Source organism: Ixodes scapularis, unplaced genomic scaffold, assembly GCF_016920785.2.
Source record: "Ixodes scapularis isolate PalLabHiFi unplaced genomic scaffold, ASM1692078v2 PGA_scaffold2__306_contigs__length_199485367, whole genome shotgun sequence".
In the NCBI taxonomy this organism is placed as follows: Eukaryota; Metazoa; Arthropoda; class Arachnida; order Ixodida; family Ixodidae; genus Ixodes; species Ixodes scapularis.
Window position 1 is genome coordinate 190,412,824 of NW_024609857.1, and position 72,089 is coordinate 190,484,912.

The following is a 72,089-nucleotide window of genomic DNA, read 5'->3' on the forward strand; positions in this document are numbered from 1 at the left end:
TATTTAGATTTTCGTGTACGTGTCTTGCTTGTCAGTGCAGGAGCCGCGAAATACATAGGCTGTTAATTATTTTAGTGAGTTATCCCTCCCCCGCCATATATATATATATATATATATATATATATATATATATATATATATATATATATATATATATATATATATATATACAATCTTTAAATTTACGTCCGATGAAAACTGGGAAGTACTTGACCCCTCACCACAAATCGTTGAAAATAAAGAAACATCGTGATTTTTCTTTTATAACCTAACATTTGCGGTTGGCAAAAACATGGGTAGGTATGTATACTTTACGTATACTGTAAACAGTATGAAAGCATTCCTCACCAGGTGCGCCCCGATTCGTCGTTCCTATACTCCGACAGAAACATCGTTTTCAAAAACTCTATGCAAGAACAAGAAAAAAATCTTCCGGCAACGGCAGAGCGAACTTCCAACCACCCACACGGCTTCCGCCACAAGCGATTCGCCGCTTCCGCTTGTATTCGAAACGCCCGTGCGCAACAACCAACCCTCCTCAATACAAACTCCTTCACCGGAAGACCGACGACACACGACCCCTTGATAGACTTGGCTACTAACCAACAGCCCCGAAGAGACCGACCACCGACGAAGCAGACGAAAACGAACTCGCTCGCTCCCACAACGACGCGCACAAGGCACGGAGTCGCCTTCTGCTTACCGAGCCCCGCTATCGAAACACCTGCCGCCCCAGCCGTCGCCACAGCGCCCTGCTGCTGCAGCAGCAACAACAGAACGGACAGCCGACGCGAGCGCTTGCGCACTAGGCTCTAGCTCACACGCACGGGCTATCGCACGACGCTCTCGTTTTGTATTTGCTCGTTTTCGGCCCCATGTCGTCGGGGCGAGTCGGCGGGCGAGGACCGGCACCGTTCAGCAGCGGACCATGTGCGAGCCAGAGGGAGGACCCCCGGCCAGGATTTTCGAGCGGGCTCACTCGATCGTCGACGACCTGCTGGACGAAATCAACGACACGCTGAACCCGGCGCGACGTTGCAGCGTCGACAGTGATGTGTGCACCGACTGCTCCCTGGTCAGTGTGCTTGCCGACGACGTGCGGGGGACGGCGACGTCGGCCAGGGGTGACCTCCGGATGTTCAGCAGGTCTCAGCTGGCGCTCAAATGTGAGTTCCGCATAAGATTCCGCGGTGACTCGGATAAAAGAAGAAAAAAAAGGGGGGAAAAGATATTAGCAGTTTACCTACGCGACGAGAACGAGCGATCATACCAAGCCGTTGTTTGTGTACGCGAGACCCGCGTTATAGCGCGTCGAAATGCTGCGCCTCGACCTTTCGGCGTCCACGTGTCGGCGTGTGCTGGTGGACGTGGAGGGGGCGTCGTCGTGAGCCTGCCTCGAATACAGAGGGCACAAACGGCGCGTGTTTCATGTGTGCGGACGGCCAACGTATTTCTCGCGCACGGGTTCTTGCCGCCCAGCTCGCACACCTGCGCCCCTGAAAGGACGCGGGCGAGAACGAGCCCATATGTCGAGCGCTCGCTTTCTACGGGAAGGAAGCAAGTCGCGATCAGCTGGCCGCGGGCGGCGGCTTTACGCGGCGGCAACGCGGCCCAAGTTCGCGCGGCGCCTGACATTCCGCTAGATCGCGTGAATGCGCCTCCCGTGTACGCGCGTTGGTCCCGCCAGTTCCCTTCGGCTGGCCCGTGAGCCATCTCGATGCTCCAAAAGTCGGGGTTGGAAAATGGCGCCGACCTCGCTGATCCAGCGCTGACTTCATTCCTTACGTAGCGCTGCGTCAGTACGAAGTTACGTTCAAGTGAGCCCTGCATCGTGCAGCGCTGTTTCTAACGTTGATGTGCGACCCAATGCAGACGTGTGTGAACCGGCCTTTTGTCATATGTGAAACCTCCGGAAAAAGTTGTGTGCTCTGTAAATGAAAAAAAGAAAAAAGAGAAAAAAAAAAAGGCTCGCGACCGAGGAAAATCATGTCGCCACAACTTCCTGAAATCTGATGTATAAGCCCAGGAAGTCGCATTTTCAAATCGTGAACGTCGGCAGTTGTGCCGATGTTAAAGGGGCCATTCCATGCCAAAGGAGACGCGGCCATTTTTTCATCTCTGGGGTATGTACGAAAAAATTCTTTTGAATAAGGAGGCTCCTCAGATTCAAGAAATGCTTTTTTTTTTTGTGTGTGTGCGTAAAAAATGATTTTAGTTTTGCTTATATCATGCTCTAAATTTCTGGAATTCGCATAAAACCCGTCTAATTAAGGAAAACAATATGAAAAAAAAAAAAAAAAACCGGTTGCGTACTACACAAATTTAGGTGGGCGCCAAATTACTTAATAGCATGCCCTGTCTTGCAGTAAAATACAAACACTGAAAGACGCCATTTTGAGTCCAAACAGGACTTCTGAAAAGAAGAGTTTTTATGAGAGTTCTTTTTCTTTTTTAGTCAACTTGGAGTTGGGTGTTATCAAAAAATACTTTTTCCGTTTCTTTTCATAGAACCAATAATAGCATTGCGCGTGTTAAATTTTTAAAGCCTGGTTCTTTTTCGTTTTAATTAAATGACAAATTCTCCAGTTTATGCGGAAGCGGCCTTATTGAGAGCCAGAAAAAGCAATGTGGACATCGGTGCCCGCAATTTTCGAAATAGCCAAAAGTTCACTGCACCTCATCGCTACAACATATAAAAATATTAGAAAATTTTGTTGTTGCTGAGAAATTATTCTTTTTAAAGGTGAGCCTCTCCTACCATGCCTTCAGGCACCCGCCTCGTAGGCGACGCACGCCGGAGTTCGTCAGCGAAGCGGTCTGAGACGCCGCCGCAAGGTCTTCAACGCTCTCCTGAAAACACGTTTTATTCGGTTGAAGTGGACGTTACCCTCACTTCCATGTATCCGTATCCTCTTTGCGTTACGTAACGATACTGGCGTCTTAATTTTACTCCACTCCTGCCAAGGTAACTTCCGACGAACGGAGGCCTGCATCGTCTGCTTCCCGAGTTTGGGAATGTATACGCCTGTATCTCTCGGCCAGGGGGCGCTCTAGCCTTCACAAGACGCGACCACGAAAGAGGCGCCTTAGCTAGCGTCCACGAGACGCGATCACCTAATGCTGACGAGAAGCGGCGTCTTAGCGTCCCCCTTAGCGTTCCACGGGCGAAAACTAGCGTCTGTCAGCTTCCCTCGGCGTCTGCTCATGGTTCACGCGCATTAACAGAGCGTGTGAAAGGACGCAACGCTACGCACAGTGGAAACGCGACCTAAAAATATCCGATGTTTGTCGCCAGGGGCGCTGTTCTAAACTTGAGAGCTACGGGTCTATACTGCGCATCGGCATCGTCCGTCGTATGTCCCGATATAAAAACAATTCGGACCGGACAGCTCTTCTTCGATGCAAAATGATAACGGTGATTTTGCTTCCCTATTGAAGTTAAATGCACTTTTATTTATTTAACAATACTGCAGGCCCCGCTAGGGCCCCGGCAGGGGTGGACGTGTAATACATAGTTCAGGACATAATGAAAAGGGAAAACTTCAATACAATGAAACAACACTCTACACCAAAAAATAGCAAAAAAAAAAAAAAAATCAAATCAAACTGTCAGGCTTGTAGAGCTCGTAGATGTTCAAGAAAGTCATCCGGCGATGAGCTGTCGACGATCTCTTTGGGGAGCTCATTCCAATCGGTTATTGTTTTTGGAAAAAACGAGTTTTTGAAAGTGTTATTGTTACTGCGATATGGTTCCAGCAATCTACCGTGATTGAATCGCGTATCACGACGCGAAACAGGTGTTAGGTAGGGGGAAACGTCAACCTTCAGGTGTCCATGGTAAAACAAATATAACAACCTAAGTCTCAAGTGTTTTCGACGTAAATGAAGAGAATCTAATTGAAGTGTGTCTAACATTTGTGATGGACTGTCTAATCGCCGGAATTTATTGCAAACAAATCTTGCTGCTAGTTTTTGTATTTTTTCCAGTTCTTCGGTGTTCCTTTGTGTGTATGGGTCCCAAAGCACGCACGCGTACTCTAAATGTGGCCTTACTAATGTTCTATAAGCGCTAAGTTTAATAGAGAGCGGGGCTAACGGTAGCTTTCTTTTTAGAGACCACAGAGTCTTGAGTGCATTGGAGCACACATTGGAAATGTGAGCGTCCCAACTCAAGTTTTTAGTAATTGTCACACCGAGGTATTTTACTTGCGTTGATTCCCCAAGCCTAACGCTGCCAATTGAGTAAGGAAATGTTTTTACTGTCTTTTTGTTTGTTACTCGGAGCACTGTACATTTATTCAAATTTAATGGCATTTGCCACTCCTCGCACCACTGGAATATGTTTTAAAGAGTTCCGTTCAGTTTAATTTGATCTTCACTGGATTCTATTTCTTTATAGACCACACAATCATCAGCAAAAAGCCGTATATTAACCCCTTCACCCACAGTTTCAACAATGTCATTTATATAAATAAGAAATAAAATGGGTCCGAGAACCGACCCCTGAGGGACGCCTGATGTGACCGGCAAGGGACCTGAAGAGTGGTGGTTAATTTCTACAAATTGGGAGCGATTTGTAAGATATGAATGAATGAATTCTACTAGGCTGCTTCTCATTCCTATTGCGTAGAGTTTTTGTACGAGTTTGTTATGCGGTACTTTATCAAACGCCTTTTCGAAATCTAAAAAAAATGGCGTCAAGCTGCTTTCTTTTATTAATTGCTATCGCGAAATCGTGGAATACTGTAACCAGTTGGGTGACCGTCGACAGCCCATGCCGAAAGCCATGCTGTGCACTGGTGAGCAAATTATTGGTTTCCAAATAGTCCATAATATGTTTGCTAATAATATGCTCGAGCATTTTACAGCTAACGGAAGTAAGAGATATTGGCCTGTAATTACACACACTTTGTGCATCCCCACTTTTCAATACCGGCACAACGCGTGCACAACGCCAGTCTGATGGAAGGGTCCTTTTTCGCAATGACAAGTCAAAAATAATGTACAAGTAACGGGACATCCACTCGGCGTAACGCCTAAGAAATGCCGACGGTATGTTATCTGGTCCACTTGCTTTTTTAATATCCAGATTAAGCAAAAGGTTAAAGATACCCTCCTGACTCAAACAGAGCTCCCCCATCATCGAGCGTGACTCACTTGCTTCATTGTCTGCCGTTGGCCTTTGAACACTAAAAACAGACTGAAAGTACTGATTAAACACTACCGCAATCTTTTTAGGATCAGTTACTTGGCAGCCGTCTACAGATATACACTCAACTTCTTTTTTCTTTGTCCCAGATAAGAACTTCCAGAACTTACTGGGTGCTTCTTTAAGAATGTTGCCGAGAGTGCCCGAAAAAAATGTATCCTTCGCAATCCTGATTTTTTCTTTTAATTCTAGCTGCATGTTGGAAATATCTGGACTTTCCTGAGGGTGGTTCCGCCTTTTCCGCTGAAGCCTACGTTTTACTTGTATTATCTCCCTCGTTATCCATGGATTATTTCGTCGTGATTTTTTTTATTTTATCGGGGATGAACCTGTTGATGCAGTGATTACAAATATTTTTGAATATGGTCCACAAGGTGTCAACCTCGCATTCTTGGCTAAAATAATCAAAATGAGTTTCCAAATAGTCCAATATACTAACATCATCGGCGGCGTTGTAATTTTTAGCCACACATTTTTGTGTTGCGTTCTCATGACTGGTTTTTACAAAGCTTGACGTGAAATACAGTAACTTATGGTCCGACAGACCGTCTTGCACATCCACAGTGTAATCCGATATCAGGCGCCCAACAAAAATTAAATCCAACAGTCTCTGTTGTGGAACCCACTCTGGTCGGTGATGAGACTATCTGATTTAGATCGCACGAAAATGCACAGTCCAGTAACAGTTCGGAATCCCGAGTTTGCAAACCTGTTGGTCTCATGTTTGGCCAATCAATGTGCGGGTTAAAATCGCCGGCTAAAATTAGCCGCACACGATCATTACGAAAACGAACCAAGTAATCACAGAGATCTTCTATAGTTTTTATACTGGCATTAGGGGGTCTGTAAACAACACCCAGGACTACACTGTTCCCATAAAAGTCTATTTTGCACCATAAACTCTCGTGGTTGGGTATGCCTGGCAGCAAAAATGCTTTTATATCAGCTTTTAAGACAATAGCAACACCACCCCCTCGAGACGGCCTGTCGTTCCGATATATTTTATGAGTTGGCGGAATTATTTCACTATCATCTATTCCTGAATGCAACCAAGTTTCAGTTATCAGCGTTACGTGAGGGTCCAAGTCAAGTAGCATGGTTTCAAAATCTGTTAGTTTATTCATAATACTACGTGCGTTAAAAGACACAAGGCGAAACACTTCTCTTGACTGGCGTCATGGCTGGTCGGGCACAGGCGCGCTTTTTGTAGAAAGTAGAACGCGTGTCTGTTTGATATCATCCCAAGAGTAAATATCCCCATTTATATGGAGCCTGTCACGTACTAAAAAAACCTCATCGCCATTTCTTTTGTTAGGCATTGCGCTCTCCCATAGCAACTTCCTTGTCCTGAGCGATTCTTTTGAAAAGTCCTGCTGGACAGAAATCTTGCTTCCTTTCAATCGATTACAGTTTTTTAGCACCGTCATCTTTTCTTCGTAGTCCCCGAAGTGCAAAATTACCGGCCTTATCTTTAATCCTTCTTTCCGACCAAGCCGATGCATCCGGTCAACAGTTTGAACTGTCACTCCCAACGTAGACTGGAAGATTTCAGTAAGGACGTGGTTTCAAAAACCACTTTGCAAAGAACGCATGGACGTGGTTTTAAAAACCACAAAAACCAAACTTTGATAGAACTAATTAAGATGCATTGAAATTTTTTGGCACATCCACCAAGGGCGTGCTGCCGAGATAGTGGCGACGTCATGCGAACGACTACGTCACTCTTCTAAGCGTCACTGTGGGCAGGGCTTATGTCTATAGACCGTTTTACTGAAAGAGGGCGAGAGAGAGAAGGGGAAAGGGCTACCGTCGCTTTTCCCCTTTCTGATTGTGTAGAAAGAGTGAAATTCCCGGATGAGAGGCTTCGCCGGTGTTGGGTGTCTGCTGTGCCCAAACTTCGTTCGCGCTTTCTTTTCTGTTTTAAACTCGCAAACTTAATTAAAGCCAGAGGCTTCGATGGCAACAGTCCCCCGGTCATCGGGATACCATTGCTGGATCACAGGGTGCACGAATAAAAACAGAAAGCATAGAATACTGTCCGAGGACGTATGTAGCTTGCAAGGAATCCGGCAAGGCGAGAGCGGCTGCAATGTCTTTGAGCTCCATCGCTTTCCACATGACCCCTGTCTCCGGCGGCAGTGAATTGCGTCCGTAAACCGAAAAGGCGTTTCCTCAACGCCATCCTCTCGACTTCGCTCGGAACATTTCGTGAATGGAGCGCGCACCGAACGCTGTACCGCCGATGAACATGGGGTACGCTCGCAATGTGCGTGCGAGTTTTCTCATGATAACTGCTGTTTCAGCTTGTAAAATTTCGTAACGGAATTTATCTTAATAGTGATAATTTGCAGTGGTGACTGACTCGATTTTATCATTTACAACACTTAGTTGAAGGCTCATTTCCGCCGCCGGGTGAGGCTATAAATTGTTGAAAACGTGGTTCTATTCATTTTTTTTTTTAATCGCGATCTCCTGCGCGATACTAAAAAGCTGGCAAAAGCGCTCCTTGGAGTGCCGCTGGTGGGTTGTTTCCGTTGACTAAGGCGCTTTGAGGCGCTTGATAGTCGCTGCAGGGAACGTCTCGTGTGTTGCGATCTGCGTTTTTGAGCCCAGTGTGCACGTTTCTTTGAGTCATGGCATCCGCCAGTGTGGCGACGGAGGGAACAGCGGCAGCGAACGTGCCAGCTATAAATATTGGAGGTGAGTACCCAAAATATTGCATCAAATAGTAAAATAATTCGTGGCTGCTTCGAGGCTTTCTGCGGTTCGGTAAAAGTACATCTAGAGCGTCTTCGTCGTTCATTCACAAGGAAATATAAGAACAGGGACACGAAGATAAAAACAGCACAGCAAGACGATATGTAGCAGCTCCGGGCGTTTTCAAGGTTAATTGAGGTTCCCGTTTCGTGTATCGCTTGTTGATCACAACTAAAAGCGGCTACGTTGAAATAGGCCCATTGCAAGCAAAAATGTGTAAATGGTTTATCATTTCCAGTCATGCGGAAAGCAATGGAGCTTAAACACATTCCAGCCGTACTTGCCTAGTCGGATTCCATGCACAAGCAACCTACATAGGTCCTCGGACAGTATTCGACGCTTTCTGTCGTTATTCGTGCACCCTATCACCCAGCAACGGTGTCCCGATGACCGGGGGACTGTCGCCATCGAAGACCATGGCTCTAATTAAGTTTGGGAGTTTGAAACGTAGAAGAAAGCGCGAACGAAGTTGGGGCACTGCAGACGCCCAACACCGGCCAAGCCTCTCATCCGGGACTTCCACTCTTTCTACACAATCAGAAAGAGGGAAAGCGCCGGCAGCCCTTTCCCCTTTTCTCTCTCGCTCTCAAAATGGCGCTACCCACGATAAAACGGTCTATATATTTGCGCGCAATATCAAAATCGGGAGTAAAAACGCGAAAACTGATCGATGGATATCTAAGAAACTATTACCATTTCGCAAATTTGGTAGATTAGTCAAACCTCTGATAGCAGTTGGCGTAAATACTGGAATAACAACATCAGCCGTGAAAACATTATTTTAAAATGTTCATCAACAATTTGTCTAAAAATCTGATTACTACCTCATCTAATGTGCGCTGAGCCTGATGCTCATGTGCGAGGAAGGCACCGGTGCAACTCCTACCTTTTATTAAACACACTTCCTCTAAAAATACTAGTGGCTTCAGAATGCGAGACATGTTTTGTTGGCCTCCAGTGTATTCTGGAGCCTAGAATACTGCACGTGTATACGTGACCTGAGCGGTGTGAGGCGTCCGCCGTAATGAGTGAAATGCTTTTTCCACCATTACGCTGCTTTTGGTAGCAATGCATGTTCTATCTGATACATTTAAGTTCAATAGAGAAGCGACATCACCGTTACCATGTCTCATCGGTGAAGAGCTGTCTGGTCTGAATTGTTTTTTCATCTGGACATACGACAGACGAGGCAGACGCGTTGTATGCATCCCCAAACTCGGGAAGCAGACGACGGAGTCCTGCGTTCGTCGGCAGTTACCTGGACAGAAGTAAAGTAAAATTAAGACGCCAGTATCATCATGTAACGCAAAGAGGATACAGATGCATGGAAGTCAGGACAGCGTCCACCTCAACTGAATAAAACGTATTTTCAGGAGAGCGTTGAAGACCTTGCGGCGGCGTCTCACACCGTTGACGCCGGACGCTGACCTGAGTAGGTCACGGTGCTCTCCTGGCACTCCGAGGAGGAACATTTTTTTTCCCGATTCGCCCGTAGCGATCGCTGTTAGTTTCTTCTCAGTGGCACCGCAAGCTCGCGACATCGATCTGCTTTTCGCAGCCATAGGAGACTTTACTTTCAAAGATATACCTTTTCTGCCTCTACTGTTTTTGCTAAAACAGCTCTAGTTGCGAAATGTCAGACCGCGTACACTGCCAAAAGTGAAAGGACTGAATTCCACGCGCAACAGAAACAGAGTCCCACTCATTTGCTTTCATGTCACTGAACGCTTTGACGTCAGCTTTCGGGAGGGGGATTAGTTCCACGTTCGGCAGTTTAGTGTTCATAGGTGCTACCATCTCTGACGCCGACTTGATCACCGACGTGGTCGGTCGCCTGAGGCTGTACAACTTTGCCTGGTGCTTGACACGACCCCCGATTTTATCGCAGGTGCTCTTGCCATGTCCAGTTGCAGAAAAAATACACCTCGTTGACGTGTACTTGTAGCTCTGCAGCTCGTGTAGTTGTTACTTGTTCTTAAAGTCGCTCGCTGCACCATCACTGACGTAGGTCATATGAGCACACCCAACTTGGATTTCACGATTCTCCAAACTGTTGCCATATGAATCAAGTTACAAACAATCTCATTCAATCGCAATTCTTTTTTTTTTCTTTTTTTTTTCTGTGCGGCTTGTTATGCCGGCCTATTTATTGGCACTCATAGGCGGCGCAGGTTCAGGTTCTGCCGCGCCCTACCTCTTACTGTCGAGACCGGATATAACGAAGTCGCTTATAACGAAACAGCCGCTACAGCGAAGCGATAATGATTTCCCATTCCCCTTTGCACTTCGTTATAACCGAAGTCGGTTATAACGAAATAGGGCATATAGCGAAGTGATTTCCGATTCCCGTTGACTTTGTTATAACCGGTCTGAACAGTATGTCATGTTACCGCCAAGGTTGTCGGCTGATCTGTTTCCAAATTCGCTCCGGCTGCTTTCTTTACGTCGCGCAGACAAAGACGCTATACACCGGCTGTGGAAACAGGCACCGCGAAGCATGTTACAGGGTGGCGGCTCTTGATCGCTCCGACCCATGGGCATTTTTGGGTCGGTTGTACGAAATTGTATTAGGAATTTTCCCTGCGAAACTAGCGTCCACCTTTGCGCTGTCAATTTGTGTTTTTCTGACCACCCCGCAGCATTTTTACGATTTTCAATAGTAATTAAATTGTGAAGAGCGGGTATGTCCACGCCCCATTTGTGACAACCGCCTTAGCGTTGGCCATATTTCTCGCTTTATAACTTCAAAGCCACACAATATTGCATTATGTTTTTTTTGTAGATTCTGTTAGTACATATTATAAACGTTAATGTCGGAGAGCTTAAAGATGATTAAAGATGACCTTTTTTTAAATTATGTTCAAAATTATGTATTTTAGCTAAATGTCCCTGTGTGAGCAATCCTTGTAAATTTCGCCCGCTAACCAGGACAACAATATTTCACGCAAAGATGAACTATATACACGGAAACATACTGGCAAAGTTTGAAGACTTTAGCGTTTATATATTTAATATATAAACGCTAAAACGCGATTAAAAATATATTTAATCCAGTTCGTTATTGCGCAATGTGCCGTGTTGCGATTTTGTTTCTCAAAATGGCAACCCTAACACTCGGTGATTGATACTTTTTTGTCAATCCTTCCCATGCCTAATTTGTATGTAAATATTTCTAGACCCGTAACCTAAATAGCGTTTTTGGGGAAGCCGCCCGAAATGCCAGCATTGCGCGATACGCAAAACGCGCACTTAACTGAAAGGGTGCTTACAAATGTTTTTCGCAAAGAAAATTTTTTTTTTTTTTTTATCTGAAACAAGGATTGATTTTATTCTTCTGGGCATGGAGCCAGCAAAATAAGTTTTTTTTTCATCAAAATTAAAAATGAACACCGGACATGGTTGTTCGATCTTATCTGAAAACGCCCACATATTTCTTGAGATTGGAGGCAAGAAAAACTATTTTAATGATGTTTATCACCCAATACTTTGTTTAGCTGGTCTTTGCAAACCCAGAAATGAATCTTCAATCACTTTCACTGTGGCTTTAATGTTCAGGTAACTGCTGTGGATTTCTTGCGAGTCAATATAGTAGGTATATAAAGTGTAAATAATAAACAGCTCGTAGCGCAATTTCGTAACATAAACTGAGGTGTCCCGATAAACAGCAAACTTGAAAAATGTGTTAGACTTCTGATTTGATTGTGTACGACCTTCAGCTTTGTAAGAAATTAAAACGGTGTACCCACTGCAATAGTTACGACTCCCTCCTGCTTATTTCTAAAAAAAATGAAAAACAAAATGGGTGGTGTGTATGTTTATACAGCCTAGAAATCAGTCTGCCTCATTGGGCGACTTGTCTCCCAGCTGTCGTTGTCGGACGACGAACGGTCTCTCGTTTGACGTAAAGAGGTGTCGGCGTACGGCTCGAAACCAACAAGTCGGCTGCGCTGTAAGAGGCGACGCTGGAGCTCAGGGAGGTCCGATATCTTGCAGTTGTCTGAGCAAACCATCAGACGTCAGAAGTCATCCGGGCCGTGTTCCAAAGTTTACTCGAGCTTACCCCAGGGTAAGGGTTTTGTACCTTGGTGTTCTAAAACCTACCCTCGTTTAACGTTTTGCAATCTGCCTTGTCACGTGACACGAGCCGCCGGAGTAACTCGGGTCCATTTGGGCAAGATTTGGAACACAGCCCCGTTTACTTGCGTACGTGACGTCATTATGGCGCCGTTGTTTGAGCGATATCTGACGCTTTGGCTACGCCCATCGAGTCCGGTCTACGTCGCCATCTTGCGCAGACAACAAAACTTCCCTATTGGTTACTTACCGTGACGCGTTTGTGGGACTGAGAGGGAAGCTCCTGCAAAAACTGAAGTGACTTTTTTACGCTAGTAAATAAATCCGGACAAAAAAAAAAATGAACGTGGGTTATGTAATAAAGAATACAGATTCAAAATAGACGTATAGCTCGGAATTTCGGAAAAACGTTTCTCGACTTCTTCAAGTGCAGACGCAGACGATGCTACGAGCTGATGAAACCAGTCAGACAGCGTCAAAAGTGCACCATCATGCTGATCGTCATGTTTCTGTCCGTGGTCTACCATCCCTGAACAAATAAACAGAAAAGACCCAGTACATTGCGATTTTGACGCTTCTTGATAATTGTCCCATTGCTTCGTAGCGCTGGCTACGTTTGGACTTAAAGTACATGGGAAGATTTACACCAATCCGCTGTAAAATTTGATATAAACTGCATATCTCATTAAATCATCTGCCCCATCAATTTTGTCTATTATCACGCTACTCTAGATCCTTCTCCGACAATCTTAAAACCTCCCTTTTGTAAATGTAATATATGATTCATCCTTTTTTTTTTCTTTTTCTTTTCTCTTTTTCGCCAGCCAGACTTTCTGTTTCCGCTAGACTCGTCATTCCTCAGGGAGGGCAGAACGAAGCCCTTTGCACTTCAAAACCAGATGTTATCGTCTCGCTGTCCTTATGGCATACGGCACACATGTCTCTATTTGTTGAAATCCAGCCCTGTCTCTCTTTGTCCTTAACACTCCCGTTCTCGCCTCAAGACAGTAAAAAGCTTGCTTTCCCGTGAATGATCAAGCACCACTTCCTTTCTTAGGTCCTGTTTTTGGGACCTGTATATTGCTAAAACTGATTTCTTTTTAATTCTTCCCTCCCACGTCTTTATTTATGCTTCTTTTACCCTCTTTTCCACCGATGAACTATACCCATTCTCACCTCAAGAAAAAAGCAAGTTTTGCGCATTGTTCATACGCGGCGCGAAGTAGTTCTTGCGAGATTGGGTTGTCGGAGGAAAAAGCGATGCTTTTGGCGTTTGGAACGTGTATGTCTTGATAAGATAACACATATCTAGTCAACGATTTACCTACATATATCTTAATTCTCTACATAAAGGGGGAAATCAGTAATACTCCGCGAGAAGCCGGAATTTTTTTTTTTAATACGGTTCTTGAGGTGAAAACGGGTATAGCTATACTCAGTTTCATTACTAGTGTGTAGGTATTTAAGTGTTAACTTTCGGGTTTGGTTTGTGCTTTTTTTCCTGCATATTTGTACGCGTACTTTCTGCGCCTACCGCGTATCCTCTATTTCATTGAAATTTTCTTTAAATTTCAATTTACTAAATGCCCTTCTGTTTTCAAAGGACGACCAGTACTCCTTCATTTGATGCCCACGCTCCTCTGTCGATTTCCCCGTCCCGATTGAACCTCTGACCTCATGCACAGTATCCGATGGCCAAAGGATAGACCAAGCACCATCGCCTTTCCATATACCTTTACCACTTGGTATATATTATATCTTCACAGTACCTCGAGTTTCGTGATAGCTCAATTTATTTTTTGTCTTTTCTAATTATATTTCTTACGTGTCTCTCTAGACATCTCCTTCGCCCTTTGAGTCGTACCTCCAGATATTTGAATAATGTTACGCGGTACATCACAATGTCTCGTGTTTTGAGGGGTTCCCTGTTTTCGTCGTTAAACACCATTACTCCAGAGTCTGGAGTAATGGTGTTTAACGACGAAAAGAGTTCAGACTTGTCACTACTAAAACTTGGGCACAAGGGGTACCACTTCGTCTTTACATATATCGCAGTTATAGTTTCTGCAACGCATTGACTATATCTGCCACGAGTGCCATGACCCCTTTTAAAAGTGCGCCCTCTGCTGAAAGCTGTGAAATCCCCGCAGAATGGCGGACAGAGGCGCGAGCTTTTTGCATTCGATTCCGCCCCCGCGCGAAAGCCGGAGCTGCCCGCTGGCGTCGCCACCTGAACGTTCCGCCGAGCCGGTTGGCGAACGAAATGGTATCGGATTTAATTAATAACTGTCACTTCGGAAGCCTCCCCGTTGGCCGAAAACAAATCGGGAGCCTTTTAATGTGTTTCTAAAAAAAAAAAAAAAAAAAGACTTGTAGGGGGTTTTAGTGTGTTTTGACTGACGACGCTTTCATTATTGTAATATAGGAAGGAAAAAAAAAAAAAATTCCCGTTGGTGCGATGGTCGAGTGTTGGGCTCTTAAGCTTGAGGTCCTTGGTTCGATTCCCCTCGAGACACTCTCGGAGGTTTGTTCTGTTCTCTCAATATATACACCTATACCTCTCTCGCGCGCATTCCTCTCATGTAACAGAGCAGAATGTTTTCGGACGGGCTGTCGCGTTTAAAAGTTTGCGTTCGGTTGGACCATTTGATCTAGCAAAAACAAGGAGGTAGAGAATTAAGAAAAAGTAAGGCGGAGAAAAAAAACCTAGATAAATTAAAACCGTGATTTCAATCGTGCCAGTTTTACTATCACAATTTAAATCGAACCTTTCCTGGAAAAACAATTCGAAAAGAGCTTCTATTTACCGTTGTCGAACATTTGATGGTGCGTGTGCATTTCTTCTGTATTGAAATCAAAGAATCATCGAGAAAGAAAAAATGATACAGGTTGAACCCGAGAAAAAGCAGTGCTGCTCGGAGCAAATCGAAACATTGATTTTTTTTTTCTACTTTCCATTTTGTTTTTTAGTTACGTAATGTCCTATTGCACAAAGGTGAGAAAGAAAAACAAAAACGAAAAAGTAATGTCTTAATGCGAGCAAATCGTTATAGTAGTGGCACTCGTTGCGACAGTGAGTGCCGGGAAATCCAGGAGCAGCGTCTTTACTGCACGAGGACGCGATGCCATAGCGTAATATACACCAACTCAACTCTCCTACGTCACGCCGCGGTGGTGGCGCGTCGGACGCACTTCCGGTCTGGGGCGGTGGGCAGAAGTCGCCGTGCCAGACATGCATTCCTGTGTTCTTTTCAAAGAAACCAGACAAAAAACCTGTGTTCTCGTCAAAATGCTGCGACGGGGGCTGTGCCAAAAGAGTCTGGAAACGTTTGAGATCAGTTTTACTGTGTTTCTGCCCGCTCCGTTCGTCCGAGTACGTGGATAGTAGCCGTGAAAAGGGTAAACCAGACGCTGTCGAACTACGATTGCTTGTGCTTGCAACACTTCGTGGTCGCTAGATGTGTTTGCTTTGTTCCAACATGAACGCGAGAAAACCGCCAAGTTGTCCGGGCCCCCCGCGGGTTCAGTGCGTCTTCAAATTCACACGGCCGCCTGATCGTTCGAATTTTCGTCTGCTCTTTCGAACTTGTCTGCTTTTTGTCGTCTGCTCGTTCAAACAAAAGCGGCCCGTAGACCAAACTTTGACCTGGTGATTGCAAAAAGAAATAATTGCAGGCCTCAAACGACTTAAGTAGGCTCGGTGTAAACAGTACATACAAGATGTTGATCATTGGTACCAGTGGCCATCACCGACTTGTTACGCTTGGTCTGTTTCCGCTTCCGAATTTCAGTATCGGCGTCGATCATCGCCGCTACCTTCTACACTTTTGCAGCACGAGCGACGTCGCGACCGAAAATATCTAGAAGATTCTCATCGTGGTTTTGGCGTCCATTCTGTGACGTTCACGCCAATGAATCGCCACACGTCAAATTATTTACGCAAAGTTTAGCGGTGTAACGAGCCTTGATAGTTTCGCTCAGGCGATTAAAGTGGTAAGACATTGCTATGGGGACGTAGATTCGACAATTGCAACGCGAAAAAGAGTATGCAAACTCACACAGACGCCAACAACGTGACATTCCAAGGGTTTGTGGACGCGGGACGCCGTGCTTCTGGCCCGCACTCCATTTCGCATGCGTTCGAACTGTCGTCTGCTCTTTCAAACTTGTCTGCTTTTTGTCGCCAGCGCGTTCAAACAACAGCGGCCCGTAAACCAAACGTTGACCTGGCAATTGCGATAAGAACTAAGTGCAGGCCTCAAAATACTCTTGAAGCTTGGTTGGGGTAAGTAGGCTAAGTGTAAACAGTAGATACAAGATGTTGATCATTGTTACCAGTGGCCATCACCGATTTGTAATGCCCGATTCTACTTGCGGTTTTCAGTATCGACGTCCACATCTCAGCTAGAATCCACGCTTTCGCAGCCCGAGCGACGTCGCGACTGAAAATAGCGAGCAGAATCTCATCGTGCGAGTCAGGCTTTAGCGCCCATTCTGCGGCGTCCACGTGAAATGAATCGCCGCAAGTCACATTATTTACGCAAAGTTTTGCCTCGTTAATTTTGCTGAAGCCGCTCAAGTAGTCAGACATTGTTAGGAGGACGTAAAATCAACAATTCCAACGCGAAAAGGAGCACGGGGACTCCCACCGAGGTCGAAAACAACGCAATGCAATGGTTTGTTTATGGGCGACGGCGGGCTTCTTGCCCACCGTCCACCGCGCATGCGCGGCGCCGGTGGCGTCCGCTAGGGGCGCTCCGGTTTGTTTGTAAACATGAACGTAAAGAGGAGGACACAGAAGCCGATTCGCGGCCCAGATAGTGCGTCTAATGCCCTCCGCTACATGGCGCTTTTCTGTAATTTGGTTCAAATTATTTAAAACTCTTTCTATGAGAAGTATTCATTTTTGAAATTGTTATGCTTTAAAATTATGTGAAGTACTTAAAACGACTAAATAGTATTAATATAATACGTCACAAAAACCACGTGAGGAATGACGCCTGCCACGGCCTGCCGTGGACCTGCTTGCCTGCACGCCGTCGCCTCAGCGTCATTCTGCATGGCCTCTGCTCGTCCGTGCGTCGTTCGTCCGTGACGTGCGTGCCGTCCGTTTCTGCTTTCTGCTGCAGCATGTTCGGTCAGTTTTGCATCAAACAAGGTGACTCATGACAGCCCGCGTACTCGCATGCTCGGCGTGAGTTTGTGGAGCCGAGCGGCTTGGAGCTTCTCGCGTTGTTGTTTCCGTCGGGCTGCAATCGTGTGTGCACTATGATTCTCGATGGGATTTGTTTGAAAAAGGACTTGACTTATGACTCTGCGAACGACATTGTCCATGGATTTATAGATGACGGTGTTGAACGGTGTTGCAGATAGATCCTTGGTTGTTGTGCTCTCTGGAATTTCCAGGAGGTGGGTTCAGCCACTTGCATACACTATTGTGCACACTTCAACACCGTCTTCTGTTATCTGCAGTCTCCTCATTTCTCTCATTGCAAGAGCTTAAGACTGTTGGCTTCACAGTAAAGGCTTTGGTCTGTGATCAGGGGGCTTCAAACGTAAGCTTGCCCAACCAACTTGGTATTTCTGTGGGTAAGCCGTTTTTTGAAGTTGATAACTAATATGTTTAGTTTAAGGACAGGACGAGCGGGTTGGTATGGATAATTAAACTTGAGAAAGAAAACGAGAAGGGACGGACAAACAAACACCAACTTGTGTTTGTTTGTCCGTCCCTTCTCGTTTTCTTCCTCAAGTTTAATGTTTAGTTTATCTTTGATATTCCGCACCTCATCAAAACAACCAGGAACAATCTCCAAGCACACAAATTTTACATTGGAAATGAGGTCATTGAGTGGTACCATATTGTTAAACTTAATTGTTCTACCCATGAGATCAGGTTGCAATGGGCTCCAAAACTTACTGAGAGACATATTTTTCAAAATCCTTTCAGTAACATGAAAGTAAAACGTGCCGCGCAGGTAATGAGTGCCTCAGTCTGTCTTCCAATCCTATTCCTTGCCATGCCAAGGAGCATCCAGAGGCAGCCATGGCTACAGCCCATACATGGGTAAATTACTTTCAAAATGTAATTTAATTACAATTACAATTACTTAGCTCCCAAAGTAGTTTAACTACAATTACAATTACTACTACGCGAAAGTAGTTCATTGAAATTACAAATTACTTTTTAAAAGTAATGCAATTACTTTACAATTACTTATTTCTGAGAGTTACCCACCTTGGGCCATATAACTGTAAACGAGTTATATGGCCGCTGTATAAATGTCACGCATTGTACTTTCCTTTTATGAAATTTGTTAAATGGATTATAGAACTTAATAGTTTGGAGTAATGAACTTATGATTTCTTATATTCTCAAAAAATAAAAATAAATGGCGACAAAATTCACAGGTGCGAGGTGAATCTCTTTAGAGCTTGTGCAAATGGTATCCAAGTCAAACCAACAAAAAATAAACTTAAAAATAACACAAGGAAACAAATATGCGACAGTACTGGTATCATAAAACTCGATGATTCGCTGCCTCTCCCTGTCTGTGGACTTGTAACATGTCGGACGTGGGTAACCGTAGCACGCGAACTGCGGTCGCTTCCACAAAACTAGTGTCACAATAGCAGCAACTCTCTTGCCAGGGATTCTGGGTTAATTCAGTGCACGGTAACACCCAAAAAAAAGCTCCTGAGATATATAATAAATTTAGGATCGTCATGTCAGGCGAAGAAGCAAAGAAGCAGCAGGTCTCATTAACACGACTCACCCTGCCTTACTTCCAACTGTTGTTGCTAAACTGCGCTTCTTCGCCTCGATGTAGAGTAGCACGACCCTCTTTAGTGGTACCAACATACGAGATAGAGGAGAAAGACGTGAAAAACTCATAAAGAAAAGAGAATAATTTCATGAACAAAAAAGTCCCCAAACTTGACTGAAATATGTAAGCGAATATGCTAGCGGCGAAGACGCGTAAGGAAAACCTCGAACCTCCCCGCCTCGACCGGATGATGTGATCGGAGCCAACCAGCTCGACTTCGACCCCCATGCCCCCGTGTGGGAATGAGAAATAAGAGAGACCCCTAGAAACAGGAGCAACAGGAAGCGAACGAGACGAAGAGTCAGATTCAACTACGACAGGAACGAAAACGGACGCGAATGAAGCCCTCATTTATCAAATTATTTCTCAAATTCTTCATTAAATCGTTTTGCAGTCTACAAAATCCTTCATTCCGTTCTATCCCATCCCTCTTTTCCCTTTTTTTGAGCAGGTTGGGAGACTCTCCCCCTTTATTGCTTCGGTTGTGCTCTCGTCGCCGTGGCCAGGGGGGAAAAGCGCCACCGCCGCAAAATCTTGCAAAAGTAATTGTAATTGTGCCTGAAATTTAGCAATTACTGATGCTAGAAAGTAATTAAATTACAATTACAATTCCTTTTGGCCAAAAGTAATTATTACAATTACAAATTACTAGGAAAAGTAATTAAATTACAGTAATTTAATTACTGTAATTGAATTACTACCCAAGTATGCTACAGCCTTTTTCTGCGATAGAATCGACAGCTTTCTAAATAGCTCACAATTCAAGAAGACAGGGCAGAAGTTGCGTCATGTCATTCTGAAAGGAGAATTTAGGGTACTCGATTTCCTTCACCTGCAATTCGGATAAATTTCAGCATGGAAGTTACAAATCAGGATGCAGCCACAAACCGTCATAGGGTGGCAAGTTACTATAAAGAGTGTCTTCATGCTCTGGAAGGAGCTTTCAAACAGCCATGCCTTTAAGTTCATACTTACACGACGCCTGCAGCAAGACCCACTTGAAAACATTTTTGGAGCTATATGACAAATGCTGGGCTGCAATACAAACCCATAAGTGTATCAGTTCATTTCAGGACTAAAACACATAGGGGTAACGAAACTGTCCAAACAGTCGAACAATGGAAACGTAGAGTATGACAAGGCTGATCTCCTCAAGGAGTTGCCAATATTTTTGCATCATGAAAGTTCAATTGCAGACAATGTGAAATGTCTTCGAATTGATAACTTCCCGCCACTACAGGATATTTCTGAGCTGACCTCAGACATCAGGTTTAACATATTTAATGACTCGTCCATTTGTTACGTTGGGGGCTATATGATCAAGCATTTCCTTGAACTGACAACCCACAGCTGTGGCTGTTCTCAGCCGCTGAGGGAACAGTCTGGCAACTTGACCAGGCCTCACCAGTACTTGCTTGTGCTTACAGCATATCACGTGTCTGGAGAACTCTTTGGGAATCTAATAGACCATCCCAGGCTACCTTTAATTTCATTCAGCAACTAGGAAATCGCTTTCTTGTCGTAACAGAGAGTGTGGCGCATGTTTGAGGAGTGTGTGCTGTCTTGTATCACACACTTTCAGGTCTGGGTAGTTTCAGCTTTGCTCAGAGTGCCACAAATGGTTTTTAAAATTGTTTTGCAGAATACGCTTGTGTTGGCATGTTCAATTTCTTAACCGGAACTTGGACAAAGTTTGGTTGCACTCTTCAGTTGCTGTAAAGTAACTAGACAAGTTTAACTGTTAATAGTGTATTAAGGGGAGACACTGCCCAGAAAAAAAATTTCTGCAAAAAAAGTTGTTTTTGAAAAATGGCATCTTTACATCCACTAACATCTAGAGAGTATTCCCTAAAAGTTTCATTAATGTTCACTGTATAGTTAATTTTTTATAAATTATGTTCTGTCCACCAAAGCTATAAAAAAGGTAGGGTTTGGAGCACTTTGAACACGATTTTCTCCGTTCCACTTTTTGGTATAAATTCCATTTTAGTCAGTCTATCGTTTGATAATGGCAAAACAGGGAAAGCTCATTCTTCCCTTTTCCCGACTGAAATTTAATAAGGAGTGCGGCTATGGAACTTTTTTGTCACGTTACGGATGTCTTTTGTAAAAAAATGTTGACATTTTGTCGAAGGCACAGAAGACCAAAACGTTGACCAATTTTGCAGAAGAGAAAATTTATAGAAATAAATTACTTTTCAGAAAAAATGTTCCATAGCCGCACCCTCTAGGCATTCTGCTACATATCTAGCAAATAAAAATCTTTAATATCGCAATAGTTTGCCGACGATAGATTAACTAAACAATGTAGGCGTGTTGCTGATATAAGCTACTCTTATTTCCTTCTCATTTAACCGACAGACCTGAAATTTTGTTACACACCCTCTAGCATGACCACCAGCCTACCCTGTAAATTTCATTAATTTTAAGACAAGGGTTCAAAAGTTGACCCCCCTAGGGGGTGTACCCCCTTAACAGAGGTGGTTGCCAAATCACAAACAGAAAGTGCTTATTAATTTAGCGGTGCAGCTTGCACTTGAAACATGTTTCCCTTAATTCCAGCAAATGTGTATCACGGCCCTTTTGCAAAAGTATTTACCCATTTTCTACAGAATTTCTATAGAAAATACTGTATAGATGCTATAGATATTAGAAAGAAAATGTATCCACTTTTGTATCCACTGTCTATAGTTTTTTAGCCGCTTTTTTTAAAGCCATACTTTCTTTCTGATCAAATGTATTTCGAGGAATGTTTGGGGACGCTGAATTTTCTCAGATTCCGAATAGAGTTCTCAGTGTTTGGTAATGTCTCGCCCGCAGCGTGTTTCAGGCTATGCCAATTCGTATGTTTTATAATAGCCGGAAATTGGGAATTTGTACTATGCGCTGTGTGCTTTGCACTCTTATTATACTCTTATGACTAGTACTGTTAGTGATGTCTTATTTATTTCTGGACTTAATTCCCGTGCCCGAGTCGGAGTGAAAGCGAATGGATCATTCAGCATCTTCCCTGTAGAAAATGTTTCTTAACTCAGTTCCGTTAAAAATCTATTACGAAGTGTACGATATGCCGAACTCTTTCATATTCATTTATTTTTGTGAGTATTAGTATCTGATTCTTTTAAAACATACAGAGCGTCTGAAGTAAATCATGTATATACGAATGTGGTCCAATCAAATATTTTCGAACCGCTTACTTTCGCTGGCCCCAAAATGCTCCACCAGTCAGGAGTCAATGCGGAGATTGTGTAACTAAGCCACTACGTGGCGACAGCTCCAGACCAACTCATATCCCAATCCGGTCCTCTACTCCCATATACACCCAGGCCTCTTCACCCCCTCTTGTGCGCTATGCCATGGGAGGGCAGACCTAACCCATATCATTTGGAATTGCCCGAAGGACCCTTGGCCCGACGGGCCTGGCATTGCTACCCTGGGGCAGTGGGAGGCCACGCTGCTCAGCTCGGACCCGGTACTTCAGGACAGGGTCACCCAACGGGCTGAGTGGGTCGCTGGGGTCCATGGACTCCAAGCCACCAGGCGGGGATAAGCTCCCTATCCTGCCCGCTCAACAATAGAGAGTTTTAGTAGATCGTTCCTATAACGATACCCTATAACGATACGATAACCATACGATACCGATACACAGAACAGGAATGAGCGTTTAGTAGACCGTTTTGAAGACGATACATCCGATACGGTCACTTAAGGCGCTGGGGCACTCCCTAGTGGAAACGATTTGCAATTTCCAAAACGAAAAATAACGAAATAAAAGAAAGATGTTTCACTGAAGGAAAAATAACAGTTCTTACATTTAATAGAATTACAATTAAGTTTTATAAGTAGCAGAAATTAGAGAAATGCAGCAGCAAGCTACATCTAGCCAACTAAAGACAAGCCAATTTAGCCCCCCCCCCCCCCCCGTGGCTTGTCACGGGAAGCCATACAAAGCACGGGTGGCACGGGCGTGAGCGAGTCGAGCGAGTGACCAACCTGAGCCATGGCGACGTGTGTTTTCGAGGATCCCTTGGCCTTAGCTGTTTTGAGGTGGGACGAAATTGAAGAACTCTCCTTTCTGGATATGGAGTACCCCGTTCCGCGGAGGTTTAGGTCCGGGCGAGGCTACTTGGATGTGCTCAACATAGATAGTGAAGCTTTCCGCCATCAGTTTCGTTTTGAGCAGATGGACTTAATGGAGCTGTGTAGCGCGCTGCGAGTCCCTCATACAATTAGGACGGCCCAGAACGTCGCCATCCCCGGGCAGGAAGCTCTGTGTATTCTTCTGCGGAGACTCTCCTACCCCAACCGCCTCTGCGACCTGGAAGGCATGTTTGGCCGCCACTCTTCGACACTTTCGAGTGCGACGACCGTGGTGCTAAACCATTTGACGTCCATGTTCGGGCAGCTGACCGCGGATCTGTCAGCGCACACGTGGTTGAACCGTGCAAGCTTGGACGAGTTCTCCGAGGTAAGCATATTGTAAAATTAAATTAAAAACACAAAAAAGAAAAAAAAATGCAAGTGCGTTGTTGATTTTGCTTTTGCAGGCGGTCCGCGCGAAGGGGGCACCTCTTCAGAATTGCTGGGGTTTCGTTGATGGAACGGCCCGCCCCATCTGCCGACCCACGGAGGACCAGCGGCTTTATTTCTCTGGCCACAAGCGTGTGCACGCCATCAAGTATCAGGGCATCATGTGTGCCAACGGCATCATCGTGGAGATGAATGGCCCTTACCCGGGACACCGACACGACGCCGGTAAGTCAATAGCAAAAACTCGGAAATCGTAACCTACAGGTTCTTGGAAGAAGCGCTCATAAATAGAGGAACAGCCTCTATCACAGCCAAAATAAGTTGAAACGCCACAGGCAAGACCCGTGCTGCTATCAAGGCAGCCTGTGAAATTGTTCTGCAAACTGTGATGGGCGCCGTGGCCAACACAGAGTTCCTTCTACACTGGCGGCTCACCTCTATATTTCCGTGTCGTCTGCTATTGAGCAAATGGTTGCGACATTTCTTCCTTTCGCCAAACCTCAAAACCCACGCACGATGCAGAATAAATCTTTGTTGCAGACCTTGTCGAAAGACTGTGCTTATGATAACACAATAATTGGTAAACGATTTAGTGCCCGAAACACATAGATCGCACCTACAGGAATGTGGTTCGACCTCAGGGTACACCACGTAAAGGGCGTTTTCGTGTTTCAAGGGACAGGGACCGCCAGCTTGCCAGAGCTGCATCGGTGAATAGACCTTTTTCAAAGCACGATTCCGCTGTCCACAGCACCGGGGAGGCGACAGCAAAGTAAGGCGAGCAACTGTGCTATACCTCTTGCTCTCTTCAGTGTCAGGGGAGGCAGGCAATGAGGGATTTTTGCAAAAAGCCTATTCTTTCCAATTGGAGTGGGAGCTTTAAGATGACCCGACCATCGAGGCATCCATTTGAACAGAACTGCTGTTTCATAGGCAGAGAACACAGAAGTTCAGGGTGGCACAACGAGCGCAGAAAGGGGTATGTCTTGCCCTCATCGTGCATCACAGTTTGCAGAACAGTGCGGCAGGCGGCTTGGAAAGTACTGCCTGCCTCACATTCTGGCTTTTCAGTTCATCTTGGCCGTGATAGTACAGAAGAAATATTATTTCATGCTTAAATGCTGAAAGTCAAGCTGGTGTTCTTCGGACAGGGAGTTAAACTCTTAAACTGGGGTGGAAAAATAATGTGACAGTACGAAGGGAGGCAAACACTTGTCCCATTGCTTTTTTGTTAAAGGGCGTTGTTGTATAAGCTTGGGACTGTGGAATAAAAGAAGACAAAGCTGAGAATGGACCAGGAATGGCAGTCCTTTACTCCTATCCTAACATGTCAGTTATGACTACTGCAGTAGACCTATTGCCACTGAATGCAGCACTTACCCTTGCGTGGTTACTTGTTTCATTAGGCTGCTTGCGAGAGTTGCGGATAGTTTTCCAGCGTGTTCGATCGTGCAGACGAGAGCCTGCATGCGAGCTGCCAGCTTGGCAGTTCACAAGATCATCGGGCATTCCAGTAAACCAATGTTTTGGTAACCATTAGCCCAGTTATTGAACACATGATGGCAGCAGTCACAGTCGCTGACGCAGTGCAAGACACTGGCCGAACAAGGGCAGCAAGCTAAAACGATGTCAAGCTGGTAACCTGAGACTGTGCCTAACTGCCGTGGTGGGAATGATTTGTCCGCAGAAGTAAAAGTTGAGGGCTTTATGTGCCAAAGTAACGACGGGCGACTGGCACGCACCAGTGGAGGATTAATTTATACCTCCTGGGTATCTCGATGTGCAACAAAAAGCTCGGTTACGACGGCACCTTCTCTGTAATAAGCCTCCATCAGAGTGCTAGCCGCCTCGGTGGCTCCGAGACGAGAGCGCTGTCCTACGGATCCCCATGTCGCGGGTTCAAATCCCGGCCGAGGTGCCCGCAATCTGACGGAGGCTTATTGCAGAGGAGGCGCCGTGTAACCGAGCTTTCGGTTGCACGTCAAAAGATCCCCAGGTGGTCCAAATAAATCCTTAGTCCTCCGCTGGGGCGTGCCAGATACCCGTCGTTGGTTTGGCACGTAAAACCCCCAAATTTGACTGTTCCATCAGAGTGCTGGCACCTCGGCGGGGATTCAAACCCGCCACCTGGGGATCCGTAGGCCGACGCTTTGCCTCGACCGAGGCGGCTGATGCGTCCACAGCTCTGATGTAAATCCCTTCGCGTTTGAAATGCCAACAAATTTGGATGTTTTCAAACTGGAACATTAAACAAGGTGGCTGTGGCAGTGGCAACAGTACCCTCTGACCTCTAAATTGGCAAAGCCAAACAAGGTCACACAAATCAATGTTTTGCTCTATGCAGTGAGGAAAGGGCGTGTCGATCTTTGTGGCTTATCGACGTGCAGGTGGTGATTGCAAATATATGCTACTCAGTGTTTTATCGTTGTGTCTCGTCTGACTCCTTTTTCAGGTATCCTGCGGCTGAGCGGCCTTTATGAAAGGCTTGAGGACCTCGCGCAGGGCAGCGTATACACGATCTACGGTGACCCTGCCTATCCTTTGCGGCCTTTGTTGCAGAAACCATTCATGGGTGCTAGCTTGACTGCCGCAGAGCAGAACTTTAACAAAAAAATGAGCAGCGTGAGGCAAGCAGTAGAATGGGGCTTTGGGAAAGTGTCAACTCTCTTCGCTTTTGTAGATTTCAAAAAAAAATCAGAAGCACAGGCTGCAGCGCGTGAGCGATATGTATCAGGCTGCAACACTGTTAACAAACTGCCACACGTGCCTGTATGGCAGCCAAACCTCCACGTACTTTCAGTTGTCTCCGCCGACGCTGGATGAATATCTTTCACCTCGTTATTGACTTCGTATAATTTGAATTCTTTTTGTGCAATCTTTTTTTTGTCCGAGTGCCTATAGTCTGTTGCATGTTGCAACTCGAGAGGGTAGGGCGAGGGAAAGGGAGGCCAGGGAGGAGGAAGTAGACGGAACCCAGGAGAGGAGTGGGGGAAACCTCCTCCTCTAGCGTTTCATCTGCTTCCTCCTCCTTTGTCTTTCTTTTTCTCGCCCTACCTTCTTAGTTGCAACAGACCATAGCATCTTTTATGACTATTTATTCCACGGGATGACTTTTGTGCAATTGTCTGGTTGTTTACCTGCTGCATTTCTTTTATCTTCCTCTTGTGTTCTTTTCAAAGCAGCAACCGTGTTCCCATATTGTTTTAGTTTTGTGAACGATACAGGTTTATATGTTAAGTATATGCTATTTCTGTTATTCGTCAAGCGCCTTCAGCTTGACATAAATTTTATCAGCGTGGTGATTTTCAAGTGTCTCATGTTATTGCTTTGCCAGTCATTGCCAACATAGCATTTCCTGTCTGTTCAATATTACACTCAAAATATTTCTTTGTATAGTAAATCGAACGGGCCTACCCCTGCCGTTTCTTTTCAACTACATTGTTTAATGAAATGAAAGATTTATTGCATTATGTATTATGATGTCATACCACTTGCTCACACTTAACTTTACTTGTTAATTTGACCATTCACTACTTTAAGGTAATGTTCTTGCAGTTGGAGACGAAGCCTCCTCTCCTCTGCTCCAGCCTCCTGTAGCACATAAAATTTTTCTCTTTCAAACGCTAAGCGATTTTCGCTTAAGGTCACCTGGCGCTCTTCAATGGCCAGGCGCCTCTCCATCTGGCGCTCCTCCATGGCGAGACGCCTTTCCTCAAGAGCGATCTCTAGTTTTTTTATGCTGCGGTCCTCTTCTGCTCTCTTCTCCAGCGATGTAAGGTGCTCCCTGTACCGCTTCTGCCTGGTTGCTGGAAAAATACAACAACGGAAACAATGCACACAGCATCAAATAAACAACTTTTTTAAAATTTTTCTTAGTGTGTAGGGTGACAATTGATCGACTATTTATTTTATTGGACCTGGACATTCAATGAAGGTACTGCACAAAAAATACTGGGTAATTCATGTGTGTTCAAACAGTGACTGAGATATGTCTGTCTAGTAAGCAAAAAATAACAAATGTAAATCACAGCCCAAAACTTCTAGAGCAGATTTGGAGAATTGTTACAAATGGGGTTATGTGTATCCTCTTTCAAAAGTTTAACGTATGCTTGAAGCATCTACTGAAAGATGGCAGTGCTTACCCTGTCCGCCCCAAGTCCTAGGTCGTGCGACAGAAGTAACCGGCACACGAGCCTGGACTGGTGGCAAGGGGGGTTGGACCAGCGGCACAGGGGTCGGAACCGGCGGTACAGGGGCTGAGGCCAGCTCCACAACTTGGTCTGTGTTGCCTGGTTGCGAGGCGTCGGCGTCCTCCACGCCGTTCATTATGTCAGCAAAGATAGACTGGCAGTTCTCAGAACCTGTAAATAGAGTATTGCATAAATATTTGTGGTGTATCATGACACACGCTGTGGAGCTGGGCATTGAAAATGTATGAAAAATACAACGCAGGTATGATGGAGTCAGATCTTCAAAAGGCCATTCCGAAATATGTAGTGCCTCTTATCGTTTCCTCGACACATCACGACACTCCGATGTGCGGCGCGTGAGGGCAAATGGTCCATGAATAGAAGAAGCTGTTCATGCCGGCTTAGCATTCTGCATTTTCTGAATGCCTGAAACATTAATGTATGTTTAGAACATACATTAATGTATGTTTAGAGCATACCTAATCAGAACTCGGCAGTTTACTCAAAGCTGTGCTGTGGGAACTACAGATGTACCCAAGTAAATTACACTTTTACTTGAGAGCAGCAGACCATGTAAGTCGTCCTCAGTAGGCTATTCGATGGGAACTCGCGAGTAGCCTAATATCAGTCGTAGACAAACGCGATTGATGGAGCGGTCATGACGACCTGACTTTCCTAACCAGGTGGGGTTCATGACGCACGTGTCATACTTACTAGACTGCCCTGCCGCTGCATTATGATTGACCGGTCTGTACTCGGCTGCAGCCGCAACAACTCGCGCTGTAGTGGCAGCATCGCGAGCAGCCCGATTTGTCGCCGGCCTGGTTGTGGTGGCTGTGGCACGTTCCCGCGGTTCCAGCGCAGCGGTGGAGGTGGTGGTGGCACATTCCTCGGTGGCTGCCGCCTTCCTGAGCACTGGCTTAACCTTGTAACAAAATTCACAGGCCAGATCAGCAACATCCTGCAGCAGCTGCTCTTTTTCGGTGTACTGCTCTTCCGTTCCGGATGTAAGGGTTTCAGGGGGAGAGCGGTATCAACAAGTGCGCCTGTCTTCCTCAAGCGTAGATCTGTTATTTCAGTCAACGAACATGAGTACATCTCCGTGTCGCGAAAGCTGCAACGCGAACTCGGTAGTTTGAAAACGCGCTTTCCTACGCGAAATGTCTAGCGGCACAGGCATGTCCGTTTCCAAACAACAAGCTCGCGCTAGTTCGCAGTTGCGCCAGCTGTTGGACAGGGTATGGCAGTATGCTAAAACTAGAGTGCCTCAATGTCCTTCTGTTTAGGGTGATGCCATCGTTGGTAGTACCCGATGCCGACAGCACGCGCTCACAGGGAAAATACAAAGAAATCGCAGGAAACAAAATGTCGCCGTAGCACAGTCAGCACCACGAGCGCGTGCAGGGACATGCACTTTCACGCGCTTCAGAACAAAAAAATAAAAATAAGCGTTCGAAACAAAATGACCAGGATAGCTAGGTTCGACATTGTACATGTACCTTTTTTTAGTACACGGAAGTGACGTCATCACGTCTGATTGGTTGGAAACAAAAGTGACGTAATTTCCCTAGAAAAATGTGGGCGGAGTCGGCAAAACTGGGCGGAGTCGGCTACCGGACGTGACAACAAAATGACGTTTCGTTTTGTACCGAGTACGTTTCAAAAGGTACTTGCTCGGAACTAGGTGTCATTGGCAGCATGTGTTCGGCGGCGAGGCGTCGCCGTCTCGTCAATTCGTCTTTTTCTTTAATAGAGCTTTTTTTTCGCCAGAAAGGCTGTATCGGGAACACCGCGATGCATTCGAGCTCGCGGAGGAGATCTTTTGGAAGCAATACCGCCTGCCCAAGATCGTGGTGCGGTGGTTGTGCGACGAACTTCGCGAGGAACCGGAGGTGGGGAGGGTGCGTACCTCGTGGACGGTCATGACTGTGGAGCTTCAAGTGTTGTGTGCACTGCGCTTCTACGGCACGGGGAGCTTCCAAGGCATGGTGGCGAGCGACGAACACGTAGCGCGGGACCAAACGACAGTCAGCGTTGCGGTCCGCGCCGTGTCCGTCGCTATCGTGCGTCGTCTCGGGGTCCAGCGTGGCTGGATCCACTTCCCCGAGACGCCGAGCGAGAGGTTCGACGCGGAGAAGGGCTTCAGGCTGTTCGGCAGGATACCCGGCGTCATCAGTTGCGTGGACGGGACCATGGTCTCCATCGTCGGCCCGTCCAAGAACGACCCCACCGTCACGAAGGCGGCGTACTGGTGCCGCAAGTACTTCTACGCCCTCAACGTGATGGTGGTAAGTACACCGGGCTCTGTATTACCACCCTTCAACAGCCACCGCCATTATTTCGGCATGTGCAGTGCTCCACTACATCTACCTTGCATCGAGCGAGCCAGAACCGGAGTCAGACTCCGACCCTGAAGAGTCAGAGTTGGAGTCTGAGCCGAGCTCGGACGGTTCTGAGCCGAGCTCGGAGAGGTCAGCGTCGGCTCCCGAGAGGCTGGCTCCTGCCGGCCCTCCGGTCGGCCTTCCGGTCGGCCTTCCGGTCGGCCTCTCGGACAGGGGGAAGGCTCTGAGGCAGCGCCTTGTCGTCCGGTTCGGAACCCGCCGCAGACATGCCCGTGCGGAGCGCCACACGCAAGGGGTCCGCCGCCACGACGGTAGTCCCGACCACCAGGGACTCCGTCGGGAAGCCCCTCAGCGCCCTCGCTGCGGTGGTGCCCAGCACGGACGCCGCCAGCGACAGGGAACCTCTCGCCACCACGACTGAGGTCCTGACCACCAAGGACCCCGTCACATTCTTGCCCTCAGTGAAGCCCTCCCCGTGGAAGCCGTAAAGTGCACACTTCGCTTCCTGCTCCACAGTCATGGCCGTCCACAAGCTACATACTCTCTTCAGCTCCTACACCTTGTGAAGTTCGTCGCACAGCCAGCGTGCTGCCTCCGGATACGTGTCGAGTGCATCGCGGTGAAATCGATACAGCCTTTTATTTTATTTTTATGAGCAGAAGGCACGAGACGCAGTCGACAGTGACAGTATGGTGGTGACAGAAAAGGTTCGGAGGTTTAGTTGCCAGACCAACAGGTTATCTGGATTGCCCCTGCAAAGAACTCAGAAGTAATTTAGACTACCTCTAGAAAGAAATGCTTGCTTTTGCAGAGATTGCTTTCTTAGTTGCTGATTGAACCAGGGATATTTTTGTCATGGACATTGTTTCATTTTACAAATGCTTCAAAGCGTCTTGCCTTCTGCTCCATTTTATTATCTCTTTTATGGTACTTCATCAAAGTTAGGTGATTGTGTTATCTCAAGACAGTGCACATGTAGTTTGTTTTGAAAATTGCTTTATTTCTTAAAGAAAAACCTGTGACTTCATGAATAAAAGTGTGATAACATGGAATGTAATATTTCATTCTTGGAAGTAAAACTGAGCATCGACTGGAACCATGTAAGCAATTGGGCAATCTTAAGTATATATCACAGATATCGTGTTGAACACTCTGGTCTTATTTGAGCACAATAGTTAAATTTCGAAAGGAAAAAAAAAATATATATATTCTCTGACTAGCGCATACCACCATATAAACACTGGACCACTTTGAAAGAATTATCACAGATGTTGCGCCAAACATTCTTATTTGAGCACAGCAATAGCAAGTTCTCGAAAGATAAAAAAATTGTTTCTGACTAAAGCAGCCGTCACTCGCGCGCTCCCCGTTGGTTCCGCCGACCCCTCCGCTGCCCCCGGCACACCCGGCTCCTCGTGGTTCGACATTTTGCTTTGAAGAAGGCGCGTAGCGCACATCCCGCATAATATTGGAACAACTCTCTCTCCAATTAATTCTTAAATGTATTGCAAAAGGGTACAAAAAAGCGGTTTGTTTAAACAACGCCCAAAAGGTTTTGATTGTTTTTCAATACTTTTACCTGTACTAGAACAGATGCGACGGCCAGCGACGCAAAGGATTGGTTGCGGTTCCTTCGCTAAACGCAGGAACTGCTCCCCGCGTCGTAGTAAATCCTACCCCGTATCCCGCGCGTAGGGACGCCTCAGGGAATGCGTAGCTACTTCCGCTCGTCGGTGGTTGGCTCCGGACGTCGCTGAAACGGGTGACCGGTGTCAAGTTTGCGATGACGTAGCGGCGTCAAAGTGGGCAGAGCCGCCACGTGAGTGTTGCTAGGATACGCTCCTCCTTTGCATTACGTCACTTCCATGTACCTTTTCTCAAATGTCCAACCTAGCGATCCAGATGTCATCACGCCAAGCAAAGCGCACATGAAGGCACCCCAGCTAAAACGCTTCTGAACTTTCAAACGGGACTCAAAAACGACTTACTTTCTCAAGTTTGTGCGGTCGTCTCGCTTGAACAGACCGAGCAGCAGGTCGCAGCGGTCTCTCACTCCGCGAACACTGAAGTTCCTCCCCAGTGCCTCATTTAGGTTCGCGGCCACTGTATCCCACCGTGAAGAATTCACAAACGGATTCACCGCAAGCACTTCCCTTAAAAGGAGGATATCCTCGATGATCGTGAATCGTTTTCGACCCGCTTGGGCAGAAAGAGGCTCGAGTGGAGCGGCCATGATCGTTCAGCTTTTGCCGGATCTCGTCAACTCTCGCGATGCACGAGAGTGCGCGCGATATTTCCCAATATTCCCGATACCTGCGCCCGAAACACCCGATACTCTAGCGCATGCGTGATGGCTCCGGCGCAGTATCGGGTATCGTTATCGGAGTGAGAAACGATCTACTAAAACTCTCTAATCACCCTGAGACAAATAAAGTTTTTCCTCCTCCTCCTCCTCCTACAATGTTTTACAGTAGAAAAAACAAACGAACAAGACATACGCGGCTGTTTTGTGAAGTGGAAATTTCGTTTTACACATTTTGCACGGATTTTATTGTAAAAATTAAAATAAAACTGCGTCAAGATAAAAAGAAAAAAGAAACAGCGGCTTTGGGAGCCGAAGAGCTCCCGAGAGCCTAGCGAGGAGCGACTCAAGAACGAAAGATGGGAAGAAAGAGAAGAAGGGTACCGGAGAACCGGAGCAGAAACGCCCAAACCGAAACCGGAACTAGGTTATGCTAAATGGCATAGCTAGCTGTCACACCTAAGAGCTGCCTAATAGCGAGTTCGTTTCACACTCACTGGCATGTTCGAGTTCTCTCCCAGAATGCATCGCACTCACAGAGTGTTGCACGGAAAACTGGGCTCAAACGAACTCGCCAAATGCACCGAGTGCAGAAGACTGATGCTGCCGCCATCTATGTTGTAGAAAAGGTACCGACATCAAACCGAAACTAGCGCCTTTCTGTTCGGAGTGATGCGTGGGAATGCGAGAATGCAGTCGCTACCAACGTTTATCTACATATGTTGGTCGCTGCAACCTGTAGTTTATAGTTGCGATGACCTCAAGCAGCTAGGCTGCCGTAGAGATAATTACAGACGGCGTAAATTTTCGCAACCAGCTGTCTACAAAGCAACTGGTTGCGATCTTTCAATTCTTATAACCGTTTACACGGAAAAAAAAAAAAAAAAAAAAAACTGATGATGCTGTCCGAGTAGAAGTTTGATCCGTTTAAGCATGGTATTATGCGTGAACCAATGAAAGGGTACGGCTTAAAACTAGCCTGTTGGAATATCCAGCAAAACTGGGACTTTCGATTTGGATCGTCATTATAGGTAGATTAGATATTAGCCTTGGTGAGGGTGTCGAGAACGAGAGCTTTTTCGAACAAAATACGACGGGGCAAGTTAGCTGACGTAGGCAAATGTTAAACATGATGATGTTGCCCAATCCTCGGGTAAAGTCTCCATCTTTAGCTTTCTCTGATGCTTATTGGGCAGTCAGAGGTTTCTGCTGGGGGAGTTTTGTCGACAAATGTTAAATTTTTCACCCGCACACGGATGGTGATAGACATCTCGGGGGCCGCTGTTGCGTTTGTTCTGAGCATTTCTTTACACACTGGTATATTTCAGCGTCTGTGCGGCAACAGAGCGATTTAAAACCTGCAAGTAAATCACGGGTTGTCAATTGCTTCTTTCGTGAAATAGCAGACGCTCACAATTCAAGCTCGCGTTTGATTTCGTTGCCCGCGGGACGCGATTTCTATCAGAAAATCTACTTTTTTTTTTTTTCCGTTCGGTTCCGCGACACATCGTAGCAGACGAACCCTCGTCGTCTGCTCCCGCTCCTCGCCGGCCCCACCGGAGCGAGGCATGACGGGATTGCATTTTGGCGCACTCCCCCGATTTTCTCGGTGCAGGGAGTGCATGCACGCGTGGGGTGTCAGCGCTGAAACGAACTCTGAGAGTGCAACCACTCGTGGAGTGCCGGCCGAAACGAACCCGTTCCACGCTGCGAGTGGGCACGCGTGGGCACGAGTGCCGTGAAACGAACTCGCTATAAGATAGGGGTGTCGCGAACTTTTGTCGAACCGGATTTTTAGGTCGAACTTTCGGGGTTCGACACAGTCGAACCCCGAAAGTTCGACCTAAAAATCCGGTTCGGGACGAACTCGCCAAATGCACCGAGTGCAGAAGACTGATGCTGCCGCCATCTATGTTGTAGAAAAGGTACCGACTTCAAACCGAAACTAGCGCCTTTCTGTTCGGAGTGATGCGTGGGAATGCGAGAATGCAGTCGCTACCAACGTTTATCTACATATGTTGGTCGCTGCAACCTGTAGTTTATAGTTGCGATGACCTCAAGCAGCTAGGCTGCCGTAGAGATAATTACAGACGGCGTAAATTTCCGCAACCAGCTGTCTACAAAGCAGCTGGTTGCGATCTTTCAATTCTTATAACCGTTTACACGGAAAAAAAAAAAAAAAAAAAAAAAAAAAAAACCACTGATGATGCTGTCCGAGTAGAAGTTTGATCCGTTTAAGCATGGTATTATGCGTGAACCAATGAAAGGGTACGGCTTAAAACTAGCCTGTTGGAATATCCAGCAAAACTGGGACTTTCGATTTGGATCGTCATTATAGGTATAGTCAGTTACAGGTTAAAGGGGTAGTGAAACGAAATTTTAGCGCCGATCTTTTTGTATAAATATGGGCTAGGGACAGGCACCACCTCGGAAATATAAATATTGCGCTGTAAAACACAGGAGAACTAATTTTAAACATAATTAAACGATTTCAAATTCTCATCTGGTGGATGGGGGGAAGTTCTCGTGACATCACTTGTGCCAAAATAGCAGCGCCGTTCTGCGGCAATACGGCGTGCCGGCAGAATTCGCCTAGGCCTGAACGCGTTTGCAAAGCCTTGGCGGAGAAAGCCAAAACGTAATTGGCCACAGTGAGCTCGTTCTTGTTGCGGCTCTTCGCACGACACGGCCCGAGCATGCTTCTGGCACGGCCGGTATTAGTTGCTGCGAGTCGCGAGCTGCAAGCCGACGTTAAAAAGGATATGCTTGAACTACGAGGGTGTCAGCAAGAGCCACGCAAATGCCAAATACCTGTTCACACTCGGAGCGGACACGCGCGTTTGATCGAAGTGCTGGATTCGCTCTGTTAGACCGCGTTTCGGTAAGCGCTTCTGGACCGATCTTTTACGATTGCAACTCGATACTGACATGACACTCGGCAAAGAAAGGTTAGACCGACATCGCGTAGCTCCCACGAACTGCTATAGCTCGACACTGACGTAGCGTCGAGTCAGAATAAAAATGGCATACTAATAACAGAGTGTACATACTGAGTTGCCAAGGTAATCCGTATGGCGTTTATTTGAGCTCTATATCACACAAAACAAGGAGATAGAATCAATGAGAGTCCCTTTTCGACGACAGCGTTCGTCACCGCTGTCTCGGAAAACAAGGAGATCGAGATGACAAGGGGAAAATATTGACCTCTGAAATTTAGTTCAGGGATCAAACTACTCATCCGGTAAGGGTCCACAAGGGTCGCGCGGGCATATTCCATTCAGCAGGCCAGCCGGTCATGGACAGACGGTCTTGGCCAAGGACCGCCGGAGCAACGGTGCGCCGAGTCGATGTTGCTGCTAGGCCTACTATATTCTGCCGAGCTCGCTCGGTCGGCAGAATCGTGGCTGTTGTAGCTCTTCTCGTGTGTTTGTGGATCCTGCGTTCTTGATCGTCGTGGTCGGTTTTAAGTACTCCTTCCTTTTTTCTTGCTGGTTGAAGTCGGGACGCACGAGAAGAGCACGAAGAAAAATAAATGTCCGTTGGTGGCCGATACCAAGTAACTGAGCAACGCTGTCGGCCTTGTTGATTTGATCGTAAAAAGTGTGTAAGACAGCTTCGGAGCTGTCGTAGGATTCTGTCGTAACCTGCGCAAAGGTTACGAAAATTTCGTTTCGAGAGCACGGGTTTTCTCTCAAATTTGTCGTACGCACTTTTTTCGTCGTGAATTCGCTTTGAGAATCCGGCCTCAGAGCTGGTTTTGTCAGTGCTGCCGTGGTTGCCGACTTGCCGTGGTCCCGTGGTGCAGCGTGCGTGCAGCCCTTGCATATCTCAAACGGCCACGTTGTCACAGGTCGTAAATCATCGACGCGCCACCAAGTGGCAACGCTCGTAACCACAACATTCACGCCGTAGCCTTTCCCGACCGGCACAAGTGACGTCACGAATGCGCCCAATATCCCAAGACGCATCGCGCTCTCCGATGGCCGATTTTTGAGCGCGCGCCCAATCGGGCCCATCAGGGTGAAAAATATAGCCATCCGTTCAAAATACAAACGCGCGATTATGATTTATGAATATCATTGATCATATTGAACCTATTTCTGACCATAATAGGTGTATTTCAAGTTTCGCTTCAGTATCCCTTTAAGAAGGTAGCGGCAAATGCCCCTCAAAGGGAATCAGATATCCCTCCGCCACCTCCGCCTCCAATAGCGTCCCACCGTTTCCGTGACGTCGCGGCCAACGCGCGAGGAAGGGCTTGCCTTTCTGTACATATTTGCTTTATCTTTCGACTTTTACTTAGCATTGTGGAAGGCCCGAGAGGGAGATTAGAGTTCTCCCCCACCGACGGAAACAAATACGACTTTCGGAGATTAGCTTCCCCCCCGATGGATACAAAGGCTGCTTTCAGGGGCTCGGTTCCCTCTCTGATGAATACAAAGGTCGCTTTCTTAAAAAGTGGGATCGGAGACAAGTTGGAATCCATTGAAGCGGAACAAGGAGTGTTTCCAGTGAACTCTTCTTTCGACTGCGGAGAGGTTTGAAACGGGCGCATCACGCTTGTGGGTGGAGCTTCTCCTACCTTCTTGACTTGTAACCGACTATAGATTAGATATTAGCCTTGGTGAGGGTGTCGAGAACGAGAGCTTTTTCGAACAAAATACGACGGGGAAAGTTAGCTGACGTAGGCAAATGTTAAACATGATGATGTTGCCCAATCCTCGGGTAAAGTCTCCATCTTTAGCTTTCTCTGATGCTTATTGGGCAGTCAGAGGTTTCTGCTGGGGGAGTTTTGTCGACAAATGTTAAATTTTTCACCCGCACACGGATGGTGATAGACATCTCGGGGGCCGCTGTTCGAACTTTTCACCAGATTCGACCGGTTCGACTTTGTGGACACTGTGGCCAGACCTTGATACAAGCATGTCTAGGTTTGGAAAATTCGTTTTGTATGCAATGGGTTATTTTATTTTATGAACAGTTGCAATTAAAAGAAATCAATTCTTATCGCTGAAGAAGTTAATAACTTAATTTTTTGTACTGAATTAACTGAAAGAACAAATCAGCGCTGCCCTTGATTCATCCCTTAGCCATCACCATCCAATCCGAAGCCAACTGGCCAGCCTGTCGCGCATGCGCACACGAGTCGAACCTCACTACAAGGTTCGCCGAACTTTTCACTAAAAGTTCGAAAAAGTCGAACCTGGTCGAACTCGAACCGCGGCTGGTGCGCGACACCCCTAGTCTAAGAGCTGCGCTCTAAGAGCTACGCTACTGGTCATGTGTACCACAATCAACACAGAATGTTAACATGTTGCCGCTCGCGTGAGTAAACGCCTGTCAAGAAGAATAAACCCTCTCATAAATTCAGAGCCATCTTGTGGCTCAAATACCAGTCACTTTGTTGATGATAATCGCGGTTAAAATTCAGAACCAATTTGTCAATGGCAGACGTATTAAACTTTCGGCGTTTTTTGCTGTACAGTTATTCCTCAATTTCTTTCAGTCTTTATGTTGTCAAGAAACTACCACTTCATGCGAGGCGCTTATACACCAACCAACGTTACTCACCAACTCATGTTTACAAACAAACCGGAGCGCCCCTAGCGGACGCCACCGGCGCCGCGCATGCGCGATGGGGGTGTGGGCAAGAAGCTCGCCCTCGTCCATAAACAAACCATGGAAATGTGATGTTGTCGGCGTCGGTGTGAGTCCCCCTGCCCTTTTTCGCGTTCGAATTGCTGATTTTACATCTTCCTGGCGATGCCTGACTACTTCAGCGGCGTGAGCGAAATTATTGAGGCTCGTTACACCGCAAAACTTCGCGTGAATAATGTGACCTCTGGCGATTCATTCCGCGTGGACGCCGCAGTATGTACGTTAAAGCCTTATTCGCATGATGCGATTTCGCTCGCAATTTTCAGTCGCGACGCCGCTTGGGCTGCAAAAGCGTGAACCGTAGCTGAGATAGTCGACGTCAACATTGAAAATCGCAAGCAGAATCGGACCAAGTGAATTAGGGGTAACAAGTCGGTGATGGCCACTGGTAACAAGGATCAACATATTTTTGTATCTACTGTTTACATCGAGCCTGCTTACCAACCTTCAAATTTAAGTCTTTTGAGGCGTGCACTTACTTCTTATCGCAAGTACCGGGCCAGCATTTGGTCTAAGGGCCGGCGTCGTCTAAGAGAGCAGACGACAAGCAGAAACGTTTGAAAGAGCAGACGACAGTTCAAACGATCAGGCGGCCGTTTGAACTTGAAGGCGCACTGAACGTAGACCGCAGGTGGGACCGCACAACTTGGCGGTGATCTGGAGTTCATGTTGGAACAAAACAAATAAATCTGATGACCACAAGTATCCGTGAATTCAACTCAAAAGTGCTTCCCGCCCAAGCAATCGTTGTCCGACGGCGTCTGGTTTTCCCTTTTCACGGCACATATCCAGAGATTCTCGGACGAACCGAGCACGTGAAAACTGACCTTCAAACCGTTCTCGACACTTTTGGTACGGCCCCAGTCGCGGCGTTTTGACGAGAAGGCAGGTTTTTGTCTGGTTCTTTCAAAACAACGCAGGAATACACGTCTGGCATGGGGACTTCTGCCCACAGCCCTAGACCGGAAGTGCGACCGGCACGCCGCCACCGCGCCGTGACGTAACAGAGATGAGTTCGTGTGGCGATGCCCCGTAAGAACTGCGGCCCTCGGACACGGATAAGGAACGCAGGGCGTGCCGACTTCCGAGCACCTTATTATCGCTACCCAGCCAATAAGATTGCACCGTTATCCGATAAGAACGACAAAAGAATAACCACAAAGCAGAAAAAAAAAAAAGCTGGTTACACGGGATGTTTTTGCGGCGCTTCGCTGCAGGTGTAGTACACCATATACCTTCTATACACGTTGAAATGCGATATCATTTCGACGCCGAAACAAAAGCTACCTCATTTAAAACGCGAGGATAATAAGACACGACGTTTAAACTATTTGTGATTATATAACTTACAATTACTCGTAAGCAAAAAAAAAAATATATATATATATATATATACATTTAGCCTAAAATGAATCATATTTAATAACTGAGAGAACGATGCGAGGTTTTAAAAGTTGAATAGGTTTAGAATGAAGGATGACCCGCATGGGTGGTTTCTGTGTACTAGAACTACATGAAGGATGGTCCGGACGTCTGCGGTTTCAGTATGGCCGACTGCGTTACGATGGCTGACGGCCGCTTGGGACGAGCGTTACCCTGGCGACCGAGGACCGTGCCTTGTGTGGGCGGCGGAGAAAAGCTCACCGGAGAAAAGCTCACCGGAGATAAGCTCACCGGAGAAAAGCTCACCTCGAAACCGTTGGATGCGGAGAAAAGCTCACCGATTTGTGTTTTAACGTAGCGGATTCTGCGTCAAACGTGCTAATTTAACACAATTCGCCATTCGTCACTTTATTTAAAAAATCTCCTCTTTTTTTTTGTGATATTCTTGAAGTTGATTGTGCATATTTACTAAATCCTCAGAAATTAGTACTCACCCATTCTGTATACTTATGATGCTGCAAGTAGAAAATCAGAACATCGTACACCAGTAAAAAAGACAAGAATTTACTGACAACTGACAGTGCGCCGTCGGTAGCTCTGTCAAACAAAGAAGTTTGTTCCTTGCGAGCTAATATGAATAGCGGTGTGTGAACCGTTTCAGCTCCAAATATTGCGTGTGCCAAATAGATAAGTAGGTGTTGATGAAATCAGTGTCGGCTACGCTGTTTTCTTTCTGTTAATAGCGAGTTTAAGTAAACCGTGTTTCCCGCTCCGCTAAGCCCCTCCGCTACCCGGAACTGTACAGCCAAGGCCATCGGCGCGCAGGCGCAGTGGCGGTTTCTTTGTAGCGGAGGGCTAGCGGAGGGGGAAACACGGTCTACGAAAAGTCCCTAATAGCGAGTTTTAGTAGACCGCGTTTCCCGCTCCGCTAGGCCCCTCCGCTACCCGGAACTGTACAGCCAAGGCCATCGGCGCGCAGGCGCAGTGGCGGTTTCTTTGTAGCGGAGGGCTAGCGGAGCGGGAAACACGGTCTACGAAAACTCCCTAATTTCACTAACAAAACTTCAGTTGCGAGAAGAGCTTCGTCCCGTCGTGTTTGTTGTCTTCACTTCGTTGTCGTCGTGTGAGCGGTTTTCATCATGCACAACGTTTACCAACTCGCCCTATTCGCTACCTTACAAAAGACTAGTTTTTATATAGGTCACGAGTAACAACGGTGCCAGTGTGCGACTCCGAAGGTCATGGGAGGCTCGTCGTAGAAGGGCACTATCACACTAAGGCAACATGTGGAAACACCAGCACGAACGGCTAGGAAACGTGCTTGTCCGAGGAAGAAAGGAGCCTCGATATCCTGCTGACTGTTTTATCCTGTTTTCAAAGGTTAACAAAAGCTTCAAAGAGAATTTCAGGCACCGCGTTGTTCCGGATGCACTTTCGGGGTTTTGGCATTTACAGTTTTGATTTTTAGGTTTTAGGCAGACATTATTAATTTTTCGAACTTTTTCCTGTTCTTTAAGTTCATAAAGTTCTCAGTTAGGCTTTCGCTGCCTAGAGAGTAAGCCACAGGAAACACTCGCCCGCAATTATTAATTTGGGAGCAATATACCCAATAGGCTTGGCAAATAACACAAAAAAGGACACTCTTTTTTTCAAGGCTGAGGAATTTTAATGATAATAAATTGATAGATGTTACGCATGATCCAGCAGCCTCCAAAAAAAAAAAAAAGGAGAAAACAAAATCGGTGAGCTTGTCTCCGCATACTTAATGGCCGGTGAGCTTTTCTCCGGTGAGCTTTTCTCCGGTGAAGTTTTTCTCCGGTGAGCTTATCTCCGGTGAGCTTTTCTCCGGTGAGCTTTTCTCCGGTGAGCTTTTCTCCGGGATTTGCATTGTGTCGCGGTGGAACGCAACGCAGTCGGCACAAGCCGGCCTTTAGACTAGACGTTACGTACTTCCCGCAGATCGCGAAGTTGTGATTAAAAGTAAGCAAGCCGCATAATTCCCCATAAAAAAAAATACAAAAAGTAAAAAAAAAAAAGTTGCAGTGATTGCATAGCTTTCACGTCTGTAGGAGGGCGAAAAGAAATTTTTATAAAATCGCAAAGTAAAAAAAAGAAAATGAGAAGGAAGAACCCCATTATTGTTATCTCTAGAACTTCCGGCAAACCTCCATGGATGAAAGATCACCGTACAAGCATAAGGAATGTGCATTCAACACGCCACACGTAGTTTCTCGTTCAAAGCGAGAGAGGACTATTCCCTTACGCACATGTTCTTTTGCGGCCAGCTGAAACAGGTCGTTAACAGTTCGTTAACCGTACCGGCAGGGGCGAAGTGTGAAAACGCTTATCAGTTAGGTAGATGATATTACTTTATTTCTGGCTGACAAGTTTTTTTGTTTATTTTTCTTTTCACTGACATAACTCTCCAATTTCGGTTTGATATGTATATAAGGCTTAGGGGTGGGAACCATGCCATGGAGAATAGAAGGGTAGGAGAGGGCATGACGTCAACCGCGTAGCCTCCACAGGCCATGCTCCCTTGACGCCTCGCCTCTTTCTTATTTTCCTCCTTACTCTCCTCACTTATCAGCCCAACATGACCACATCACGTGACCGTCGCTAGCCTTCGTCTAGCCTTCGATCTGATAAAACCTACCGGACGGAGCGCGCGCAAGCCTGAAAGGAATCCTTCTACAATCAACCATCCATCTCGCACGTGACATGTCACGCGCACCAATCGCCAGAGAGATCTGCGGTCACGTTGGACACAATATCGTTTAAACTTTTTATGACTAGGCTTCACCAATATTGCAACGTGCCCCCTCCTAGTACTTCTAACCTCCTTGGCGCCGGCTCATAAAGGAATATATACGTATATATATATTGGGTATTCCACATAATTGAGCCAAGGTTTAAAAATATTTTGGTGAATTTTAGGAAGACGAAACCAAACGAATAAGTTCCTTTATTGTTTGGAGCAACTCAGGCTATTTTGTTTTTGTATTTTGCCAAATTAACTAATTATTAAATTAATATTATTTAATGAACTTTAAAAATATTCAATTTAGAGCAAAAGTTCCAATCACAAAGTTGTAAAGCGTCCTCAGAAACATCTAATTAAGTAGTTTTTACAAAAAAAAAAAACACAGTTCGTTTATCCGGACATAAAAAAAAGGCCCGATTCATGAAAAAAAAAAAACAAAAAAAACGTGAATTTGTCAACAGCGCCCAGTCAACAGTGCTCTATTCAGTATGCAGGCCTAGTTTATTGAAGCCACGGATGTGGGCGCTGCAATATAAGGTGCACATGCGCAAAACCACACGTTTTCTTTTTTCATAAATCGGGCACTTTTTTCGAAGCTTATAAAAAAATGTGTGAAGGTTTCTTGATAAAAACCACTGAATTGGACGTTTCTGAGGAAGCTCTAAAACTTTGTCATTCGAATTTTTGCTTTAACTTGAATATTTAAAAAGTTCAATAATGAATCTTAGTTAATGAGTTAATTGGGAAAAATACAAAAAAAAAATAGGTTGACTTGCTCCAAACAATGAAAAAACTAATTCGTTTGGTTTCGTCTTGCTAAAATGTGCCGAACTATTTTTAAACCTTGGCTCTAGTTACGTGGAATACCCGGTATCTACATGGTGTTTTTTTAAGCGTTACAGATTTGTTTAAAAAAGCTTTGAAAGCTACACTTATTCGGTTTGTTCAGGTGAGTTATACGGCCAGGTGGACATAGTAGATGTGGCTAACCATAACAATCAGTCGGCTAAGTAAGTGAAATTTGTTCATTAACTTTTTAATTAGAGAAATAGTCATATGGTCTCAATTACAAATTTGCTGAGCGTCGCCCAAAACCCCTAAATCCGTAATTTTTAGAAAAACATGAAGCGCGTGAGAAGCGTAGTAGTGCGCTAAAGTTGCCACTCGTGGAGCAGGTACAAGGTTGGGGCTCTCATAAGAGAAAAATCGCGCGGGCGGCTTACCGCAACCGGTAGCCTAGCTTGTACCGGCTCCACGAATGGGAACTTTAGTGCCCTACTACGCTCCTCACGCGCGGAAAGTCTTTCTGAAAATGACTGATTTAGGGGGTTTCGACGACGCTCAGCAAGTTTCTAATTTTAACCATATGTCTATTTTCATTAATTAAAAAGTTAATTAACAAACTTTACTTAATTAGCTAACTGATCATTAGGATTAGCCTCCTATTCTATGTCCCCTGGCAGTATAACTCACCTGCACAAACCGCATAAGTGTAGCGTTCAGAACTTTTTTTAAAACAAACCTGAAAAGCTTAAACAAAAAAACCTGCATATATACAGGGTGTTTCAGAGAACGCAGGTCAAATCGCTCCTCCGAAAACTAAACATCGCACAGAAAAAAGGTTGACGCCATAATGGTGTCTGTTGAAGAACCTATTTAGAAAAAAAAAATAATAACGTTTGGAAAAAATATTTTTAAGTAACTTTCTATTTGTTTATTTTAAGGCCATAGTATCAATTAGAAACTTACTGGGCATCACCTCTATATCAACCCTTTTGTAACAAGTATAAAGTATGCCGAGAATTTTGCCATGTTTTGAAAAACCCTTCAATTCTGACGGGTACTCTGATATGGATAAACACAAATATTTTTAGGAATTTCATTTTTTTTAAACAAATGTTAAACTCGTCGTTCAGGTTGATGTTTGGTGAACTTTGACAGGTGCTTACTTTGTCTGTACTTAAGGTAAATGTTCTTCCTTGAGCTCTATAGATATCCCAAAGCAAGTCCATTATAGATATATTAATACCATTATGATCTGTTGACTAGCCGGTCCGCCACCTTCACGTAAACGTTGTGAGAAATAACAAATGTTGAAAGTTTGAAATCAATTTTCTCAAAAACAGAATTTTTGTAAATTTTTATTTTTAAAATTGTTTTAGATGTAATAGTCGACTACAAGAAAAAACAATCTATAAATGTAATATTCTGGTTGTATCTCCTCTATTTGAGCCGTAATCGTGTGAAATGTGTGCTCATTTGACTAAAATACAGCAACCTTACAGGCATTGTGCGCCTTTACAATTTCGAAAATATGTTTTTATTTTTGCTTACGTTTTTCAAAAAGGAACGTAAAGTAGGCGAACTTGTGATATTCATTGTAATTTAAAACTTGAAATAAAAGAGAAACCACATAATCACACTACAAAACAATAAGTAACAAGTATATTCAAATCAAAAGGCCACGCAACATGACAAAAATTGCTTCTATATAAAACGGTTCAAAGTAAACGAGGGTGGCTACTCATTATCCAGCCTATCACGATCAAGTGATAAATTCTCACACCATTCAAATCTTGTACATATATCTTCTGGAAATATGGGCAGGGTCTTGTTCTCCTCACATATTGCAGATCGACGACGGTTGACTGCACAGTTCTTGCACCTCAGTAATGTAGAAACGCGCGCACAGAACCAGTCAAAAACACAAAAACATCGATGGCACATTTTCTGAAGACAGTCAATTATTTTGCTAGTTCGACGTAACTGTGAATCAGTTTTCGCGCTGTGTAGGAGCCACGCAGTCCACGGTTGCAGTTTTGAACATGCTGGCACGCACTCGCTGACGATTATGATTACAATGCAATGAAATGAAAAGGTGCAAGCGAGCCGGATCTTCTGAATTTCGGGACAAAAAGCGGTATGTGCATGCCTTGACACGTGTATGCAGGTACTCTGGGCTTTCGCAAATATTTTCTACGGCAACGTTCAAGTCGTCTGAGGATCGGATGCCCCTTGGAGGGTTTACCTTCTCCCACTCTTTTTTTCTTGAGCTCTCGAAAACGCGTCAGCCTCTCTTTGGAAAGTAGAATGATCCCTTTGACTTCCGGTCTGAGTGCCTCAACGAAGCTTCGCGCTTTCGTTATGAAGTGCAATCCTGTAGTTGTCAAGTTACAGATGGGTGCCTGGTGCTTCAGCACGCCGCCCACTTCATCACACGAGCTTTTCCCGTGCCCTGATGCGTAGAATTTCCACTTGCTGACGACATTCTTTTTCTTGAATTCGTACACCTGGTGCCGGTTTTTGAAGTGGCTTGGAGCACCGTCTGAAATATGAACGAGTTGCGTGAAAATAGGCAATACTTCCTCCAGCTGCCCTTCGAAGACGTTGGGCGCAAAGAGCGCATGGGACGAGTCGTGGATGATGTCGTCGCTCACTACGCCGAAGCTTAACGTTCGCTGTTCGGTCGTAGCCACGCAGGTAAAGATGGAAACCATCTTGCTCTTCCGGTGATGTCCTTGCACCGCGCGCTGGATCACGACACTCCAGCAAAATCGAAGTGCAAGATGACGGCACGTGACTTCAGATGCGCTTTCTGGAGCCATATGGCTCTTCGCTGGGCGCGTCTGATGAAGAAGTGGGGAATGTATTTTCTGTCCACTTTTGAAACTCGTTAAAAAAAAAGTCGTAACATCCAAATTTTTTTTTTTTTTGTCTTTTTTTATAAGCTTGTTAACGCACTCCCACACGGCAAGCTCCAGTTCGTCTTCGATTTCGAGTCCTATCCTAGCCAGCGATGCGTCATTCCTCTTCGAACAGGCTTCACATTCTAGCGAGAAGCAGTCTTGGGAAGGAGTATCGCAGAGGAAGAGTCCACGAATATCTTCAAAAGACATAACCGCTCAGTTGCATTCTTTAGAAATATGAGGCAGAGTACGAAGTTAGAGCAGTATACACATACTCATTCTTTATGAACTGGGCGTTTTTGAACCCACTTAGGATGAAGCGAATAAAACTTCGTCACGCCCATTTTTTACTCTGGGTGGTGGTTTGCTTTGAACTTTCTGTAGGTTTGCCTGAGAAATCAGGTCACAAACCGCTTCGCGACAAAACCTTCTTCACCATCGGTCACAATCCGCACGACGTCCTTCTTGTTTGAACTTTGCCTCGTGCAGTCCGTGACATCAGTTGTGTAATATGAAAGCACCTGTGCAACATCATTTTCGTCCAGCAGATGTCCCTGATACGGGTCACATGTCGGCCAGACTCCCATTTCTCTTAGTTTCCTTGCCTTGTCCAAAACGTGCTTTGCGGCTTCGGGGATATGTTTGAAAACATCTTTCTTTGAAATGTGAGACGGCAAGACGGACAAAAGGCGGTAGCGCTCTTGCTGTGACGTGCACTTCACATAGGCAGCTCGCAAATTTCCTGTCCATTCTATGCACGAGGAACATGGACCATGCTCCAGATCTATGGGCTCTTCGTAGACATCACTCAGCTTGCGACCGATTTTCTTTCTGAATTCCTCAGTAGCCTCAGTTTGTTTTTGCCTTACGGAGGCTTTTCGAATTCGAGGACTTATGCTGGAAGAAAGTTTAAAAGGCGTGACACTTACTTCAGCAGCGTCGATCGCTTCAGTGACTCCTTGGACCGAGCATTCCTCGTCATTGAATGATGTGTCCGCTGGCCCCAGGGACGGCGACGACGATGTCGATGACGGTGCTTTTTGTTCACGCTGAAGTTCAATTTCCGTGTAGAACATTTTGAAGCAGTTGTTGCAGGGGACGTCATTCAAACTCACTCGCTCAGCGCTTTCAGCTGGCACCAGCCGCTTAAGCAAGCTGTGGCTCAGCTCCGAAACTCTGCGTACATGGCGCCCACCAAGAATTGGGCGTTCGTGCCTCTGTGAATAGTCGGCGCAAGGCAGCGAACCCCGGGCGAGGATATGCAGTCTCTTTCCGTCGCGATTTGCCAGATCGAAGAGCGAGGAGGAGACCCGATAAATATAGCATGTTGGCAAAGTAGAGAGGAAAGGAGTTCTAGGGTTACTGGAGCTGCTCTCTCCTTTCCCCAAGGGGCTACCAGCTGCCGCGAATTTATCATTTCCACGGAATGTGTTGACAAACGCTTATCGCTGGGCTGACCTCGAAGTCGAATCCACTGGTGTTTCGAGTCCGTTGTTTGCAGAAGTAGCGGTCGAACCTGATATGTGCCGCGTATAAGTGAGCCGCCAAAGCAAAGCCGTATATTAGAACTGTTTTAGAACAGACCGTAAACTCACGTACGGGCGAAAATGCGCGCGCTGCTTGAAAACAGTTCGCGAGGCAGGAAGCGGCTCCAGAATCCCTCTCTTTTACTGACCTCCTCCTGGATGCCCCCTTGGCACCCTGAACTAAGGGTCAATAAGTATGTCTTTTCTCTCTCTCTTTCTCTCCAAACAGCTCTGTGGCGTCAAGTCGCTCGCAGCTCATCTACTTTATGCTCTTTTTCAAAAACGTAAACAAAAACAAAAATATATCTTCGAAATGGTAGAGGCGGACAATGCCAATAAGGTTGCTGTATTTTAGCCAAATGAGCATACATTTCACACGATTGCGGCTCAAAAAGAGGACATACAAACAAAATATTACAGTTCTATAAATATATTTTCTTATAGTCAACAACTATATATAAAAAAATTTTAAAAAAGTAGAAATTTACAAAAATAAGGGTTTTTAAGAAAATTGATTTCAAACTTTCAACATTTGTTTTTTATCACAAGGTTTACGTGAAGGTGGTGGAACGGCTAGTCAACAGATTACAATAGTATTATTATATCTATAATGGGCTTGCTTTGAACTTTCTATGGAGGTAAAGAAAGAAAATTTGCCTTAAGTACGGACAAAGTAAGGACCTGTCAAAGTTGACCAAAACTCGACCTGAAAAACAAGTTTGACTCCTTTTTTTTTTCAGAAAAAAAAAAAGACCTAAAAATATTTGAATACATCAAGGTATATTTATTGTGCATATTAAATAAGGGGAAAAAGTTAAGACGGTGGAGGAAGAACACTAGCGCCAGCAGGAGGGTGTCAAACACGTGACCTGCGACGGCAGGCAAAAATACTTGTTTCAAATCTGGAGAACATGCGGTTTGCGCACTGTCTCATTTAAGAAATGCCTCCAAGACAGATTTTTTTTAGTCATTATAAAACAATTAGACCCTTTTAGCCTGCACGATTTGAGGTGAAACAACCCATATATATATATACAGGGTGTTTCACGAGAAGTGGACAAATTCGATATTGCGAAAACTACGCGTCGCAACAGAAAAAGGCTTGTGTCGTTTTGATCCTGGGCCAGGGGCCCTCTTAGGAAAATCATTGAAGTTTGGGATAATTAAGTTGTTAATTATCTTTATGCAACCAACTTCTGCTGCGTCGCGCGAGGACGGCGCAGCAAAGGTTGGTTGCACGATGTCTCCACGGGGCGCGGTGCCGTCGGGGCCGAGAAGCGCCCCGATTGCAAACCGTCTAATTTGCGCGGTTTTTCAGAAAGCCGTAAATTGCTGCGTGCGCCTTCTACCGTTCTGCAATTTGTTGATTTAGTGTTTTTCGATGATGCTGAGAAATTTTCTAATTGAAACCATGCTATTAAACACAATCTTAAAAAGTTTAATTACGCAAAAATAATTAACAATCTAATTATCCCGGACTGCAGTAACTTTCCTAAATGGGCCCCTGGCCGAGGACCAGGAAGCTACAGAAGCTTTCTTTCGTTGCGACGAGTAGCTTTCGCAATATCGAATTTGTCCACTTTTTGTGGAACAACCCACATATGGCTTTTGATCCAGGTAACGCCACGCGCCCAAGCTTTCTAATTTTACCAGCACCGCCACAGCGTCAAATTCTCACTGAGTTTCAAAAAATTTCTGCGACGTGCAGTCTATTTATGCGAGCCAAAAAACCGGGTTTCATTTTCGCGATCTATCAAAATGGCCCACCATATTGTCAATATTGTTGGTTTCATTTTGTTCTCGCCATATTCGATAGGATAATTGGTTCGCACCCTACGCTGACAGTGCGGCGGAAGCTACGTGCTCGTTAAACCAGTCATGGGTCTTCTTGCCACCAGGTGTTCACGTTCCTGCCCGTAACAAATAGCATAGAGTGGGGTCACGTGATGAAAGGGAGGCGGCTGATTGGTCTGGCGACCACGTAGTTTCCACCACACTGTCAGCGTAGAGGTCAACGAACTCTATTGATGGAAATCTGGTAAAATAGCCGAAGAATAAAAGAAACATTTGACACCGGGAAATTGAGAAATATTAGTCATTGCAGACATCCCGTGGCGAATACAAAGCTCATTTGCGAACCCCAACATCGATACCTATTTTCTTTACAGCGGAGTTGTTAAGGGCTAGTTTCCCCATGATCGTGTCCGGTACCAAACAAATGACGACTCAACACTCTGGTTGTCGCCGTCGCTCATAGATGGCGGTAGCTGTCAAGAGTGTTGTGTTTGCCGCTTGTCTGCTTGCCGCCGTCTCTCATAGATCCCGGCAACCTTTCCAGCCTCGGCAACCAGACAACTGGTTGCTGCCGCCGCTTATAGATGAAGGCAGCATTTCTTCGGGGGACGAAGAGCGGCAACGGAAGGAGTGGCGATGTGCGCTGCAGAGCGAATGGTTCCGTAGCCGCCGCGAGGACGCTTTCGCCTTGGCCGAGCGCTTCAGGTTCCCTCGTGAAAGAGGAGCAAATCGCTCGCCCGGAAAGCCACCGCCGAGAGCAGAAGCTACTGCTCCGCTGCTCTTCCTTCTTCACTAAAATAAAAAAAAAAGCCGAAAGTATTTTGTTTCAAGCGTTTGAAGAGCGCGTGATATAAGTAGAGAGGCTTGTTTTCGGTAAATACCGATAAACCCCGAAAATGAACTCCTTATGCGATTTTATGACAATCGGGGAAATCCGATAAACCTCGAATTAGGCCGCCTTTGAGTATAAAAAAATATTAAAAAAAAGTGTCACAAAAAGAAAAACGTTGTCTACAGCGTTATTATTATTTTTTTTTTTTTTTTTTCTGTTGGCCGGGAACGCAGCCCCCAACAAACTAACCGCGTAGAATTCTCGCTTCAGAACCACACTTCTTGCTTTTCCTTATCGGTACGGGGATTTTTTTTTTTTCAAGTATTCGGGTCACGCATATATGTTCCTTGCGTGTTGGTGAATCCGATGCTCGTGTCCTGTTTCTTCGGCAGAAACCCCAATAAACTCGATTTTTTTTTTTTTTTGACACCGAAAATTGACACAGGAAATCTTCGAATCTGTGGGAAAGAAATGAACCCAGGAAAATACCCCCCCCCCCCCACAAAAAAAGAAAAAATACATTGCAAACACGATTTTTTTTTATTTAAGTAGCCGTAAAACAAATTCAACCCGAAAATATTTTGGGGTTTTTTTAGCGTGGTAAACAGAAGGCCAAATATCTGCCCTGTTCTCCCCCAAACAGGCGTGTGTTTCTGTGTGCGCGTGTGTGTGTGTGTGGGGGGGGGGGGGGGGGGTGGAGATGACGCAGATCCTTGGTTCTTTTTTCGGTGACGTAGTTGGCGAAGTCATTTATCAGAAACTTATAGACGTTGCGAGTTGCATGTCTGTAACAATTAACAATGAGAATCAACGAATATGTTTTTTTTTTTACCACAGTTGTAAACATCAGTGCCAGGACAGGCATTTGACCTTTAGTAGCAAGTTTTGTACGAGGTAAAATATTGGTTTGGACAGTCCATGGCGCTTGTGGAACAGATTCCAGCATCAGTTAGCACATCACTTGAAAATAAAAAAAAAGAGATTGCATCGACCGCTAAAGGAATTTATGTTTGGTAGTGATTGACGGTTCCTATTAATGATGAAGCATACTCCTTATTATCGTTCGTAATTAGAATAGATAGGACGCAAAGAGAAGACAAAGCCTTCTTTAAGGAAAAAAAAAGAGGCTCAGGTTAGAGTACCAGATTTTTACACCAGGTATTAAAAAAAAAAAAAAATCTGAAAATGAAAGCGAAACGTGTCACTCCAATTGATATAAAGCCTCTCTACCCCTACCCCTTTTAAACTCGGTAGCCTATTTAGCATGTAAATACAATTCCTATAATACGCCAGCAAAAACCAGCATATCCGCAAAAGTATATATTGTCAATAAATATACGTTCACCAAGAATTTATCAACATACCAAATTCAATATTCTAATATCATAAACTGTAAAAAAAGAAAAGAATACTGTCTACAAATATTATGAAAACCTACAGTCGTGCTTCAAAATTGACAGTGCGCTTTACTGGCTTTGGAGCCAGAGTTGAGCCACTGCCCTTCACTTCTGCGTGGGAACTACTTTGACTAACGTATTTACTCTAATATAAACCCGCGTTTGTTCGTTTGTTTATATTTCTCCTTTTTCGGCGCAGACTTCTTGAAAAGTAGAGGTCGACCTACGGTCAAGACCAAAGAAGGTCCACTCGCAATAGTACTCAGCATAATTTCCGATTCAATCGGGCTGATCCGGGCGCTCCCCCTTGTCAGCCGCTGCTCCTAGCGCTCCAGTGCAAAGCGGCGAAGCTCGACACGCGCGCGCTGGTTTGAGGCGGTGAAAGTCGAAGCAAGCGGTGCGTGTGCCACGCTACAACTGTAGCCACGGCACTGAGGCATGTGTGGCAAACATTATAGAGTCAAGTGATCTCATGGAGAGTAAAACACCCCGCTCTGTTTCTGCATTATCTCAGTAGCCTCGCGGCTTTTTAACTCCTGGCATAGCCGACATCGCGTGGATATTCGGGCGATGACAGGGCCAGCGCGGTTTACGAGGAATCATGAGCCCACGGGACTAATCGAACGGCGTCAAAATCACGACCTCACGGCGACATTCGTCACTCTTTTGTAAATTTAATCTCATCGGCTAAATCAATTAGGCGCAGCGACGTTTCCTGTGACTTTCGATTTGGGTATACGTGTTCGTGGTTGTATCTGTTCGAGGCTTCGACTCTGCACTTACCTAAGATTAAGCAAAGTGAGTAGAGGCGCTGTAAAATACATATTTGTACCATTTTCTTTTCCTTCTCTTTGTCCGAATATCAAGATCGACCGATACTAAAATATTTGTATTCCCTGCTTTGTTTCAGCCCATCTCGGCGCGGGTGTGACGCAATTCTAGCAAAAATAAAATTATGGCGCGAGATGTGTCAGTATTTCGTCCATGGCGCGATTTGGCCCAAATGGCGCAGCGACCTTCAACACCGGAACGAAATATGCCGCTCATAGAGTCATTCCAATGTGCGCTAGATTTTCAAATAGCGCTATTGTCTAAGCGACTTCCGGGATGCAAATGGAAGGAGGCAGCAACCTGTCTCTTTCGGTGGTGCTCCTGTGAATTCCTGGGAAAACGCGCGTGCATTTTGTCCTTCCGCCGGAGAATAACAGGAATCACCTTTGTTACTTGAGTTGCGAATAGTATGCGCCGTTATTAACGCCGTAAAAGTGTAATCGCTTCAGCATTTTTCTTCACCAGCGAACGATGTTCAGCGTCCCCATAATTCGGGCCCAAAGCTGCGTTCCACAGCATGCGTGTGCGTAAAGATGAGCGACGAATGGCAATTGAAAGTAGTGTGTGGTGTGTTCGGAGTGCGCCAGCATTCCGATGATGCTAATATATTGCTAATATGTCAGCCGTGTCACTACCCGTTGTGTAACTTTGCAAGCGGTAAAAAATCACTCCAAACGCAAAGAATAAAGTACGAGGGCAACAAAAGGTGTCTCTTTTTTGTTATTTCGTATGCCAAGTAGCTTTTACCACCCACCTGTTTTCTGGCTTCTCCCGGCTATTTTCAAAGATTTCGAGCGTGCGGGTGACGTTTCGCTCGAACAAGCATAATCGCGCATATGGATGAGCAGAGAAAATAAAGCGAAACTTACTGCAAATCGAACTGTATAATTACTTGGATTTCATTTTATTTTGGTAGATCGTCTACGTGCACAGTGTTACTGAATAGTTATTGCAGTCTCTGTTGATTTTCCAGATACCCTTCGTTCGTTTGGCACGTAAATCCCCACTGCAGAAAAGCGCCGACGCCGTGTTCGGGCTAACGGTGTCCAACAGTGCACATAAAAGCATGTACGAAGCTATTTTAGCGTCGTGTTTAATGCCATGAATTTGAAAGAAAAAAAACTGTAACGGACTCATATTTTGATCTAAGCGATTGAGAAATTTTTCGAATTTTTTATTACGTTAAAATTCTTCCTAAGGTATGCTAGGATCACACCACGATTTGAGCGTTACTGTCATTTCGCGTATCATGTTAATCTTATTTTGTCGGCAGGCAGTCGCGAACTGCTTTGTTAAAAATATGATAAGATGGTGCGACCACTGCGGATGCAACCCTGGTAGTTATGGTGTCGTGCCTTGAAATGAAAGAAGTGTTTTGAGTTTCTTTTGGCACACAGTTTCTTTTTTGTTCATAAATTAAAAAAAATAAAGCGTTGCGCTAAAATAGCAGCAGCAAGAGACAATCGAATTGTTTATCCCTCGTTCCTTTTCGCCACGCATACGGTTTCATGCGGCGTAAGTGGCCATCAGCTTGCTTGCCGTTTTGGTCCTATGCTTAACCAACGTCAACACGGCGGCTCGTTTTACTCCTGCAGGGATAATTATTTTACTGGAATGCCTCACCAGTCGCTTGATCGACCTTCCAGCGTCAGCGAATGAAAGTGTTACTCATTATGCAGCTATCTCTTACTCTTGCTTGTCATTAAGATTTATAACCACTCTTTTGCAGCCAGGCGAATGCCGTTCGTTGTTAAACGTCTTTATAAAATGCAAAATTATGAATACTGTGGGAGCAAAAGAGTTATTTAACCTTTCCAAATGCGCAGAAAAAAATATTTGAAAACAAGAAAAGCAATTCCAAGATGGTTTAACGTGTTTCAGTGCACTGCCAGGTATGACATGTATGCGTATATTTAATAGCATCTGTCTAGTTTGCGGACATAATGGTTCAGTTAGTCCTGCACCTTGCACAATTTTAAAGAATGAACGCATCTTGATAGCCTACCTTGGGAATAAAGTTCGTCATTAATATACCAATCCTCTCTGTGTGCTGGTGCAACATATACTTTTATTTATGTTTGTTTACATTGTGCAGCTCAAGAGGTGATGTACTGACATGGTTCCATGTAATGACAACTGTGTGGTGCCTCCTGACTCTTTTTAAGGCTCGTTTAAACCTGCGACATGCGACCGCCAAGTTCAGACCTGAAAGTCGCTATCTGAAAGCGACTTCGTCGTTTTTGCTGGGGAAAGCGAGTGCTACGCGGCAAAGAACACGAAATACACACAGTGAGAAAACATGATCTGATTTATTGAAACGTATTCACGCTAACAGAGCAACTTGGGGCAACATGCGATGGGGAGCTCAAGTCGTCTGCTTCTTTTGTCGGAGTTGTGGTGACGTCAGAACGTCGATCTCTGATTGGCTCTGATTGAAGGGTAGTGGGTAGACTTCAAAGCAAGCTGCCTTGCTTTGAGGTCTACAGGAATCTTTCTCCCGGACTACGTCCCGGATCATCTCGTGGATGTCCGGGGTGTTGCAGCTGGACGGCAAGAGGGCACGAAGCCCGGAAGTCTTCGATATTGTGGGAAGCCCGTGCTTGAAGGGCACTTCTGATGTTTGTGACCTCAGTGGTGAAACCTTCGACGGAGAAAGGCGGGTTCCACACAAGGCCTCCGAAGATGTTTTCTTTCACTCCCCGCATCAGGAACCGCAGTTTTTTTAATCTTCGGGAGCGTTTTGGGGTCGGCGTAGTTCACGAAGCGGAGAACATCTTCGACGAAACTTGTGACGCTCTCGTTGGGCCCTTGGCTTCTTGCTTGGAGAAGTTCTTCGGGCCGTTGACGTCGATGCTAGCTGGAAATGGTGCGTCGAAACTCGGCCAGGAAGTCTTAACACGACGAAATCGACGTTTCGTGGTTCTCGAACCAGGTGCGTGCCGTGCCTTCCGGAGCAAAGACCACATTCCGTAGCAATGTTTTGTGATAGTGGTTATCACTGAACATTGCTACGGAATGTCTACTTCGCTCTGGAAGGCACAGCACGCACCTGGTTCGAGAACCACAAACCAGTAACGTGGTTTCGTGGTTTGTGGTTCGAGAACCACGAAAAGATTGCTTCAATTCATCCATACCACAGGCATTGTAGCATACATATAAGACATTTATGCCTTAAGGCAGCCCCCTACGTAATAAAAAAACGACATTCCGTAGCCTCTGCTCACGCCTCCATCCGTTGAACCGGGCGACGCGCTCATGCTGGCTGAACCAGTCGTCCATATCTTCATAAAGATCGACGTCGTATAGGTGGACAAGGCGGCTCTGCCATTTCTGACGTGCTAGCACTCTGTCCATGACACGCTGAAAGGTTGCGGGTGCCGTACAAAGTCCAAAAGGCATCACTTTAAACTCGTACAATCCGTCGGGCGCGACGAAGACCATCTTCTGAAGGTCTCGCTCGTCGACTTCGATCTACCAACACCAATAGCCACTCTTCAGGCCCATCGACGAAAAATATCAGGTGTGACGCAGCCGATCCAGAGTGTCGTCCACTCGGGGCAGCGGGTAGACGTCATTCTTCGTCACGGCGTTTAGTCGGAGATAGTCTACACAAAACATCAGTGTCCCATCCTTCTTCTTTACCAGGACGACTGGCGACGGCCACGGACTATTCGAAGGCTGGATGCTGTCGTCACCGAGCGTTTCTTGTACTTGATCTTAGATTACCTCCCTTTCTTTTACGGAGAATTGGTACGGCGACTGGTGTACAGGGAGCGCGTCGTCAACGGTAACAACGCGGTGCTTCGCTACCGTCGTTTTGTCGCACCCTTGAGGAGGTGGCGAAGTACTCGGTGAACTCGCCGAGGTGGTCAAGCGGGCGTCGTCATTCTGTAGCAGGAAGCGTCGGATCGATGTCCAGTTCCGTGGGTGGCGCTCTCTGGGGCTGCGATGAAGACGATTCTTCCGAGAGTGCAGTGATGGCGGCTGTGTTCTGAAGTTCCTCGATGTGACCCACGGCGGCCCATTTAGTAAGGTGCTCTGACGCTTGTCGGAAGTTTGTAACGATTATTGTGGCGTGCTCGTCTCGAAGCTCTGTTACTCCCCTTGCGACTCCGAGACCTCTTTCTAGAAGCAACTGGACGCTGCCCTCGAGCCTAACTTCGACGCAGGGAGATTCGTTGGTCCCGACAGGTACAAAAACACTTGACCGCGGCGGCAGGTTTGCATGGTCTGCAAGGACACAGACCACGGATGACGTCGTTTTAGATTTCTCCGGTGGTGGGACAAGCTTTTGTAACGTCAGCCTGTTCGCTCCCAGATCAACGACAGCGCCGCACTTGCACAAGACGTTCATTAAAAGGAAAACGTCCCTCGCACAGTCCTGAAGAACGACGAACTTCACCGGACAGGTTTCGCCATGAATCTCGACGTGAGCGGTGCATCTTCCGACGGGTGTGACGCGGTGTCCTCCAGCGGTTCGTATCTGTGAGGCATCCCACGGTGTCGTAACTTTCCGAAGGCGGCGAGAGGGCTTCCCGCTCCGAACCCTGTATTCTGCTAAGGTGTCGATGAGTGCCGTCGCGTCGTGGCAGTTGTTAACTATGTTGAGGTTAATCGGCCCCCTCGCAGAAGGGTTCTTCCGTGACGTATCGTCGTTAGAGTGGGAGCCCTCCAATGTTTGGGAAGGATCTTGATTTCGTCGGTGAACGACAACGTCATCTCCCTGGGTTGCCGCGCTTAGTTTTCCCGGCGTGGCATGGGGGACAGGCTTTGTAGGTGGGAATGGTGAAGTGTTGACTCTGGACGTCGCGGCGACGGCGAACGAGAACCGTGGGGTGGAGCCGGCATCGGGGACGGCGATTAGTGCAGGTACGCCTCGATGTCTCTCGGCCGCTCACCGAGGCGGGGCCGATGGTCTTTCGGTGCGAACCCTCGCAGACTCATCTGGCGGAAGCTGCACCGTCGTTAGACGTGGCCGGCATCTCCACAGTGGTAGCAGATAGGGCGTCTCTCGGCCGTTCGCCACACGTCGGTCTTCTGGGGTGCACGAGGCTCCTGGCGGGCGTATGTGACTTGATTGTCATGGCGTCGGGCATACTGCTGCGCTGGAGACTGATGCTGAGGCGGAGCGACAAATGGGCGAGGCCGCGGTGGCGGTGGCCGCCGGGCCATTGCGGCGTACGACAACGTTGGCTCCTCAGTGGCTGCCACGCTGTCTGGAGCCTTTGGTTCGAAGACTCGCTGTACTTCTTCCCGAACCACCTCGGCAATGGAGAGCGAGGCCGGGCATCTAGCAGTGAGCAGCAGCTTCTTTAGCTCTTCCCGTACAACGTTGCGAATAATCTCCCGCATTCCAGTCAGGCTGCAGCCATGGTCCTATCCCAATGGCGAGGGGGCAGCTACGCCGGGGTACCTCTGGTAGTGGGTTGCCCTTGCAAAGATGGCATGACGATTCCTTGAACGGTCGTCGGTGGGTTGCGTACGACTCCACCGAAGATGTCGTCCTTCACGCCACGCATCAGAATACGCATCTTCTTTTCCTTGGTTTCCTGAGGGTCGGCGTGGGAGCTCAGGTACAGGACGTCTTCCACGAGGCTCTCGACGCTCTCATGGGGACCCTGGGTCCTTGATTGAAGCAGATATTCGGCCCTCTTTCTTCTGTGTTGACTGCCGAACGTACGCGTCAGCTCGTTCTTTCAAAGGTCCCACGAAGTCAAGGAAGCTTCGTGGTTTTTGAACCAGCGCCTTGCAGTTCCTTCAAGTGAGAAATAGAGATTGTGCAGGCGCTGCTGGTCGGTCCGGCCATTGTGGCGGGCAACGCGTTCGTACTGGTCGATCCAGTCTTCGACGTCTTCGTATTGTTCGCCGTTGAACGGAGCAGCCGTCCGTGGTGCGACGGGCAGGTAAACGATGGTAGAAGCGGCCGGGGTCTGCGACTGGTCGGCCGTCGTCGTCTTCTTTAGCTTGGGCTTGTTCAGCAGCAGACCGAATTGAGGAGGCTGTCCCTGGGTGCGGCGGCTGGCCCGAGTTTCAGGTTCCTCAAAGAGGGGTCTTCTCGCCGGGCTTGGAATCGAACTTGGTTGACGGCTCCGCAGGAGCGAATGAGTAACCTTGGGCATAGGGTGCTACCCAGCACCTCCACCACAATATCAAGAATGACAAATGAGGCGGCGAGTTAACTGGAGAAACTAGACATTTAATGGAGCGAACATGTGCCCACGACAAAATAGATGGAGGTTGGTGGCGCAGACGTCGGCGGAACAGCAGGTTCGAGCGCTGGGGCGAGACTGAGCCCAGCTCGCCACGCGGAGCCTCTTATTTACTCGTACACGCGTGGACTTCTGGAACAATCGGTGTAGAAGGTTTGGCGCGTAGAACATTCTAACCTCGAATAAGCAGCAGGGTTCTCGAATTTACTAGAACGAGAAATTTACAGAAATAACAAAAAGGTGTATCCGCGGCCAGGTATCGAACCTCGGCTTTTTGCGTAAAAGCCAAGCACGATAACCGTTCGGCCACGGGCGCGCTGCCTACTTGGTCAGCTGTGCGCGGGGCAATATCACTAGACACCAACGGCCAGATCATACAAAGAGCAAAAGAAGTCGAAACCCTCGGAGTCACCTCCCAGTAAGATGGGAAGGCGATAACCTGGTACAAGAAAATCAGAGCCTATAGGAAGTATTCACTGGACGCCATGTTTGTGGGTGCTGTTTAGAGCGCATGCTCAGAACGAGCTCACATCAATAGGCTGCTAAGAGCGGCACTCTCGACGGTGCGGAATGCACGTTGCAAAAGAACTGTGGAAGCTCGCCATCGGCACACGCTCAGAATTCGCGCACACAGATATGGCCGCCAGTGAATACTCCCTATACTCCGTTTCACCTTATGTTCTACCGCAACGAAGGCTAGAAGCGCGAGCTCATAGCGTTGGCAGCTGCCCTTGGTGCACGAGAGCTTGTGCCGCCGAGATGTGCCCTAGAGCAAGAAGCTCGCGCTTGTAGCCTTTCCTGCGGTACAACACAAGGTGAGACAGAGTATAGTGGAAACACACCATTGGAACCAAGAGGATGGTCACGTCCAAATCACGGGGAGCGCAAGAACACACGCTGCGCACCTTCATACGAGCCTTACTAGTCTCCAGGGCCATGCACGGATAGAACTCCCTCACACTAACCAAGAAACAAAAGCAAGGACTGGAAGCACTAAACAACGACGCAAGAAGGCTAATTACAGGGCTACCGAAAGCTACCCGACTGACGCAGCTCGAAGAGATCGCAGGAACCAATAAGCTAGCAGTCATTGCACGGGAGGACTGTGAAGGACAGATTACCAGACTTCTTACGACGTCCGCAGGAGGGAGGATCTTGGAGAACCTGGGCGTCCCCTACGAATCTCCGGACCTGGAAACGGCTAACCCACCATGGGAGGAAACAACAACCGCACACTAAGCAACTCCTAGAAGAAACAGCCACTAGCAAGGACAACACAGTAATTTACTACTCAGACGCGGCGGCCACCCCCGACAAAGCCGGGATGGCGGCAATCGTCATAGCCAGCGGAAGAATCTTGAGACGCAGTATACACCCATGGATCTCTCACCAAAGGAAGCCGAAATGCGAGCAATACTCCTGGCGGTTACCACGGCTAACAAGAACTGCACCATATACACGAACTCTAAAGCTGCTTACGAAGAGCTACGGAGGCCCACAATAAAAAAATCCTACAGCCAATCCAAGGACCGTCGAGGCTACACCATAGTAAAATGTATTCCGGGACACCAAAACATACCCGGAAGCGACACCGCGCACGCCGTAGCTCATCGTAGGGCTGAGGACATCCTCTCTCTTCATTTCTCAAACCCTGGAAATGACGGCGCCAAACAGCTGCTCGGACGTCCCACAGAAACAAAGCACGCAAGACTTCAAACACCTTGAGAAAGTCAAGAGGAAAAATGAAAGACGTTTACAACTCCCTGTAACTACGAATTAGAGCGCAGCTCCTGAGGAGGAGGGGGAGGGTTTTCCCCTTCTCCATGGGAGGATTTGCCCCATCTCTTGAGAAGGAGGAAGGAAGGGTTTGCCCCTTCTAGCATGGCCAGCGACATGACCATGCTACCCGAGAGACCCTGCTGGGCGTCGACACCTAACAGCGGTCGAAGGAGGATTGACAGTGCATTTCACAAGGTGCATGCAGCAGGGCCGAAGCTACGTGGCTTGCCGAGGCGGTTCCACCTGCACAGCGAGTGTACGGAAATGTCCCTTCGAGGCCCCAACGCCTATTGTCGCTTTTCTTCTGCCGGCCTCCGTAAAAATGTCACGGTAAGTTAGGCGCCCTCGTTCGGCGGTTGGTTGAGAGCCGTGTAGCGTCCACAGTGCCGCACGCAGCTTGCGAAATGAGCTACAGGTCACTGTTGTCCCGAGGTAGGGTGATAGCGTGTGTGCACCGCAAACTCCGTGCGGCGTAAAAATTAATAGGTTGGTTATGTGGTTTTGGAACTCAGGGAGAAAAGGGTTTTAACCCGATTTTCCTGAAACATGTTCGGGGTGTAAAAAGCGGGTAAAATCGGGTTTTACCCGAAAACGAACAACCCTAAGTGAAATATGGCACCCCTGATAAGCTGGAAAAACGTCAGTTTCCACCTTGGCCGCTTCAACGGTCCATAACTTGAAAACAAAAAATCCGACGAAATTGCCGTTTGCGTCTTTTTTTTTTTTATTATAGGAATTGCCCCAAAACGTTTTTTTTTCGTCAAAATTAAAAATTCGACCCTAAATCCGTGTCTGAGTTGAGATGAAATCACCCATATATAAATATATATATATTGTCACGAATGACAAGTGATGAGGCGGCGAATGACTGAGTAAACTGAACGTTTAATGTGGCGAACTTGTGCCCAAAAGTAAAAGGAAAAAGAAAGATAACGACGGAGCGTCGCGGGCGTCGAAGGCGGAATTGGCGTGACAAGAATTGACGTGACGGGGAAGACTGTCTACGATAGAAAAAAAAAAAAAAAAAAATTTATAAATCGGGTCAAATGATATTTGCCGTTTACCGCCTTTCCAGTGCGCCATTTTATTTAATAATCTTATTTTACACATTCGGCAAAAACGACCGGACGTGACTATAATTATCTCTAGCGTTCCTCCCCGGTTGGAGGATAATTTTAGGCCCCGTGGACCTGGCTACATACGATGGATTAACGAAAAAATCTTTGAATTAAACTTTTTTTTCCCCCTGAGGGAGTTCTCTTTTATTTACGAAAATGTAGTATTCTTAAATCACCGTTCTTTTTTTGAAACCTCTCATCGTTTTTTGTCTTTCGATGGGTTACACCTAAGTAGGGAGGGTATAGCTGAATTGGCCAACCATTTCAAAGATTTTTTAGTTACCCCCTCGCTGTGCAAGTGTCCCTTTATACCTAGGTTCCCTGAATTTGAAGATGTTGCCCGAGGGAGGAGGGTACTTAGTGGGCAGGTTTCCGGGGCTGTTTCTCTTTCTTTGGGCACGCCTTCAGATTCTGTTCTATTATCGTTGCCGGTGTCATTCCCGCAGCTTTCACGGCAAAGTGTGAGGGATGGCTCCGCACGTAATAGAAATCCCTTAGCGGGTCGTTTTCGACGTGCTCTACAAAGTAAACGCCGACGTTCGTCGGATTCAAATTGACTCCCACAGGCTTTTCTCCAACCCTTTTTTAATCTTCGCGTTGGTTTCGATAAATTAATTCGATTTGAATCTCATAAACTTTTTGTGCAAAACTGCCGCACACAAAAAAAGATTCCGTTAGGTTTTTATAACACATATACAGCTCCAACCATACAGTTATCCCATGTATATGTACAAACATGGGATTGCGCTATTTTTAATTTTAGAATGTCCTTACTGGACATTACCATACAGCAGTCAATGGAAAATATTGCCGCGCGCGCAGCTGGCCAAGTAGGCAGCGCGCGCGTGGCCTAACGGTTGCTTTCCACGCTGAAAGCCAAGGTTCGATTCCTGGCCGCGGAGGCACATTTTTGCTGACTCTGTAAAGTAATGTTCTGGTAAATTCGAGAACCATGTTGCTTGTTCGAGGTCGGAATGTTATACACGCCGAACCTTCTACGCCAATTATTCCACAAGCCCACACGTGTACATAAGGGGCTCCGCGTGGCGATCTGCATTCAGTCTCGCCCCAGCGTTCGACTCTGCTGTCACGCCGACTTCGACGCCCGCGACGCTCTGTTATTACCTTTTGTACCCTCTTGTTCTTGGCACAAGTTTGCCACATTAAACGTTTATTTCTTCTTGTTTATTTATTGTTTTTGGTCACCACCCGTGACATTTTGGTGGAGGTGCTGGGTAATGCATGCCCCTGCCGCGTACCCCTCCGAGGGCCCGCAGTGCAAGTCCGACGCCAAGCCCACGAAGAACCAACGAAGGCACTACCGAGATCCGGTTCAGTCGTCGCACCCAAGGCCTACACCCGGAATTCGGACTTCTGCAGCCCAGGACCAAGCAGCCAACGAAGCCGACGATGGCCAACCAGTCGCCGACCCCCGCCGCTCCTGCCGTCGTCTACCTGCCCGCCGCTCCCCGTACGCCGACTCCCTTCCACGGCGAGATCCACGAGGATGTCGAAGACTGGATCAAGCACTACGAGCGTGTGGCGCGCCACAACGGATGGACTGCGGAGCAGTGCCTCCAGAACCTCTACTTTTCGCTGGAGGGTACTGCGAGGCATTGGTTCGAGAATCACGAGGCTTCGCTTACGTCGTGGGACATCTGTGTGGCCGAGTTGCAGCGGACGTTCGCCACCCTACACCGACGGGAGAAGGCAGAAGATCTCCTCCGAATTCGAACGCAGGGCCCCGACGAAAGAGTCCCAAGCTTCGTAGAAGATGTCCTCCGCCTTAGCGCCCGTGTCGACCCACGAGCCACAGACGACAAGAAGCTGCGGGTCCTCATGCGCGGGGTGAGAGACGACATCTTTGGAGGCCTCGTGCGCAACCCGCCGGGCACCGTCGAAGCCTTCGTCACCGAGGCGACAAACATCGAGCGCGCCCTCCAAGCGCGCGCTTCCCACTACCAGCGACATCCAAGTGTCGCTGCAACCGCCCTGCTTGGCGGCGAGAACGCTCCTGGTACGGACATCCGCGAAATTATCCGGGAGGTCGTCCGGGAGCAACTCCGCCAGTTGCTGCCAGCCGCAAGTCGTCCAGCGACACTCTCCATTGCCGAGGCTGTGCGCAAGGAAGTACAACGGGCGCTCCAACCAGAGGTTCCCGTCACCACGGTGGCGCCGGAGGAACCGACGTTGAGCTACGCTGCCATAGCCCGACGACCGCCGCAAGCTCCCCGCCAAGCCACGGCGCCACCCCGAAAAGACGCCCCAACGCCGCAGTATCCCCGACGACAGGAAGATCAAGCGCACGTTCACCCAGACCGACCTGCGCCGAGGAAGACAGACGTCTGGAGGACGGCCGACCGACGCCCGCTGTGTTACCACTGCGGGGAAGCTGACCATGTGTACCGCCGATGCCCATACCGACGACTCGGGCTGCGTGGATTCCACCCAAACGACCCACGCCCCCGGTAAGGTGAACGCCCTCGGGAGATCGACGAGTATCTGCAACGACCTCAGTCCCCCGAGCCTTGTCCCGCCGAGAGTTCCAGTCGCCTTCACCACGACGTCCAGCTTCGCCGATGCACCGACCCCGACGTGAAAGCCTGTCGCCCCTCGCTCCACGCCGGGGAAACTAGGCGCGGCAGCCCCTGGAGGTGGAGTTGCCGAAGACGACCGACGCCAAGATCCTCCACGAACGTCGGAGGGCCCCCACTCGAACGGTACCGGAGACCGAAACGACGCTCCTGAAACGGTGTCCAACAACCTAAACGTCATCATCGACGGCCGCGACGCATCGGCACTCGTGGACACCGGAGCAGACTACTCAGTCTTGAGTGGTAGACTCTCCCGCCACCTTCGAAAAGTCACGACGCCGAGGGATGGACCTCAAATACGAACCGCCGGAGGGCACCTCATCACACCAGTCGGGAGGTACACTGCTCGCGTCGAGATCCACGGTGAGACGTGCCCTGTGAAGTTCGTCGTTCTGCAAGACTGTTCGAGGGACGTTATCCTCGGAATGGACTTTCTCTGCGAGTATGGCGCCGTCATCGACCTCGCTGCAAACCAGTTGACGCTTCGAAAGCCCGTCGTGCCGCCGGTGGAGATCAACACGACGTCAACCGCGATCCGAGTTATCGCCGACCATGTGAACCTACCGCCGCGGTCGAGTGTTTTCGTCACCGTTATAACCGACGCAGCCATGCACGGTGAAGCTCTTCTGGAAGGCAGCGTCCAACTGCTCCTCGAAAAAGGAATTGGTGTCGCAAGAGGCGTGACGGATCTCCAAGAAAGACGTACAACTGTTCTTGTGACGAACTTTCGAGAGGAGCCGCAGCACCTAACGAAGGGTACCACCATGGGCCACATCGAGGAGCTTCAGGCGCCAGCCGTGGTCACCGCAATCTCCGAGGAAACCTCGTCTCCACAGCAGAAGAGCACGACGACGCCGCCGCCGTTCGACATCGACCCCGAGCTCCCAGCTCCGAAGCGCCGGCAACTGGTTGACCTCCTCGCCGAATACAGTGACTGTTTTGCCATGACATCGAAAGTTCGCCAAACACCAATGGCGAAACATCGCATTATTACTGACGACGACGCACTCCCTGTCCACGAGTCGCCGTATCGAGTCTCCTTAAAGGAAAGGAAAGTGATTAAAGATCAAGTCTAGGAGATGCTCGACGACGACATCATTCAACCCTCAAGAAGTCCATGGGCGTCCCCAGTCGTCCTTGTAAAGAAGAAGGATGGGACCCTGCGGTTCTGCGTGAACTATCGTCGACTGAACACTGTGACGAAGAAGGACGTCTATCCGCTCCCCCGCATCGACAATACGTTAGACCGACTGCACCACTCCCGATATTTTTCGTCGATGGATCTGAAGAGTGGCTACTGGCAGATTGACGTCGACGAACGCGACCGGGAGAAAACTGCCTTCGTCACTCCCGACGGACTGTACGAATTCAAAGTGATGCCGTTCGGGCTTTGTACTGCGCCAGCCACCTTCCAGCGTGTCATGGACACCGTGCTGGCAGGTCTGAAATGGCAGAGCTGCCTCGTCTACCTCGACGATGTCGTAGTATTCTCACGAGATTTCGACGAACACCTCAGACGACTTCGAACCGTGCTTCAAGCCATCAAGAACGCCGGCCTGTCACTCAAGCCAACAAAGTGTCGGTTCGCCTATGGGGAACTAAAGTTCCTCGGCCACGTCGTGAACAACAAAGGTGTTCTACCTGACCCCGAGAAGACCCGCACCGTAGCTGCATTTGCGCCGCCGTGTGACAAAAAGACAGTAAGAAGATTTCTCGGACTCTGTGCCTACTACAGGCGCTTTGTTCGAGACTTCGCCAAACTATCCACACCGCTGACACACCTCACGAAGGACGCCGTAGAGTTCGAGTGGACAGAAGAACACCAAAGGTCATTTGACGAGCTCAAACGAAGACTCCAGACGCCCCCGATTCTTGGCCATTTCGACCAGTTTGCTGAAACCGAGATCCACACCGACGCCAGTAACACCGGACTGGGTGCGGTACTAGTCCAAGTGCGGGACGGTGCAGAGCGAGTTATCGCATACGCAGGTCGGACGCTGTCTAACGCGGAGACGAACTATTCAACGACCGAAAAGGAGTGCCTCGCTGTCGTCTGGGCAATAACAAAGTTTCGCCCATATTTGTACGGAAGTCCTTTTCGCGTGGTCACAGACCACCACTCGCTCTGCTCGCTGGCGAATCTGAAGGACCCCTCCGGACGCCTCGCTCGGTGGAGCCTACGATTGCAGGAGTTCGACATGACCGTGGTGAACAAGTCCGGCCGGAAGCACAATGATGCCGACTGCCTGTCGAGGGCCCCAGTCGAGGCCGGTCCTTCCTGCACCAAAGAGGACGACGATGTGGGTTTCCTCGGCGCTCTGGATGTCAGCGACATGGCAGCACTCCAGCGAGACGACCCTGAGCTGCGAGCACTCATCGAGCACCTAGAGGGACAAGGAAGCGCCGTTCCGCGCGGTTTTGTACGAACACTGCCAACCTTCTCTATCCGACAAAGTGTGCTCTACAAGAAGAACTTCAGCGACAACAGCACGGCGTGGCTGTTGGTGGTCCCTTCCAGTCTTCAAGAAGAAATTTTTCAAGCCTGCCACGATGACCCGACGGCGGGACACCTTGGTTACAGCAGGACTCTTGCCAGGATACGCGAAAAGTACTACTGGCCCAAGCTTGCGAAGACAGTGCACCACTACACCCGATCTTGCCACGAGTGTCAACGACGGAAGAAGCCACCGACGAGACCGGCAGGGCTTCTTCAGCCTATTGCGCCATCATCTGCCCCATTCCAGCAAATCGGTATGGATTTACTCGAACCTTTCCCACCGTCGACGCAAGGAAACCGATGGATCATCGTCGCAACCGATTATCTCACGCGGTACGCCGAGACAAAAGCCCTTCCATCAGGAACGGCTGTTGAAGTCGCGAAATTTTTCATCGTTTCCATCGTCCTCCGGCACGGCGCTCCCAAAGTACTGATCTCAGACCGTGGATCATCATTCATGGCCCAGCTGACGCAGGAAGTCCTTCGTCTCAGCTACACCAGCCATCGTCGCACCACGGCGTACCACCCGCAGACCAACGGGCTAACGGAGAGACTCAACAAGGCCATCTCCGACATGATCTCCAAGTACGTCGACGTGGAGCACAAGACATGGGACGAGGTGTTGCCGTACGCCGCATTTGCCTATAACACGGCCGTTCAAGAGACCACCGGAGTGACACCCTTTCAACTGGTGCATCGGCGCAAGGTAACGATAATGCTGGACGCTATGTTACCCCACGAACCGGCAGTCGACGCAAGCGACGACGCCCAGGTGGTTGCCCAATGGGCAGAAGAAGTCCGTCAGCTCGCCAGACTCCGGATTAAGGTTCAACAACGTGTCGACACTGGCCGCTACAACCTTCGTCGTCGGTACGTCCACTTCCAGCCCGGAGAGAGGGTGTGGGTGTGGACACCGATCCGCCGCCGTGGTCTTAGCGAGAAACTCCTGAATCTCTACTTCGGACCCTACAAAGTGCTTCGTCGACTCGGGGATCTGAACTACGAGGTGACGCCCGACGGAACACGGACTTCCTCACGCCGTCCTCCACGACCGGAAGTCGTCCACGTCGTGCGACTGACGCTCGATAGGACTGTAGACCTTATGTGTTGCAAATGACTCTTTAGTTTACCGTCCTTTTTATTTGCTTTGTTTTGTTTTTGGAGTTGCATCGGGACGATGCACTTTTTTAAAGGGGGGAGTAATGCCGCGCGCGCAGCTGGCCAAGTAGGCAGCGCGCGCGTGGCCTAACGATTATCGCGCTTGCTTTCCACGCTGAAAGCCAGGGTTCGATTCCTGGCCGCGGGGGCACATTTTTGTTGATTCTGTAAAGTAATGTTCTGGTAAATTCGAGAACCATGTTGCTTGTTCGAGGTCGGAATGTTCTACACGCCGAACCCTCTACGCCGATTATTCCACAAGCCCACACGTGTACATAAGGGGCTCCGCGTGGCGATCTGCATTCAGTCTCGCCCCAGCGTTCAACTCTGCTGTCACGCCGACTTCGACGCCCGCGACGCTCTGTTATTACCTTTTGTACCCTTTTATTTTTGGCACAAGTTCGCCACATTAAACGTTTATTTCTTCTTGTTTATTCATTGTTTTTGGTCACCACCCGTGACAAGATTCGTGCTTTAGAGTCTCAGATCGACATTATTTTAAAAACTTCCCCTGGTTTACCTTTAATAATATTAAAAGAATTGCAGCATTACATACATAAAAAGGAGCGAGAAGTAATTAATACTAAACGACGTAAGGCACTTAGAGATAATGTACTCTTGGATTTTTTCTCGCCCCTAATAGAAAAAATGGAAAAACTTCTTTGAACGCCTAATTAATAGAACAGAGCATACTAATACATGCAACTCAGAACATTCTACAGATTTGGGTGGAGAAAAGTCCGAAATATTCAATTATTTTTCCTATGTAATTTCTAAACACGAAGAGATAGTTCTCAAGAAGGGATTAAAGTTTTGCCCCACTCCTCGCAGCAATAGTGATGATTTGGACTTGCACAAAGGTTTAAATGAATTTGAACGGCAATTGCACTGTAAAGTTTTTTTCAAAGGAGCTCCTTATCAAGAGCCTTTATATAAACACAAATCCTATTGGATTCCGCCGTTGAATAAACAAAATGTTAATGTCATAAGATACATAGAGGCGGTCCAGAAAGATGTTTTATCAGCGTATAAAAAAGGCAGACCACTTAATAATAATTTTACTTATAAGGATAGACAATGCTTAAAAAACCTCACGGATAACAGAGATATCATAATAAGCCAGGCTGACAAAGGGGGAGGTATATACATAGTTAACTCAGCCGACTATGTATCGGAAGCAATTAAACAACTGAACGACACTAAGTTCTATAAAAAACTAGACTATGATCTAACACTTAAGTTTCGAGAGACAATAAAAAACCAATTAAAGTACCTAGTAGATAATAAGAAAATAGAGAAAAACATTTCTACGTATCTCATTCAGGAAAATCCGAGACCAGGACAGTTCTATATGCTAATGAAAGTACATAAGCAAAGTCACCCAGGTAGACCAATTAGTTCGGGAATAGGTACTAATACAGAGAATATTTCCGCCTTTATTGACGAACAAATTAAAAGTACTGCAGCCGGTGCCCCGTCCTACGTAAAAGACTCCTCTCATTTTCTCAATTTGATTAATGATATCCAAATAGATTTTAGGACTGATAGTACGTTGCTTGTCACAATGGACGTAGTGTCTCTTTACACTAATATACCGCATGATGAAGGTATTCAAGCAGTTCTTAATATTGTTAATGAGAACGACCTCACTGTTAGTAAAAGCGTCTTAAATATTTTTATGCACTTAGCTTGAGAGCTTAATAACTTTACATTTATGAATGAGCACTATTTACAAATACATGGCGCAGCAATGGGATCTCGCTTCTCTCCCTCCTATGCAAATATATATATGATGTCTTTAGAGGAGCGGCTACTTAACTCATTCCCGCATAAACCCCTTTTTTATAAACGTTTCCTAGACGACACATTTATAATTTGGAATAATGGACAAGATAAGCTCTTTGAATTTATTAATTTGGCAAACAATTTTAATCCACATATTAAATTTAGGTATAAATACTCAGATACAGAAATAGAGTTTCTAGATATTAAGGTAAGACTTACTGAAAATGGTTTGAAAACAACCTTATATCGAAAACCTACAGATAGACGTCAATTTCTACATTATGAAAGCTGTCATCCAATACAAAACAAAAAAGGTATACCATACAGTCAAATGCTACGCTTAAGACGCTTATGTTCAGAAGATAAGGATTTTGATATAAAAGCTAGAGCACTAGGAGAGGATTTCATTAACCGTGGATACCCCTTACCGCTAATAAATAATTCTATATCAAAAAGTCGAGCGATCTCTCGGAACGCGTGTTTAGTAGAGCGGCCGAAAAGAAATAACCATGAATTACGACTAATCTTACCTTACCAGTCAAAACTTCCAAACATAAACAATATTCTTAGACGACACATGAATTTTTTACACATGGACACAGCTTTAAAGGCAGTTATCCCTCGACCCCCTGGTATAGCGTTCAAGAGACCACGTAATTTATTAGATTTCTTTAAACAGTCCCGAAACTCCATCGGACGTAGCCTGGTCCCTATTGGTTGCATCAAGTGCAATCATAACCAATGCAGTTTATGTGGGGACATAATTATAGCTAACTCTATTCGTAGCACAGCAAATAACTTTAACTGGAAAATAAATGGTACTTTTGACTGCAATTCGGAAAATGTTATTTATTTGATTCAATGCAAAAAATGCCAAATTCAATACACAGGAGAAACTAAAACAAGCATAAGAAAACGCATGAATCTACATAAAAGTCATATACGTAAACACGTTGCCGGATCATTTTCTCGTCACTTAAACTCCGCAGGACATTACGGACTTTCTGATTTTAATTCTATTATACGCCAGGGTGGCTTTCGGACCACCAGAGATCGAAAAAATAAAGAATCTGAATTTATTTATAAATTTAATACTTTAGAACCGAAGGGTCTTAACAGTTCGAAAGGATCATTGCCGCCTTTTTTTATGGACATTTAATAGACCGATCTCACCAAGCGTTGCACGCATGCCTGACGCCGCCATAACTGTAGTTCGTAGGAGGCAGACGCCAGTTCACGAGAGAGCTCATGCTGCCTCGTGGTCAGCTCGCGCAGACCTCCAGCAGGGTTGTCGCGCGTGCAGAAAGACTACAGCTCCCACGATGCATATCGGCAGCGGTGGCGTACTCAAACTAGCTGGTGAGATCGGTCTATTGAGATCTTCTAATCGGTGCCGCACTGCTTTTTTTTTCTCGCTTCATCGTTTAATGCGACACGAGCAAACGCTTAACATTCGGCCTCTCATTGGCTTCACATGACACCAGGTATAGTTGGCTTATGTCCAACCACATGTCCCAAAAACTGGTTTTGTGATAAGAATGGCAGTAATAATATTATATTTAATTATTTCCATAGTATTTGCTGCTTTGGTATCGAGATATATTAAACTTTTAAGCGAGAATTTAGTTGAGTAGATACCCGCTAAACGGTAAGCATTTTTCGAATTAACTTCTTCTTTTTTCCGGCCGTTTTCTCTTTGATTGAAAGAAAAGGAGAACGAAGTGTTCTTACTTTGACTGACGAAGAGCCTACCAGGCCCGAAACGTTTCAAACTCACTTTTTTGGCGACCTCCTCGACCAACTCCATTAAGGGCAAATATTTCTGTTAATATATATATATATATTTGGAGAGAGAGAGAGAGAAAAATTGCGGTATTCTCCCTCACCGCTTGTCTGGAAAAGGGAAATAGAGTTCTCACATTTGGAAGCTCCACTCTGTCCTGCCGCTGCCAGGAGGAAACTGGACAGCAGGAGCAAGGCGGGAGAACGAGGCAGCGTTAAGACAACACTTTGACGAAGCACGTGATACTCTCGATGTCATTCCACTTGCTGTCGGCTCTGTCGAAGACTGCTCGGCGTTTTTGATTTCCTCAGCTTTAGTCTTGAGCGTGCTCCCCCGACATGGCACAGAAGAACAGCGAGTGCATATCCCTCGGGGTTAATGGAATGTTTTCCTGCATGACTGCTATGAAGTTCTTCGTCTTGCACGAAATATTTGGTCAGTGCTGTAGGCGAGAGGCACAGAGCTACCACGAGCAAGCCATTGTCGACCTTGGCGGCACACAATTTACCAACTTCGTTTGACGTGCCACAAAGGTCGAAAGGTACAAAACAAACCCTTACCCATGTAGATGGCTACTTGGATAAGGAGAACACCACGTTTTCATACGTGCCTCCTTGTGATTTACGAATGGTGATATCACTTGCCTGCACAACGGGTAGCTGACATCTCCCCTCCTCCTCTCCTCCTCCTGCACTGCCCGCGCATTGCAATATGGGAAACGTCGCATTATGCGACACGTCCCGACGGCGACGGTAACGCCGCTCAAGTCGGAAACGGGCGCTCTATAAAGAACTTGCGGACAAGATTCCATTTGACACACACACACCCTCTCAGAAGGAGCTTACTCCAGGATGAGACATGATATGAAGTAGGGGACTACGAACCGGGACAGCAACGGTTCCAACTGAAGTAGCACCCCTCGCCTCTTACAAGAAGGACAACGAAGAGAAAAACAAGCAAACCAACAACCCGCTCTCCCTCCACCGGACGAACAACCCGAGAGCCCAGAGGAGGGGAACTGCAGACACTGCAAAGTCCCGGCATCTGCGAAACACCTCTTCTGGGGG

The 72,089-nt window shown here is 46.9% G+C and overlaps 1 protein-coding gene across 1 annotated transcript; it reads left to right on the forward strand.

Moving 5' to 3' along the window:
• The first annotated feature begins 22,852 nt into the window (after positions 1 to 22,852).
• On the forward strand, positions 22,853 to 26,217 carry LOC120838444 (protein ALP1-like). The gene is made up of 3 exons (XM_040208380.3): positions 22,853 to 23,332; positions 23,412 to 23,619; positions 25,847 to 26,217. Exons 1-3 carry the CDS (start codon positions 22,865 to 22,867, stop codon positions 26,215 to 26,217), a joined length of 1,047 nt encoding a protein of 348 aa, XP_040064314.1. The 5' UTR covers positions 22,853 to 22,864.
• The last annotated feature ends 45,872 nt before the right edge of the window (positions 26,218 to 72,089 follow it).

Bases quoted from the DNA above. Each gene is read 5' to 3' on its own strand.
- LOC120838444 (XM_040208380.3), top strand. From the start codon at position 22,865: ATGGCGACGTGTGTTTTCGAGGATCCCTTGGCCTTAGCTGTTTTGAGG. The intron at 23,333-23,411 runs GTAAGCATATTG...TTGCTTTTGCAG, and splicing joins GCTTGGACGAGTTCTCCGAG to GCGGTCCGCGCGAAGGGGGC. The intron at 23,620-25,846 runs GTAAGTCAATAG...CTCCTTTTTCAG, and splicing joins GGGACACCGACACGACGCCG to GTATCCTGCGGCTGAGCGGC.